This window comes from Chenopodium quinoa, unplaced genomic scaffold (assembly GCF_001683475.1).
Source record: "Chenopodium quinoa cultivar QQ74 unplaced genomic scaffold, ASM168347v1, whole genome shotgun sequence".
Classification (NCBI taxonomy): domain Eukaryota; kingdom Viridiplantae; phylum Streptophyta; class Magnoliopsida; order Caryophyllales; family Amaranthaceae; genus Chenopodium; species Chenopodium quinoa.
This window is the reverse complement of record NW_018742461.1, coordinates 1,150,822-1,221,011: the sequence shown is the minus strand read 5'-3', so window position 1 is coordinate 1,221,011 and position 70,190 is coordinate 1,150,822. Positions and strand designations below refer to the sequence as shown.

General features: G+C 33.6%; 11 protein-coding genes and 3 non-coding genes across 22 annotated transcripts in view; 8 read left to right on the top strand and 6 right to left on the bottom strand.

The window, feature by feature from the left end:
- The window catches only part of LOC110718569 (NAC domain-containing protein 71-like), a 5,977-nt gene extending 5,872 nt beyond the window's left edge, over positions 1-105 (top strand). The window contains exon 4 of the mRNA XM_021897426.1: positions 1-105. This exon is cut by the window's left edge and continues 697 nt beyond it. The gene's annotated coding sequence lies outside the window, so the exon portion shown is untranslated.
- A 433-nt stretch (positions 106-538) lies between these two features.
- LOC110718568 (putative amidase C869.01) lies at positions 539-3,844 on the bottom strand. Its single transcript, XM_021897424.1, has 5 exons — positions 2,890-3,844; positions 2,019-2,233; positions 1,675-1,917; positions 1,188-1,386; positions 539-1,086 (listed from the first exon to the last, which is right to left on the bottom strand). Exons 1-5 carry the CDS (start codon positions 3,430-3,432, stop codon positions 712-714), a joined length of 1,575 nt encoding a protein of 524 aa, XP_021753116.1. The 5' UTR covers positions 3,433-3,844; the 3' UTR covers positions 539-711.
- A 5,874-nt stretch (positions 3,845-9,718) lies between these two features.
- LOC110718567 lies at positions 9,719-14,811 on the top strand. The gene is made up of 6 exons (XM_021897423.1): positions 9,719-10,219; positions 10,699-10,813; positions 10,933-11,589; positions 12,041-12,152; positions 13,804-13,862; positions 14,397-14,811. Exons 1-5 carry the CDS (start codon positions 10,137-10,139, stop codon positions 13,827-13,829), a joined length of 993 nt encoding a protein of 330 aa, XP_021753115.1. The 5' UTR covers positions 9,719-10,136; the 3' UTR covers positions 13,830-13,862; positions 14,397-14,811.
- A 160-nt stretch (positions 14,812-14,971) lies between these two features.
- On the bottom strand, positions 14,972-15,044 carry TRNAR-ACG. Its single transcript has one exon. It is a non-coding gene; the product is annotated as a tRNA-Arg (tRNA).
- A 77-nt stretch (positions 15,045-15,121) lies between these two features.
- TRNAR-ACG lies at positions 15,122-15,194 on the bottom strand. The gene has a single exon. It is a non-coding gene; the product is annotated as a tRNA-Arg (tRNA).
- A 7-nt stretch (positions 15,195-15,201) lies between these two features.
- On the bottom strand, positions 15,202-15,274 carry TRNAA-AGC. The gene has a single exon. It is a non-coding gene; the product is annotated as a tRNA-Ala (tRNA).
- A 740-nt stretch (positions 15,275-16,014) lies between these two features.
- Positions 16,015-16,916, top strand: LOC110718428 (dirigent protein 23-like). The gene has a single exon (XM_021897261.1). It carries the CDS (start codon positions 16,071-16,073, stop codon positions 16,647-16,649), a length of 579 nt encoding a protein of 192 aa, XP_021752953.1. The 5' UTR covers positions 16,015-16,070; the 3' UTR covers positions 16,650-16,916.
- A 4,285-nt stretch (positions 16,917-21,201) lies between these two features.
- On the top strand, positions 21,202-22,367 carry LOC110718566 (dirigent protein 22-like). The gene has a single exon (XM_021897422.1). The coding sequence runs from the start codon at positions 21,344-21,346 to the stop codon at positions 21,941-21,943; it is 600 nt and encodes a 199-aa protein (XP_021753114.1). The 5' UTR covers positions 21,202-21,343; the 3' UTR covers positions 21,944-22,367.
- Positions 22,368-25,311: 2,944 nt separating this feature from the next.
- Positions 25,312-26,504, top strand: LOC110718564 (dirigent protein 23-like). Its single transcript, XM_021897421.1, has one exon. The coding sequence runs from the start codon at positions 25,624-25,626 to the stop codon at positions 26,200-26,202; it is 579 nt and encodes a 192-aa protein (XP_021753113.1). The 5' UTR covers positions 25,312-25,623; the 3' UTR covers positions 26,203-26,504.
- A 3,482-nt stretch (positions 26,505-29,986) lies between these two features.
- LOC110718563 (translocase of chloroplast 120, chloroplastic-like) lies at positions 29,987-34,550 on the bottom strand. Its single transcript, XM_021897420.1, has 2 exons — positions 34,378-34,550; positions 29,987-34,038 (listed from the first exon to the last, which is right to left on the bottom strand). Exon 2 carries the CDS (start codon positions 34,008-34,010, stop codon positions 30,306-30,308), a length of 3,705 nt encoding a protein of 1,234 aa, XP_021753112.1. The 5' UTR covers positions 34,011-34,038; positions 34,378-34,550; the 3' UTR covers positions 29,987-30,305.
- Positions 34,551-38,178: 3,628 nt separating this feature from the next.
- Positions 38,179-40,556, top strand: LOC110718562 (pentatricopeptide repeat-containing protein At2g21090-like). Its single transcript, XM_021897419.1, has one exon. The coding sequence runs from the start codon at positions 38,598-38,600 to the stop codon at positions 40,308-40,310; it is 1,713 nt and encodes a 570-aa protein (XP_021753111.1). The 5' UTR covers positions 38,179-38,597; the 3' UTR covers positions 40,311-40,556.
- A 1,105-nt stretch (positions 40,557-41,661) lies between these two features.
- LOC110718561 (PI-PLC X-box domain-containing protein DDB_G0293730-like) lies at positions 41,662-43,184 on the top strand. Its single transcript, XM_021897418.1, has one exon. It carries the CDS (start codon positions 41,955-41,957, stop codon positions 42,909-42,911), a length of 957 nt encoding a protein of 318 aa, XP_021753110.1. The 5' UTR covers positions 41,662-41,954; the 3' UTR covers positions 42,912-43,184.
- Positions 43,185-44,187: 1,003 nt separating this feature from the next.
- Positions 44,188-48,790, bottom strand: LOC110718560 (methyltransferase-like protein 16). 3 transcript variants are annotated; one of them, XM_021897415.1, is made up of 9 exons: positions 48,477-48,790; positions 47,950-48,155; positions 47,275-47,848; positions 46,975-47,182; positions 45,969-46,076; positions 45,735-45,881; positions 45,583-45,652; positions 44,675-44,848; positions 44,188-44,564 (listed from the first exon to the last, which is right to left on the bottom strand). In XM_021897415.1, the coding sequence occupies exons 1-8, from the start codon at positions 48,722-48,724 to the stop codon at positions 44,772-44,774; spliced, it is 1,638 nt and encodes a 545-aa protein (XP_021753107.1). In that variant the 5' UTR covers positions 48,725-48,790; the 3' UTR covers positions 44,188-44,564; positions 44,675-44,771. The 3 variants fall into 3 exon arrangements, with proteins under 3 accessions (XP_021753107.1, XP_021753109.1, XP_021753108.1); XM_021897417.1 differs by having other exon boundaries at positions 44,188-44,494; XM_021897416.1 differs by having other exon boundaries at positions 44,188-44,486.
- Positions 48,791-52,769: 3,979 nt separating this feature from the next.
- LOC110718558 (MADS-box protein AGL24-like) lies at positions 52,770-67,190 on the top strand. Of its 7 annotated transcripts, XM_021897413.1 has the most exons (9): positions 52,788-53,114; positions 53,557-53,756; positions 64,821-64,899; positions 65,783-65,844; positions 65,937-66,036; positions 66,141-66,182; positions 66,386-66,427; positions 66,522-66,661; positions 66,820-67,190. In XM_021897413.1, the coding sequence occupies exons 2-9, from the start codon at positions 53,575-53,577 to the stop codon at positions 66,845-66,847; spliced, it is 675 nt and encodes a 224-aa protein (XP_021753105.1). In that variant the 5' UTR covers positions 52,788-53,114; positions 53,557-53,574; the 3' UTR covers positions 66,848-67,190. The 7 variants fall into 7 exon arrangements, with proteins under 7 accessions (XP_021753102.1, XP_021753100.1, XP_021753099.1 ...); XM_021897410.1 differs by having other exon boundaries at positions 52,770-53,114; positions 53,560-53,756; positions 66,386-66,661; XM_021897408.1 differs by having other exon boundaries at positions 52,771-53,114; positions 53,554-53,756; positions 66,386-66,661.
- Positions 67,191-70,190: the final 3,000 nt, after the last annotated feature.

Here is a 70,190-nt window from a genome sequence, read left to right as displayed (position 1 = left end):
AATGTCATTTGTGAAACATTGGTTTTATTTAATTAATTGTAATACTTTGGGGTCAATTTGGAAATGGAGGCAAATTAGATGGTTTTGCAAGATTTTCAATCTATGTCTAAAAAAAGAAAAAGGGGTCATGACCATTGCATCTAGCTTTGACAGTCGAGTCACTACAATTTTTTACATACAACCAAGTGTATAATGAACATTAGGACTCTCGGCCATTTTTAAGTCAAATCGAGCATTAGACTTTAGTATCTGGTGCTAGACAAACTAAGCTTCTAGCAAAAAAAAAGCTGTACTGTGCTATTGAGGCAATTTCGATCCCAGGCCACCAACCTTTCAGCAAAGTAAATTTGTTAATGACATACTACTCAGTAATTTCTAGCAGCTACTTCGGGCAGGTTAAAGTAGCACGTAGAAATCAATTGGACAACAAGATGAGAAATTTTGGGCCAAACTATGTGTAATTTGATTTTGTGACAAGGTACATTTCTATAGCTAAATTAGCCCACTATGACATAATAAATTTGTTAAATTTTTACTCTCTTTGATGTTGTCAAGAAGTTGAGTATCCAATTATCCATGAAGATGTCATATTAGTAAGCAATTTGTGGTAGCTAGCAGACTTAATTAACAACCACATTAATTCATTAAAAATCATTTTTGTGTCAAAAGTCATAATTCGACCACATTAAGAATCATAGTATGGGCAGATTTTCACCCTTGAAGCCATTTAGGTGAATCAAACAGGGGAGGCTTCCTAGCCAGAGTAGCTTGTTCGAACCCATAAGCACTCTCGATTAGCTTTGGTTCCGTTCCTTTCAACCCCGAGAACAACATGCCAAACGGAATACCATGTTCATCATAACCAGCTGGAACTGTAATCCCAGGGTACCCTCCAATAGCCATCACAGGGATAGCCTTTGTTCCAGGAGTCACCATCGCGTCCAATTTGTTCTCTTCCATCATTTTCTCGAATCCTTCCTTGTTCAGCTTGTCAAGATGCTCGACTATCTGCTCTATTTCCTCCTCGTTTCCATGCATATTTTCTGCCTCGATAAATCCATCTTGCCCATACTCATTAGTCTTTTCCTGTAAAAGATATGATTTTAGACCAATCTGCTCATTGTAATTGTTTAAGGAAATTGAAGAATCGAGGTTTATAAGAGGAAAGTAAATGGTTAGCTACATACCAGTTCAGGATTGTTCTCATTAAAGGCGATGATGTCTGCTAGGGACCTCACGGGTGAAGACTCAAGTCCCTCGAGGTATTCAGGAATCGCGTGCTTGAAATCAGCAAGCATTGCTGTTAGTTCACCACTATGATGAGGGTTAAGGATCTCACCAATGTTCGAAATCTCAAGGTCATCCACTAATATTGCTCCTTTCTCCCTGCATTTTTATCATTCAACTCACTACAAGATACCATGAAGGAATTGTATTTACTTTGATTGATTATAAAAGATGAATATACAGCCTATATTTATACAAGAGTAGCTATACGTACACAACAACAAGATAAACATAAAGCAAGAAAAGGATAATAATACATCCCTACAAATATGGAGAAGAGATAATTATCTTGGTAGCAAAAGATAATTAACGTGTAACTCTATCAGCTTGAACATTCAAATTCATCCATGGACACTAATATCACCAAATGTGGGTGTTTAGCTTTACCTTAATGTTTTGAGATGGCGTTCGAAAGCTTGAGCCACAGTAGATTCATGTAGGGAGCTCACAAAGGGATGTCTGACAATGCCTAACCGTTTTCCTTTAAGTCCATCCTCTTTAAGGAATTGCTTATATCCGCCTTGAGGTATAAATTTCGATGATCTTTTTGTAGCTTCCTCATCCCTAGGGTCGAAACCAGCAATCTCGTCTAGAACATATACACAATCAGAAACAGTCCTACATATAGGCCTGCAAGTTGATCGCATTTTCACCAAAGATTTAATTGATACCCTGTATACTCTGATGCTATAACAAAATACATGGATTAGTTTAGATAAATTTATGCATACCCAACGGTGTCTTGGCGGGATGAAATTGGAATTACACCAGCCCGGCTTACAAGTCCTACAGTAGGCCTAAGACCCACGGCAGAGTTATGATCAGAAGGGCAGATGATGGAACTGTGAGTATCAGTACCAAGAGATACAGCCACCAGATTCGCCGCTACAGATATAGCTGAACCACTGCTTGAGCCACATGGATCAGCAGATTTTACATATGGATTCTACATGGTTCGATCAAGATCAATAAGATGAAATTGGTAAATCAAAATCTTTAAAGTCAGCTAAGTAATGCACTAAATTGGTAGTCATAGTAACTTAAGCTTCAAGTACAATACAAGTTTCTCTCCTGAACAACTGCACATAACCCCATTAAAGACGTAAATAAGGGGTCTCATTGATCTGTTAACAACAAATATTTAATTTCTAATGCAGACTTTCATTAATTTACACCTTGAATTAGTGTTTTTTACACAAATGTCCAAATCATTTTCATGAACGACTGAAATCAAGCATGGATCTACTATATCCTAGTATGACCATAGAAATATTGGTTTTTTATACATCAATGCTTAATCAAATTCATCATAATATAAATTACGGAGTATAAAACTACAAATCTAGAAAAATAGTTTGTACGAATAAAACATAGTTTGTAAGAGTAATAAATTTTATCATTATTAAGAAATTAGTGTTTTAAGTTCGACCCTAGAAAACGAGCATGTCACTAATCAAGATCAAGAAACGTACAAACTTTCTTCAAATGGAGTACCAGATAAATTTGTTGGATTAGATCAAGGAGTGGTAAAGTAACTTTTAATAATACAAAAATGTTCAAAATTTCAAATTTGTTCAAATTCAAAAGTTAAAGAGGACTAACCACTCCTTGGCCAGCTCTAGCAGACCAGCCATTAGGGAGATGATCAATAGACCGAAGTTTATACCACTCAGACAAACTAGCCTTTCCCAATATCACTGCTCCACCTTTCCTCAATCTTTCTACAGCCGTCGACTCACGCGCCACCACTGACCCTACCAGCGCGTACGACCCGGCTGTGGTCCCCATTTTATCCTTTGTCCCAATTGTATCCTTCACTAACACCGGTATACCGTGCAACGCGCCCAACTGATGCCCATTTTCTCTTTCCTGGTCGGCAACGTCGGCGAGAGCCTGCGCGTCCGGGTTAATCTCAACAACTGCGCGTAGGATAGGGTTTAATGTTTCGATGCGATTAAGGTAATAGTCAACGAGCTGTCTACATGTTAGTTTGTTTTGGGAGAAGGCTTGATGGATGGCTGTGATTGTAGCTTCTTCGATTGGGAAATCTTGACCGTCATTTGCCATGTAAGTCAATTCAAGGTCAAAGGAGAGAGAAAGAGAAATAGAGAGAAGTAGGAGAAGGGTTTGGATAAAATTCACCATTGAGACTTGAGAGTGAATATAAGGAAGGGGAGATCCGACAAGCTTAGGTTGGAAGCCTATATTTGCGGTGAAATATGTTGTAATCAGGCTGTAAGTACTATGGAGTATTGGAGTAGTAACAAAGCCACACTATGAGAGGGGTAAAGAAGCGAGTGCATCTAGGCAGCTGTGTATTTCGCATGCACATGGGAGGGGAATTTGGGTTTTTTTTTTTCATTTGACGTTTCTCTCTTTTAATGGTACATTTTTTTGTACTATTATACATGTATAATGTATCATCAAAGTATAAGTTGTTTTAATAATACTACAAAAGTACTCATACTATTCAACATGTAGTGGTACTTCTTGTCATTTGATATTTTACTATGTTGTTGAATATTTTTTCCTCAAATTACCTTCCACCTGTCACCTATTCCTTCCGCCTGGCGCATTTTCCACTAATACTTTTTCTCATGTTTCCATTATTGACAAAAATGTCATCCTATATGTTTATGAATCATATACGAGTAGATAATATGTGCCAATACTTTAACCATATGGTTGACCTTGGAGATCACTTGATTATTGCTCTTCTAATTTCTATTCATCCGGCTATATTACCTATCGTATTTTCGTATGTATGGCGTTATTTCTGTTGTAATGGCTCGAGCAGTCGAGCTTCCTATGAGTCTCATACAGTTATACTTTCTTAGTTCCTTTAGGAGGTCATTGTGACTGGAAAATTATCGAGTCCCAGATAGTCATATTTCAATAATGTAGTACTCCGTATTACCAAATGGTCCAACATCAAAGATTTAAATGTACAATAAAGCCCAAACTTTTATTTTAAACTCTAACTCTTATTTTAATAGGTGAAGGGCTGAAGGCCCGCATAAAATAACACACAGGCCTGCGGCCTACCAACTAAGCATTGGGCTGACATACTCCTACTATAAAGATTTCATGTACTGTACCAAATAAAGTTACCACAAATGGTGAAATAAGTAAATAACCAAGATGATTTAGAACAAAACATGTTTTAGACAAGATACAACCTTTAGGTAATTAGGTTAAAATCTTCATATAATTCTACTTATAAGTTAACCATTATTAATCAACTTATTATGTCTATTTGTTAAGCAGTAAAATCTCTATATATATATACTTCAAATAAAATTATACGAAGTAGGAGTTTGGTCCTTATGAGCCTCAACGAAGATCCTGTTATGGTAATAAAAGAGGTGTATAATTTAAATGTAAGGTGAGAAATATCCAAAATAAATAAAAGTTGCTGATTTCCATTCCAAGTTCGTTCCAACTAATCGGTGATGGATCATTTTCCCACCAAAGGAGTTGAAGGGAATATAGGACCTAATTATATTAATATTATATTATTATATCATGCTTGCTGACTCTCTCTATCTGAATACCATCAATAGTGCTTTCTAAAGACGAAAATCATATCTCCAAAAGAAAACAATATAGGTGGCTGCTAATTAAAGTAACAAACATATATAGGTAAGCATGCATTGCGTTTGTTCACTGTGATCACATATATTTAATTTATTACTGTGGCACTGTACACTCTTAAGTCTTAACAAATTAATAAACATCAATCATATAAAATATTTTTTGGTTGTATACACACACTTTCAATCGGAGTTATACCAATAATACCCAAAAAGCTAAAGTGACAGGAGAGAGAAGCGCAAAAGCCCACTATAAAAGTCTAAAGTGAGGTTCCTTCTTAAAATCAATTGGTAATAGGAGTAACTTGCTTAGATTATAAACTAAAGTCAAGCTCTTTGGATTACTTTTCAATGTAGGACGGACAATACTCACACTCATATTTAACAAAGATAATGACCACTAATATAGGCATGCATGCAGTGATAATAATGAACAATGCTCACACTTAATTACACTGAACAATAAAGATAATGACGTGTAAGCTTATGGCATACATACAATGAGGGTAATGAAAATTGTAAGATCGTGTAAAGGAAAAATATATCCCCTCATACTCCGTATTTACTAATTAAAGGGCGTGCAAATATGCAATAAAACGTGAGGTGGTATGGTGGATGTCAAATTTGACTAGAAGGTTTTTCATGTGTTTTGAGTGACTAATTATTATGAAGCGCAGCCACAAAGGGGTCAATCATGCACTTTGAGTTGAAAATTTAAGACATTAATAATTTGGTGAAAGGAAATGTTCCTTTATTGTTGTTCTCTTAATAGTATGCTTTTTGCACATGCCCGTTAGAATGTTGCTATCAGTAAATTGATTTTGTCATTACCGACAGAGGTTACTAAATCTTTGGAGGCCGGAGAAATTTAGAACTTTTTATCAAATCTCGACTTATCTACATTGATTCATCGTGTTTTAGTCGAAATTTCTCACACAATCCTGTTTGGGTTAGTTAGCAGGATAAACATTTTGATAGTTGGGCCGGAGAAGTAAGGGGAACTCCTAACTAGATTTTAAACTTCATAACTTTTTTCGGTGTAATATTTACAAGATATATAGACACTTGAAAGTAGGGAAAAAAGAGTTAGGAAATCCTCACCCCCAAACACCCTCAGTGGACAATATTTGAACCCTAGACCGCGTGATGATCGAATTGAAGTATAAAGTCTTACTAAGTGAGTCAGATTTCATTTGGTTGTAATTAATGATAATAGAAGTGTAATAACAATAGATATATAATAGTATTATACAAAACCGTTTGTTGAATTGAAAAATAAAATTCAAACTGTTCAATAAGATTACATTCAATAAGTAATAAGAATACATCAAAACGGTTACGGTAGCTCCATAATCAAGTTCCAAGCATTGCGAAGGTTGTTTGAATGAGGTTGACAAGGCACTATGCCAGGCAACACTTGTTAGGTATTCATTTGATGATGTTAATATCATCATACAACTTGGACGTCATTATTATGCCAAGCTGTCTCCAGTCACTACCATACGAATCTATAAATCTTGTTAAAATTTTATAATTTAGAAAACAATAAAAGTATGTTGCTACCAATATTTGTTTGGTATAGTGCTTTGTATTATTGAAGTTATAATGTTTTTGTCGATTATTACTTTGTTTTAGAGTAATTAAACTTATTTTAACTTTTCATGTATTGTTTATAAAGGTCCTAATAATAATCAAAATGAATTTTCCTCTTTAAAAATTGATGCTAACATCATTTTCAACGTGGAAAATGGTCTTATGTTATGTGAAAATAGTCTTATGGGAAAAACACTTGCAAGTACGTGCAATAATCATTTCATTATGTAAAAGAGAGTTTCTTAAAAAAAAAATGTAATGTACTTTGTTTTATTTATGTCTTAAGCTAATCGATTTATAAAAGCTGAATAAGCATAAATATCGGCTTGTACAAAGTATTAGGGCGCATTCGGCACTATCTTTTGAGTAGCTTTTAGTGGTCGTTTGACTTATTCAAACCATTACTTAATAAAAAAATATTAGTGGTTGGCAATGTAGTGGTGGGAGTAGAGTTTAGTGATTGGAGTAGTTTTTGTGAAAAGTTAATATTATTAGCTTTTGGAATTTTTCTTTTTAGAATTTCACTACTAATAATTAGTCAACCACTAGTTTATCAAACGCTCATACTTAATTATTTATTTTCACAGCTTTCACACCTCATAAAATTTGATCTCAAAATATAAGTAACATGTTCAAAATTTATACAAATAAAATTAATTGACATCAATCCACAATACCACGATAACAAAATTCACCGCTAATAAACCATAATCTCATAAGTGCAATTTCACCTGGCCATTATAACCTCGATCTCCACTGTCTTCAACAAATGACAAATATTAGAAATAATCAATAGATTTCATAGTAATCATATATTTAGACATAAGATTATATCCATAATATTCTCATTAGTATAAAGATATTAAGATACTACGTACCTAGAGAAATATATGCTCAGTCGCCCTAGAAAAAAGGAAAAAGAAATGGTAGTACACTACTAGTACTCCGTGTCCGTAGTATAATACGGGTTATACGGTGCAGGATTTTGCCAGCTTTGATAAAATCGGTATTAGTTGGCGGGCCAACGACAATATGAACCAACCACCACTGCTTCCTTATTTTATTTTTTCCTTCTTCCTTCCTTCCTTGTTTTACCTTAATTACGTTATCAAATAAAATATTCAACAACTCACGAACTTACTGCCTAAATTACATTATTAACGTGATTATTGATTTTAAATAAAGAGAATAACAACTCGGTGATATGGAGTAATATTTTCTCCTTAATTACAACTTAATTAATCATTTTCTTTGCATGTATTGTTGTTGACCAAATTGTTTACAAGTGTCGGCGCAACATATTGTTAAAAAAATAAAGTCACAAGAGCTTTTAATAAATTGTGTTTGAAGAAAATAAAAATAATAATAATAATAATAATAATAATCCCAGCTTGCAATTGGGGAACGTTAGAGGAGACAACTAATAAACTTATATAGAACTATAGAAGCAAGTATACTACAACAACTTATGATCTGTAATTTGTGTGTACTGAGGAATAAGTAAACAGTATCAAGTCTCCAAAGACTAGTCACTTAATGCTTCAAATGAAATCTGTTTTTGCAATCTATACATTTGTCAACATATAGGCTAGAGGACTGTAACTTTTTTTAAAATATAATTTTTGTTTCCTACATTCATAGTCTTATTGTTCATGAACCTGATTCATCTGATGAATCTTTTTTATTTTTGGTAAGGTCAATAAAGAGTGGTGGATTTTCGGATTTTTGGTAAAAAGATGCTTGTAAATAATTGAGGAAAATATACAAGTAATAAAACCATGTACAATTAGCTCTCAATTTGTTTGATGAGTTAAGTTAATATATACAGCGTATATTCTTATATATTGGTCATTGAAGGTATATACTTCGTAATAAATATTTTATATGTATTAATTGACAATTATCTATCAAATATTTTATACACAAACTACGTTAAATATTATTGGTTGATCTAACTTGCAAATACAACCAACTAGTATTTTATAGCATGTATAATTACTCCATAATTAACAACTACCCCCTAAAAACTAATAACTAATCGCCAAACAAGGGCTATTGGGTGAATTGAGGTCATTCTTTCTCAACGATTGCCTATAGATTACCTTTCAAGTTCTTTTATGTATCACTTGATCTATTACTATCGTTGGTCATAGACATACAGTAAAAAGAAGATGCACCCTTGGTGTTATGAGAAAATACAATCAATTTCTCTGAAGCAAATAGTGAGTATTGTATTCTTTCCCCAATCTTGTCATCATAAAGGATGCATCTAATTGACTTTCAATGTTCGAACCAATCATCGATTAATAAGCTAATAATATGATTAATTTCGCATGTGATATTTAATGTAATAAAATTTACACTTTTTTGTGACAACGCAATTTATATACACTTGTACACACATATATGAAGTATATGACTTACATGAATCAGAATTCAAAATTTATATGAACTTATATTTGCTAAACTTATATACAGAGTATCTAAAAAAAAGTTAGTAGTAGGATAATTTGATAACACTATTGTAATAAATTCTACTTGTATTTCAATACATAAACTATACAAGTATATGTTTTTTTTTTTTTGACAGATACAAGTATATGATTTTGGATGACATTGTTAACCTTACATGGAAATTTATTTAATTATTCAACCAAAAACACAACACAATTTTTCTATATAGTAAGCCTGTTAATTTCACTTTTCTACGTTGTACCCCAACATATATCACTTTCCACACTGTAACCCCAATATACATTTTGTTTCCATACGATAACCTTGTCGTTATCCCGCCGGTAAAAAATTACTTGAGTGGGGCTCACTCTCCATTCATTAAATTTTTTTTATCGATTTGCCCGTTGGAAAACCTTCCGTTAAAGGTTTTGGGGGTTATTTTAGTGCTAAAGGGTCCAAATTGAGCTCAGATTTGGCAAAAAGTAACTTAAATGCCTCGTTTTGCTTATTAAGAAATGTCTCGATTTACGTGTTCACGTTTTAATACGCAAAATGAGGCATTTACGTTACTTTTTTGTGAAATCAGAGTTCAATTTGGATTCATAAGGGCCAATATAGCCCCCAAAACCTTTAACGAAATATTTTCCAACACACAAATCGATAAAAAAAAATTAATAAATGGAGAGTGGGCCCCATTGACGGAATTTTTTAACGGCGAAATAACGGCAAGGTTAATGTATGAAAACAAAATTTATGTTGAAATTACACTGTAGAAAGTGATATATGTTGGGGCGTAATGTAGAAAAACGAAATTAACAAGGTTACTGCATACAAAACATAACATGGAAAATTATTTAATAATTCAACCAAAAACACAACACAATAATAAAAAAAGAAAGCAAAAAAGGATTCCCACCATCCTCCTCCTCGGATTTATTGCCTGCAAAACCATCTTTCTTTCTCTCTCCTCTTTCTTTATTTTGCTTTCAGTTTCTTCTTCTCTCTCTTCAATCAAAAGAGAATAAAGAAGAAGAAAGCAAAATCCCCAAACCCTTATCCATCTTACCCCAACAGTAATAGTAATAATTCCTCCAGAAATTTTACCCCTTAAACTTATTTTTTCCCCTAATTTCTTGCTTTGGGCGGATTAAATTCGATTATTTCAGTCAATTTATTATTGATTTTGAACTATATTTTTGAATTTTAAGAATGTTGGTTTCTAATTCTTTTGATTTATGGCAAAGGGATGCATTTTTCTCTGCGGCTGAAGAAGTTCAAGAATCTGCCGACATGTATGTTTACTTATTCTAGGTTTTTCCGATCTGGGTTTCTTCTATTTTTTTCATGGCTTTTTGATTTTTTTTTTTAATTTTATATTTTTTGGGTGGTTGATAGAAGAGGGTTTGTTGCCAGTATTTTATGGGTTGTTTTTAGTTTAATATTGCATAATTATTGCTGTTCATATAATATTTTTTGGGGTATGATCGATGCTGTACAAATTTTAGTCAGTGTGAATGGATTTTGTCTGTAGATGTTTTTCTGTATTCTTTAATTAGTGTTTTTGGATTATTGACATTATTCTATTGATGTTTTTATATTTTTTTCAAACTATGTTAGTTTTAGAATGAAATTACGAGCTACTTTATTGAGGAAAAGAGTGAAATTGAAATTTATCTATGGTTGGAAATGTATCTTTGAGTCCAGAATCTTAGGTAACATTTGGAATTTTATGAGGGGTGTTTTGTAATTGAATTAATTGCGTTTTCTTCAGTTTGGAATCAGCTTATCGATTATGGATTAGACAGAAGAAAGATGGGTTATCTTCGAATGATTTAGATGAGCTTCGTCGAGAGGTTCAAACGGCTCTTGGCACCGCGAAATGGCAGGTACTTGCCAATACTAATTCTGTTTAGCTGTTCTAAGTGTATGTGCAAACTGTAGTGTGTTGTCTGATTTCAATGTTCTTTTGAGTTATTTAGTAATCTTTGTTTTATGCTGCTATTAGCTGGAAGAGTTTGAGAAGGCTGTGAGGTTAAGTTATGGAAATTGCCGTGATCATAGTAGAATGGCAAGGCACCAGCAATTCCTTGTTGCCATTGAAAGCTTGATAACCCGTGTTGAAGATACATTGAGGGATACGTTAAATGAAGAAGGAAAGCAACCATTTCGATGGGTGAATTTGGATGAAGATGAACGAGATGACCTGGCTATGTTCCTATCTGGTTCTGAAACATTCACTAAGAGTGCAAGAAATAAAATTGCAAAATCTTCCAATAGTTTAACGGAAGAGAATTTATGTAAGAAAAAAGATTTGGACTTTGCTGCTTGTAGCACTAGTACCAGTACAGCATCCAACATGCAGGGAAAAGGTTCACCTGCTTTAAAAGATGATGTTGTGATTAACATGGAGCAACCTACTTCTCTCATAGAACTAAGTGCAAGGGAAGCACTTGGGACACGGGGGGATATGAACTGTGATGCTGATAGAACACGCAGTGCTAAGAGGACTCATATATCACCAAATTCTGGTTCATTAAAGATTGTGATTCCTAACGGAGATGATAATATGAGTACTATGTCAACCATTGAGGCCACACCAAAGGTGAAGGGCTTCAAAACGTCAAGTTTACTTCAATTCAGAGGAATTAGTTGCATTAATAAGGTTAGTTGAACTAATCTTCACAAATTGATGCTCAATTCCTGCAGAATAGTAATTTAAATATTTCAGTCATTACAAATTTCCCATTTTCCCCCTCAACTCTTGCACTTGGAAAAGGAATTTTATAAATTTTTAGTTCCCAATGATGGCCTTTCCTCCTCCTTGATTTATTCATCTTTCTGCTCTGTTTTGTTTGATCATTTAAAAGCTTTTACAATCTCCAAGCCAAAACTGTGTATTTATTAATTTACTAATGAAGTTCTGGAAAGCATTGAATTACATGATACCGCTCTACCCCTGCCCCCTGCCTCTCTTGTTGATTGAAGTTATTGCACTATGTTAGAATTAAAATCCTTGTCATTTAGGGGATCACCCCTCTATCTCTTGTTTATTTTGATTAATTTTTCATTGACCATGATACCTACAAACTACCACTAACAATTACTTTTTGCAGCTTTTTACATGCTCCGGTGGTTTAAATAATAGGATGCAAGGCTCAAGACGCTTACAGTTGAGCCCTTCCATGCGACTCATACTCATTTTGATGCTATCAATTTTCCTGTTGGGTAAGTACATTCCTTAAGAAGTCAAAAAATTAATCCACTGCAAAGTTTGCAGACATTAATACCTTTATATTTCATTATCTACCTCTATGTTACATGGACTCGGGAATGAGTGTCGAACACGGACACATGTCCAAGTGTCCGATCCGGCAAGTTCCAAAATTTTAGGACACGGGGACTTTGTCCGATATTTGGACACGGGTACGGAGACACGTCAATACGTCACTTAAATTTCTATAAATAAATTATATATTACAAAAGCTTTAATTTTTCATTATCTCTACCCCTATTTTATTTTTTTTGTTATAATTCTTTCCTCGGTAAATTCTCCTAATAAATGGCAATCTTCTTCTCTCCATCTTCTGTATATTAATGGTGGTTATCGAACAAGATATGTTTTTCTTTCATGTTTCTTCTCTTTTTTCCTCTCCTCTCTTAATGGAAGTGTCCGAGTGCACAGTGAAGGATCGGACACGTGTCCCGTGTCCGTGTCCGTGAAGTGTCGTGTTGACACGGACACTTCGCGATATTAACCTTGTCCGATTAACATAGATCTACCTTCTTGTATGCATATGTTCCTCCCTTGACTTATGAGATATAGTATGTTTATACGTCAAACTATTATATTACCCAAATGCCTCCGAATAAGCTCCTGAACAGCATTGAGGGATTTGATTGTACACAACCTTATATATAGTGAAGAGTTGATTCGTCCTTTGATCCAATTTGTCATCACACTGACTGCTTTTACAGAAAATCAACAATTAAGCACAGAAATTTCACTAAGTCCAGTTTATTGTAATCTTTGGCTTCATTGAAAATGGATAATGATTTGTGGTTTATACCTTATAGTTGAATAAAAATACATCTTTTGGTTGTTTAAAAAAAAATAAAAAAATACATCTTTTGGAAAGGTTTACTATCCTCTCGAGTAAAGCTGGAAAGCATTTCAACTTTATGAAACGAATGAGATGCATTTCCTCTGAAGGATGCTTGATGCTTGGAAGATGTGTAGGGATTTGAGTGCCTTATATATTTATATTGCTGACTAATTTGAAAACTTAGTTTTGAATAGAAATTTCTTCCTTTCACCTGTAAGTTAAGAAATGTCAATAGGTCCTTTTTGACTTAGCTTCATTATTCCGAAGCATGCAAGATTGCAAATTTGCTAGTGGATGATGTTGATGTATTCTTCCACTGAGCCTTCATTATCCTTCCACTTTAATTGAAGTATGAATAAGGTTTTATGTTCAATGTTTGTCAAATTGTTTTCATTTGAAGATTGGCTCAAGTTTAACCTTAATGTGCATTGAGAAATGGGAGCATTAAAGTTGTTGGGAAAGAATATTTTCTAGTACATGTGGTAGGGTTTTGGCTGCAAGAGAAATTTAATTCATTTGGTGAAGATAAACTGTTGCTAATCACCCATGGCATGGGTATGTGGCATATGTTGTTAGTTATGCATGTCTCATAGCAGCCTGTATGATAAACCTCCATATCTGGCTGAAGGACATGGAAACATATCACTTTTTTTCCTCCGTAATATCCTGCGTGTCTGAATTTGAAATATGCTGTTGCTTCATTTTCCGTGTAATATTCTTATCTTACCTTTGAGTTGAATATCTAAATGTTTTGTCTGTCTGATTTTTTGCAGTACCCTATTTGGTTCACTCAAACTGAAACGTGATCATGCTGCTAGGTCAAATACGATAGGTATTTCTGCTTTCTTGCATCTTCATATTACAAGTTGTGAAATCTGCCACTAAATGTGTGCCGTACTGTCATGTCATCTCAGATATGCCAGCATGCAGCATGCTGGCATGAGCTTGGATTTCTTTTCTTGTCTTTCCTTGCAAAATTATAATCCAAATTTAAGTAAAGTTCAGCTTATTATTACTACACCCAAAATAAAGCTCCAACACTACTCTATAAAAATGTACTCCGTAATCCTATATCATCAATATAGCATCGTATCATATTTTTATAGAATCAATACAATGTTAATGCTTTATCTTAATATCAATGTAACTTGAAGCTATATATGGTTGTGCTTTATATTGACAGAGAAATGCTTTATCTTAATATCAATGTTAATCTCTTAATACAAAGAAGTCGGTAGATAACCGTTAGGTCTTACTAATCATTATACAGTATATGGTTGTGCTTTATATTGACAGAGGGGATATGACTGCTTGGACAATTATTACTAAAATTGTTTCTGATTCCAAAAGTTGTGTTTCTGTGCAGATGTGAGTAGATTCTTCCACATGATACAGAGAATTTATCAGCATCCTATGTACCAACTACCTAAGGCCATGCTGTCTGATATGATTCACATTTGCTGTCTGGATTGCTCAGCCCCAACCCAATGATTGAAGGGCTTTAACCTTTTTCTTCTTGATGGTAATTTCAAATTACCACTTAAGTATAGAAGTTCAGGGTAACGAAAAAAATGATTTGTAATAGACCATTATTGTACATCGGAATGAAATTATAGGTCCGTTGCCACGTGTAATATTATCCCTTTTCAGTTAGTCTTGTACATAACAACATTCATTACGGTGTTGCTTTACTTGGCTAAAGCACGCGCTATTGGTCTGATCTTTAGCATGTTTGCAACTGATGAGATCCCATATTCAACAAAGTGCAAAACCTTATAATCTCAGCGGCTTTCAGTTAACACTTGATAAACTGATCTTTCTTCCTCAATGGTCAACTGTGATTAAACCAGTTGTTTTCCAGAGGCAGTACACTCCTTCATGCCAACGAATTCTTAGCAGAAGGGAAAGGAAAAAAAAAAAAATATGAAAAATATACAAAAACGACTCCGCTGGGGATCGAACCCAGAATCTCTGGTTTCGTAGACCAGCGCCTTATCCATTGGGCCACGGAGTCGTATTGTTAGGAAATGCAATATCAACAATAGCTAATATAAGAAGCTTACAACTTTCAGACAAAAAAAAAAAAAAAACCGACTCCACTGGGGATCGAACCCAGAATCTCTGGTTTCGTAGACCAGCGCCTTATCCATTGGGCCATGGAGTCGTAACTATGGAGATGCGGGGTATCGATCCCCGTACCTCTCGCATGCTAAGCGAGCGCTCTACCATCTGAGCTACATCCCCTTGTTTGATTATAATCTAGTGTTGATTGTATTCTATTTATATTTGTCTACTCTTGTTGATAAAACAATAAAACATGCATGTTTCTTACCTGTCAAAACGACTAAACCATCAATGACTTGTTTCTTACCTCCCATTATACTTCATTATGTTATTTATGTAACACATAACTATATAGTATTACTTCATTTATGTAACACATAAAAGTCAATGCCAACCGTGCTCATCAAAAAGAAATGAAAAAGTCAATTTCATCCTTATCACTAGAATAATTTAGTATTACTTCCCTCGTTAGATAGCATAGTGCATCTTTCCATTTACAAAGTCTTCAAGACGAAGTTTTGACTAATAATAATAGCCAGCAAAAAATGGGAAAAAAAATATATTTTTTTTTTTAATAGATTGTTGTGTAATGATTATTCTTAAAATCTGAATACCACCTTTCAAAGGTTTATAAAAATAAACATTTCGACGTAATGATATCAACATGGATTAACCTAATTTTAGTTCAAATTTTGTTTTTCATATTGCAATCATTTTAAAATAATACTTTTAGATTTATTACTTGAGACTTACAATATACAATTTAAATTTAAGGCAAAGTCATGCAATGTTTTACCGTAGAATATAAAATAGAAGTCAAATTAAGTAATTGTGTCTTGTGTGGTTGCTTGGAAGAGTTGGAACCCATCATTTTTAGCATTAATGAAACCCTTTCTCCATTCTTGTGTAGATAGACATTCCCTATATAAACCCCACAAATTTATCAACAACTTTAAGCTAACAAATTTAGAAATACATGAAGTTAATATTTGTTATTTTGAAATATTTGATATTCACATCTTATGTGGAAAAGTTGGGCCTTGGTAGGGCTGATTGGCCCAAAACATCAACATGGGCCAAAACAGAACCATATAGCCACCATGAACACAAAACTGTCCTACAATTCTACTTCCATGAAATTGCAATTGGCAACTCCTCCACCGTTGCGTTGATCGCCCAAGCCCAACCCGTAGACCCGAACAACTCGTTCGCCTTCGGTAACTTGTATATGGTCGACGAGCTACTCACTGTGGGCCCAGACCCAAAGTCCAAGTTTATAGGGCGGGCCCAGGGCTTCTCTGGCTCAGCTTCCCAACAAGGTGTGAACTCTTTTATGGGCTTATGTTATAGCTTTATTGATGGGATTTATAATGGGAGCTCCATCAACATCTTGGGCCGGAACTCGATCTTGAATCCGATTAGAGAAATACCGGTTGTTGGTGGTACTGGGCTTTTTAGGATGGCCCGTGGATATGCAATAGCCCAAACTTACTATTTTAATGTTACTTCTGGGATTGTTGTTGTAGGGTATAATGTTACTGTTGTTCACCAATAGATGATGTTTGCACATTCATTAAAAGATGCACAACAAATTTACTAGTTGTAACTTGTATTACCTTTTCTACCCAAGAAGATGACATTACAACTTACAAGCAAGAAATGGAGTGCACATCAAGTATAAGTAGTGTTAAATAAAATAAATGGCGGAGGTTTGTTTATTTTATTTTATAATACCTTCGTCGAAACATTGTTCCAGATTAATTGTCATATTTTTCTTATTACGTTATCTTAAATTAATTATTACATTTTTTTATCCTTACGTAATTTTTTACATAAATTTTGTTTGAATTATTTGTGCTAGCTTAGTTAGGATAAAACGAAGGAAGTAGCTTAGTAAGCTTCGGATTGGACGAAAACTAACTTGATAAATAATTATTATTAGCATAAATCAAACTAGTATTACTAGAACTTAAGTAGTTGGCCTTTTATTATCAGGTCATGAGGTCTTCAGCATTACGTACAATACTAGTATGATAATGGCAAATGAGTGAAATGACTAGAGGATAGAGGACTTGAACATGCCAACATGTTAACATATAAATTATTTTAAGTTCGTTATATGAATATTAATATGTTATATAATTAACAATAATTGAAGAAGCAGAAGATGATGAAGCTTAATTATGATTAACGTTCGTATTAATTTATGGACGAGGTCATATTTATTTTAAGCAAAGTAATGTCGTGATAAGTTAGTTGGCTATTCTAGCTAGTTAATTAAATGGAAGCTAAGGTCAACTTGTGACAAATAGCGGCCATGCATATCGTAAAGATGACGATTGGTTTTTTAATTTTTTAGATAATGCATACTAACATTACTAAGGCCTCCTTCAATTCACCTTATTTTTGTTGAAGTGGAATTATTTTTATTGAATTTAAATTATTTTTGTTGAAGTTAAATTATTTTTACTGAATTGAAATTATTTTTGCTAAACTAAAATTATTTTTACTGAATTTCTATTATATTACTTCTTTAAAGTTACTGATTTTTACAGAATTGAACTTATTTTTACTGAACGAAAATTATTTTTACTTAATATTATTTTTTTAAGATGAAGTGAACAGGGCCTAATTGTATGATCATAAGTTAATATAAATTAAGTAAACTAAATAAAATTATCCAAAAAAAGTAAATTAAATAAAATTAACCACAATTAACTTTAATACGAGTAGTTAAGGAACGAATACAAAATAATCAGATTCAGATAAGCATAAACGGCTTATGAGAAAGCAAAAAAACAAAGCTTTTTTTTTCTTAGGGTGCTTCAAAATAAGTATTTTTCAAAGTCGAAAATAGACAAATTTCTCCAGAAATTTGGCTATTTTCGACCATTCCCTTTGTTTTTGTTATTGCATGCAATAAAACTACACTATTTGAAGTTAGTAAGTACCTCTATAATGGGTTTGAGTGTAGTAATTGCCCTTATGGTATTGGTGGGTTTTAATTTGTTCAAGTTTTGTTTTTTGAGTTTAGTATGGTACAAGTTGTTTCATGTATAAAGATTTGTGCAGGGTCGAAAAAAAGGTTATTCCTTCGATTACATTCAGATAATCAAATGAAAATTTCCTTTTCAACTACGACAGATCGATAGATCCCATCGTCAAACAAGGCTGTAAATCACAATGATATGAAAAAATTAAGAATGTACTATTTGCAACAACAATTGTAGCTTTGCTGCAAGGATGTTTTTATCGATTCAATTGTCATCGATTCAATTGTCATCTATTTATTAGATTTAAATGTATTTGTAGATGTCGTATGACTTTTTATTTATGAATCAATTTTTATTAAAAAAAAAATTAGATAATAATAATAATAATAATAATAATAATAATAATAATAATAATAATAATAGACGATTATTCTTAACACCAAATTCAGTTGGAGCGATAGAGAAATGAAAAAAATAGAGATAATCATTATTAACACCAAATTCAGTTAGAGCAATAGAGAGATAAGAGAATGAATCAAACCATACATATTAATTTAATCTAAAATTGAAATTTAGTGATAAAGATTCTTCAATTGCAAATAAATGTTTATAATTTTGTTTTTGCTGATAAGCAAGGATACCGATGAAGTTTTTACAAAACTCAAAAATATTTGCAAAAGACTCAGCCTTCCAAATTCTATAACAAGATAAATAAATAATGATTTAACATAATTATGGTGGGAAAAATAATACTAGTAGTATAAGAATCTATTAATTTGATATATGTATATATGTGTCAAAATGTGCAATATAAAATATATAGTTTTAAGTAATTTGTTAATTTATAAATAATTTTCATGTAGATGTATAATACTTCATACCTTAATAAATTATTTTATATATACTAATACACATGTTATGTTTTTTCTTAATGATAATTTACCGAAATAAATTCATTTAAATTTGATATAGGCATTAATTTTTATTAATATGAACCCACTAATAATTAATGCTAGCTCTGCCACATACAACATATGGTGAGATATTATTCCATGTTACTGATTTGGTTTATCTTTTATTGAAAAGATAAAAATATAAAAATAATTTAGTTTATCTTTTATTGAATTGAAAAGATAAAAATATAAAAATATATAAGTATTTAATAAGGAGCAGTAACAAGTTTCCCACTATTTACTCTGTTTTTTTGGCCTATTACACAGTTAACTTTGTTGAGTTAGTGTCAAAAGATGTTGAAGAAAGGGCCAAAACCTTAAAGAAAAAGTCTAAGAATTACGTTTAAGACTTATTGCCTACGTTTAAGACTTAATGTCTTACAATATGGCTAGAATATTATGTAGACCTTCTTAAACTATGTAGACTATATTTTACCTAATAATAAACATTAAGATCGATGTTTTATTTTAAGCCACACAACTCTGACTAGCTTTTTCATAAACCATTTCATGGATACGGAATATAACTTATTTGTAAAATTAAATATCCACTCTATATGAATCAAATGGTATCCAAATGCAAGAAGTCGATATCAATAAAGATTATTGAGTAATTAGAGACATGAATTTTGTTTGTCCCTTAATAAGCCGTGAAGAGAAACAATTTAACTTCACTCAAAAGATAAAAGTGCCGTGATAAGGTCACGATTCTAGCTACCTAATTAGTGGGAAACAAATTAAAGTCAACTTAAAAATTTAAAATGAAAACATGAATGACATATATTCAACAAGTTATTAATTTTAGACATGTTGAGCTCAATTTATCAGTTCGTTGACCATGATTAACTTGAATTTGTGCTTTCTATTTATATTGTTATATTAAATGTTAGTGTGGAATAAATAAGAATGTAACAAGTTAACAACCATTCATTGACTTATTAAATGGAAAAAAAAATTGAAAACTAATTTAGAAACACTAAGATTAAGAGTTATTATTTATCATTGTCTTAAGTTTTTTTTCAGTTTTATTTTGTCATAAGTTGGAGAGAAATTCAGCATGAGTTGAACATAATCTCCTAAAAAAATTGAAAAAAAAAATTCTTATTAAAGAACCATAGGTTCACTTTTTCTTAGAATTCTACCTATCTACTAAACTTCCCTTCTTTCATTAAATTATTATTGCATGGTTCAGGATCATTAGTTAGCCAATAACAAATATAGCAGCTGTTAGAAAAAAAGGCTAATAACGAAGTAAAACTTATTTCAAAAACCGAAGAATAATGTCGTGGCGTGACAAAAATTACTGCCCTAAAGTCGAATTTTCCCCACACTCGTACACACGGACTCACGGCAATCGACCCCTAAGGGTTACACGACTTCATCCGAACTGTGTACTTCGTAAGGATGAATTGAGAACTCAATAATGCAATGCTCAAATAGTGTTTTGAATAATATTGTTGTGAGAAAATGGGAAAAACCGTGAAGAAGAGGGATTTTTCCTATGTGTATAAAAACCGAAAGAGCCAAATATTTAAACCGAGAAGAGCAACATAAGCAATGGAAAAAATCTCGGTAATCAGTCAAAGAAAACGGTAAAACGAAGAGATAATTTTGGGGAAGATAATCAACCATATAAATTGAAAGTTTGCTTAAAAAATTAGAATGATGTGTAAAATCCGACCCACACCCTCATCATGAATCAGAAGCCAGGTAGCAGAGCATGAGGGGATACCCACATCTAGCCCACACAAGTTACTCAAGTATAAACATGAGTGATGAAATATATCATGAAGGTAAAACCTCTTTACCTCATCAATGTGGGACTTTGTTCTTTTATTTTGAAGCAACCAAGGAGACTGTTCAACAATATCTCCAACAGCGGCTACACCCTAAACATTGACCATACAATTAAAACTATTATATGCATGTGATATGGTGGCTTGCGTTTAAATTAAACACCGTGTTAACATAAGCTTTCCGGCTTTCCCTCCCTAGCCTTTATTTCCCTTACCTTTCAATCTAACTTTTGTGAAAGAATAGATGTAGAAGGTTCTCAAAAGCTAAAATCTCCTAATTAAACTATGACTAATAATGATATTATATTTTTTTTAATTTTTTTCCCTTATAATAAAAGTCAACTATATACATCATTATTCCAATCCTTTATATAAAGTTCTCCTTCTTCTTTAATTTCTTCCTTTATCGATTTATATCAAACTAAATCCGCGTATATATACCTGGATTAATAATTTTTGTTAGGGTTGTGAGTGCGAGCAGCAATCTAATATCAAAATTAGAGAAACATGACAAAGGTAACAATCAATTTTTTCACATTTGTAGTATTCACATCTTGTATGGTAAATTTGAGTTATGCTACGACTCAAAATCCCACAACATCGACATGGGCAGAAACAAAGTCATACGGCCAAGGCCAAGGCCACGAGCGCAAAACAGTCCTACAATTCTACTTCCACGACATCAGAACCGCGGTTGGCGATGAGCCCACAACCGCCTCCTTGATAGCGCAACCCATACAAGGCATCAACAACTTTACCTCCGGCTTCGGCAACCTATATATGGTCGATGATCCGCTCACTCTAACCCCAGACCGTAACTCCAAGTTGGTAGGACGTGCACAAGGTTTCTATGGTTCGGCATCACAAGAAGTCGTAAACTTTGTTACGGGCTTGACGTATGGATTTGTTGATGGCATCTATAATGGGAGTTCCCTAGTCATTTTTGGCTCAAACCCGATTACGAATCCGGTGAGGGAGCTCCCCGTCGTTGGTGGGACGGGGGTTTTTAGGATGGCTCGTGGATATGCTATTGCTCGAACTTATTTTCATAATAATACACTTCATAATGCTATTGTTGGATATAATGTTACAGTCTTTCATGCTTAGAACATTAATTAGAAGGGTTAGGTTACATATTGATGTATGATTTATTTTATGTTTGAATCGTGTAATTCATGTGGACATGTGGTAGTTAGTTGGCAATGGGGAAGGACAGATAGGGGGTGGGCAATGGGAAGGAAAAGTTGGTCAAAACTCAATTAAGGCGGCTCTTTAGTAAAGTAAGCAAATGTGACGTTTTATCGATCTCCCTTCTAAAAATTAAATAAAATATGTTGGTTAGTATTGTATAGATTACTCTGTCAAATACGTGTAATTTTAAATCAAGTATGATTTACAATTAACTTAATAAGGTTATAGGTAAATAATTTTATCCATCGTTGAATTCATGATATGTTATAAAGACTTTGTTCAAAAGCTTGTTAATGTTTTTGACAAACTACAAGCGATGCAATATGTAAAAGAGTTTATAAAATTATTTGGGTACAATTTTGAGTGACTTATAAATTGGAGATAAGATATAATTAAAATAGAACTGCTTAATATAATTTGTGAATTTTGAACTATTGGCTTTATATGAGAGGGCTGGCAGGGATTTTTTAAAGAGTGAATGTTGGGCCAGTTGATATCCACGGGCCATCCGGAATCATTATTGAATACCGGCCCAAAATGACAATGGAGGCTAAACCTGATAAAGCTTGGGTCAGTTTGATGAGCTTAAATTCTGGGTCTGAGCCCATGTGTATAGCCCATCAACCATGTATACAATTTTACAAGTTGCCAAAAGCAAATGAGCTATTATTGTTGTCTACGAGTTGGACTTGACAGTCAATGGTTGAGGTTTGAGGAGATCCCAATCATGGAAGTAGATTTGTAAGACAATTTTGTGTTCGTTGCTGTATGGTTCTGTTTTGGCCCAAGTTAAATTTTCAGGCCAAACAGCCCCATCATAGCCTAACTTCGCCACATAAGTTGTAATTATGGTGAATATTAAAAAGTTAAGGCAGAATTGATCTCAACAACACGAATTATAATTTGGTATTTTCAACACAAGCACTTTGGCTACTAGCTAAAATAACATAAATTATTACAAATAGTGCAATGTGTATCATAAATGACAATGACAAATAGTACAATTTGGTTGTACTGGTACTCTGGTAGTCTAGTAGTAGTAGTTGATATAAACATACAATCTGTTTCAAAATAAGTGCAATAATCCATTGTTTTATGGTAAATTTCATACAAATTATGTCCATTTATTGATTTAATTCATATTAGTATATAAGGAAAAAAAAAATATATAGTTATAAAATATTTTTTTTTTAGATTCATCTTAATATAAAATGGTTATATCAAAATTCTTATATAACAACAAAGCCTTAGTGCCAAAATGATTTGGGATCGGCTAACATGAATCGTCATGAATCGTACGAAACATTCTTATACATGAATTAAAATATTAATTACTCAAAATAATTAACTACTTCATATTTCTTAGATTCATATATAAATTTAAAGTGTTGCAACCAAAATTAATTAAGGATGTTAAGATTGTTGCACAATGTATAATCTTATAAAAAAATAATACTTCACCAAAAAAAAAAAAATAATAATGTACTAAATTTTAAATAATGGAAGACCTAATATCTGGCTAAGTATGAAGAAAATTCACATGAATCAAATCACAGCCCAAACTACACGGTAGGAAAGGCATATGATATGGCAAATCAGTCAAAGTTGTTTGGAGAAAATTCACAGCCATTTAACGGTCAGAAAGGGAATGGGAAAGGCTTCACTTTTCAACTAAGGTAATCAAACTAATCAAATTCATCACATAATAAGTTACTTCTTACTCTGAAATATTTTAATAGTTCATACAAGTACATTATGACTTTAAGTATTCTTATAAATTACTTTGACTTGTTTTCGGATTATGTAAGAAAAAATATATATTATGAAATATATGCTCAAATTTTATTAGGCAATTATTTTTTAATATCAACTTATTTACTATTCAATGGAAAACTTTGATGATTTATGAAATAGAAAAAGTGTATTAGTCAAAGGAAGACTTTTACTATGGTTTTCCTCATGAAATTCTTTGCCCCCTTTGGTTGGGCAAGAATAACAACAAACTAAATGATGACTATGTATGTGATTACCATTTGCCAACACATCATAAACGTAATAGACCCAATATCACGTTTAATTTTAGATCGTCTATAACTTGATTTTACATTGATACATACAAATTTGATCGAATTTATCGCTATCAAAAATATATTTGATTGATAAGCTCTCATGTATGTATAAATTAAAAATAAATAAATAATTTGTTTTAATTTTAGATCTTATTTGATTTTACGATAACTACTTAAATTCTTATAAAAAATTTTACACCACCATCAATTCTCATGAGTTATCAGAGTCACGATGTGATAAATTGATAATCCAGCTTATACTTGCTTAAGCTATTTAATCACGGAGTACGTTTTTTTCGATCTGCTTATGTAAAAAATAGTGTATGTATAAAGTATTTTAAATTTTTATACCTTTATACGTATCAATATTCCTTAGAATCATAATTCCTTAATCAAATTGTACTCTGTATTAATTTGTTTTAGACTCAAATGACAGATATAAGAAGACATATCAGTTTAAAATGTTGAAAATCACTCTTCAAAGACTAGTTTGGCAAGTGGATATATTCAATTTTCCAAAAAGTTGAAAGGAGTAAACAAAATTATCAACAGCAAAAAAAATTAGCACTATCATATAAAGAAGTGAAAAATGGAAATTAAACAAGAAAAAAAGCAATAAAACGAACAGACAGAAATACTATATGTAACCCCACCAGTTCACCAGTTAGCTAAGAACCAATTTTTTTGGATCTCGTCCATATCTTTTGGCGCATATTGCGTTCGTAGAATAGAAGCTTCTACGTAAATAACTTTTTTTTTTTTTTTTTTTTTTTTTTTTTTTAATAATGTCTAAAGAGGATCACAAAAGAGTAAATGTTAGGCAATTAGTTTACCTCAAAATTTGAGCATGAATATCATTTTACCAACTAAGCTAGTTATTTGATTGATTAATTTATCCTATCTTTTAATAATTTTTGCAATTGAATATTTTCGAGTTTCTTACACAATATGATCCTTCATCCTTACGTACTCAGCTTAATTATGGTCACTCATGTAATTATGTTAGCATCGAAAATTATGAGAGCATACTCCACGATTAGCATGATTGCATGATAGACAAACTTAAAAGAGGTGACATAATATGTTATTATTTTCTAAGAATAGTACATATGACTTCACCTTTTATAACTTTTTGAAAGGTATGGTCCATATATGTTTTTATATCTTAGACATTAGAATTCATTAGTTCTATTATTCTACATACTAATATAAAGGAAACAAGAAAGGTATTAGTCGTGTTACCAACAAGAAAATCCTCCAATATTTGACAAACATTACTACTTCATTTGCTACCTCACCTAATTAGCAAGCAAACAAGTTAGAAAACTAATCACTAAGCCCCACATCAGTTTACTTCCTAGCCATATTTTATTCTAGAAACCTCACAATCTCTTCTTATATATATGTTCGTAAATCTTCCTTCTATTTTCACTTATTGTGTCTTAAGTCTCTTAGCACATACGTACACATATATTTTCGATTGTGATTAGTCTCGCTACCTCTTTAGTCACCACAAAGGTTAAGGAAATGGCAAGGCTAATGTTTCAAGTGATGGAGTTTGTACTCTTCACAATCTTCGTGGTTAGCCCAAGTACGACCTGGGCTAGCATGGCGTCTCAGGCCGATGAATGGGCTAAAACAGTTGAAGAAGGCAAGGAGCGTACAACTACTCTTCAGTTTTATTTTCATGACACCCTTAGTGGCAAGTCTCCAAGTGCGGTTAAGGTGGCTCAACCCATACAACAAGAAAACCAGACCCTCACGGGTTTTGGGGTCGTCATGATGGCTGACGACCCACTAACGGTAGGGCCTGACCCAAAGTCCAAGCTTGTGGGCCGGGCCCAAGGACTTTATGGATCAGCTTGCCAGGATGAATTGGGCCTAGTGATGGCCCTTAGCTACACCTTCAATGATGGAAAGTACAATGGGAGCTCCATTAGCATAATGGGCCGGAACTCGGCCATGGAGCCGGTGAGAGAGATGCCGGTTGTCGGAGGAACTGGGTTTTTCCGGATGGCCCGTGGGTATGCCCTGGCTCATACATACTGGATTGATGTTAAAACCGGGGATGCCATTGTTGGGTATAATGTTACACTTGTTCACTAAATTACTAGTTAATTGTGTTATTGTCGATTTTTCTTTGTACCAAAACAATAGTACGGTATACTTGAAATAATGCTCTAAACTCATGCTTGATAGTTAGCTTAATTTATTACTCCCCTTAGCTTAATCTTCTTTATGTTTGTAATCTCATTTTTATTTCTCTTGTCCCATTAATGTTGCATTTTAAAACTAGTTTGAAACAAATATGTTGTAGGGAAATGTATGAATTTATGAAAGTGTTACATAATCCTCCATCCCAGGCATATTCAATCTACATATTCGCAGTTTTCTTAAAGTTGTCATAAGTGACTTTTACGTTTTTAACACACCATTTTAATCATTAATACTTTTATGTTAGTATTTTAGTAACACCTTTGTAAACTACTTCTATACCATACTTCAATCATTAGTCATATTACTATTCTCTTCACCTTACAAATTCAACAAATGAGAGTGAAAGTTGTGATTCTCGTGATCGAATAAAGCTTAGGATACTTTTTATACAAGTATCTAGAAAGAGAGATTCGCGCGTAAGCAGCCAAATAAATTTGTTTGGTTATCGGATCTTTTAGGAAAAAGGACGGCTACAATAACTTCATTTTGGCCACAAAAGAAAGTTAAACAAATTAGCACGACAATTGACAAGAAAACGAATGTAATACAGATATCCAATGACCACTATTCCAATTACAAAAAAGTGAGTGATTCCAAATTATGCTTGGGGATGAAAAGTTCGAGTAAACTATTCCGGCATACATCTCACAAGAGATCCAATATATGAAAGCAGTCTGTTATACGGATGCAAAAAAGAACAAATTTTAAATGTAAAATTAACAAGAAAAACAAACACAGAAATTTACATGGTTCACCAACAATGCGTTGGCTACGTCCACGGGCAAGCAAAAAGTAATAGTTTTGTTGATCTTGAGGAAAACAGAATACAGATTCAGAACTGATTTGAGACCAATCACATAAAGTAGATTGATTGTCTCTCAGATTTCTAATGTTATCTTTCTCATATGAGAAATAAAAGAATTTCAAATTTCTGAATAACCACTCAACTGATTCGGCTAGGTATAACCCTAAGGAATATATATAGAACTCTTCAAAACAGAAACTGATTTGGGTCAAAACCCAATTAATAACCACACGGACCAAAATCACATGGCCGTGTACCTTGACCCACACGACCATGTACCATGAACCACATGGCCGTGTATATTGAAGAGTACATAGTAACACTGACTACACGATCGTGTACAATGGACTACATGATCATGTACCTACTCGGTTACCGATTCAAGGCATATTTCTTACATAATCATTTATAGCTTCATTATTGTAATACTTTAGAGCGTAGAAGTAGTTTTAATTTCCATAAGTTTTGTAACCTATTTAATCAAAAAAAATTATGTACACCCTAGCAAGTTTATTGCGGTACATGAATTACTTTGTTAAGTTATACGAAGTAGTATAAGATGGGCATAATCATGGAATCTCGTTGCCAAATCAAAATTAACAAGTGTTAGGCTCATCAAAATCATCAGTAGGGTAATGGTGTTGAGTAACAGACACCAATATGGTGACATGGTGTAATATATATAAACAACCCGTGCTGCCGTAATGCGTGCTAATATGGTAAGTAATAAATGGGTGAGTTTGGGTTTGATAATCCAAGTAATGAGATTCTCGACATCTAAATAGGATCACGGGATATCAAGTTTGTGATTGGAATTATCTCTTGCAGCTTTTGACTATCAATGCAACAATTTCGAAATAGCCATATCATCGAACCAAATTCAATTTCAGGACTTTAAAAACATATTGGTGGGATTGTTATGGTTCCAATCAACTCTTATGACACCGAGGGACACCTCAATTATTATTTCAATTTCTGGAAAAAATTCTCGATTATGACCCGAAGGCGTGGATATAGTCATTCAGTTTTAGACAATTTTCAGCTTTTTAGAGATTATAAAAAAAAAAAAAAAAAAATGGAGGTCAGGGTGCTTTCCTCAGACCTCAATAGATTCCAGGAGGCCATTTAGGTGTTTGTATCGTCCATTTTACTTTTAAACAGTCAATTTACTCGGTTACATACACGAGTCCCTTTATTAACTCACGGTTAGTTCAAGACACTATGTGATCGACTAGCTTAGTGACAATGTATACTTACAAACAACATTATATGCCTCTAGAATGCATCTCACCATGAACACCGTCACCCCCAAGTTTTCGATATTATATCACAATATATCAAAAATTGGTGCGTTTCATGTATTATAGGCATCGAACTTGACATAGAGGTGAAAACGTTATGGGTCTGAGGCCAACCGCAATAAATAAATAAATAACTAAAAATATAAATAAAAAAAAAACCTTTTATTCAGTTGCGGCTCAATTGTGTCTAATCATAGAGGTGAGTCCCAAGATCGAATCTCATCAAGAAAGGGAAGGATTAGAAAGGTACATGAAACAAGGATCAAGGAGTGGAAGGATGGTTAGTCCTTCCATCTCCCCCCCCCCCTCCCCCCAACCCCCCGGGGTGACGGGGGTTTGATCCTCATCCCCCCTCCTGTGATAGAAAGGGGCTCCCCGTAATTTTATTGTTAAAAAATAAAATAAAATAAAATAAAATAAAAAGAAGAAGAAAGGTACACGAAACATAATAATGAGCATTGAACCCCATCTCAAGGGAATGCTAAAAGCTAAATCCACACGATATTTTATAAATAAAATAAAATAATTCTAAAAAAAACAGAAAGATGCAACTAAGATCATAAGAAGTAATAATCTAAAAATGCAAAGCTTCACAAAAAACTAAGCCAGACGGGAGCAGTCGGATCTTGTTTTAGAGAAATAGTATTTTGAAAGTTTATACAGTGAGACAAAGGGTGCAATTAGTGTATAGCCCAATAAATTTTGCATGAAATCAAACAGGACACATCTAGTAGAAATGACTGTTAAATAACTACAACTGCAAAGCTTCAGTACAGGTCAATAATGCACATATAATTGTAGTGTATCGCATGACTTATCTACACTGTCAAAAATGACTAAAGGCTATTAGCATTTGGCAATAATTTTTGAGATCGAATCTAGTCGGCAACACCATTTAGCCAAAATCTCATACAAGTAACAGGTTATTAGTACTTTGTTGTTGACTAAAGGTTGAAAGCGTTCAAATAAATTTTCTTCCATACAGTACATCTGTTTTTGGACATCAGGCGCACTGGCTCATTAGTATGCTACCGCACCAGCACAAATCTCCCTACTGTATGTACATCAAATTTGATTGGACGAGTAAGAGATTATATCACCACTTCAACAGATTGAAATACAGGCATCACTCGTACTTTTCATTTACTGGATGGGTATGGATATTTGACACTTCAATTTAGACCAAAAAAGGGAAATTCTAATAAAAATAGCAAGAGTTAAAACACTCGAACACCTATAAATGAGTCTGGAGTAAAATAGAGAATATGGAAATACACGCCTGTACCCAGAATTACATGCCACTACATATCCAAAACTTTCAAATTTTCTATACACCAAAAATCACATGCATTGCAAATGATGGATTTCAACCAGCTTCTCAGTTTGATAAGTTTGAGCAAATTTGTCTGCCTTCTGTTAACAGGGCTAGTGTTTCCACACTAAATTTAAACTAACATACGATTTATCTGCTGACAAGCATCTAGAGCATTGTCTGAAACAGCTAGAAGGTTATGCTCATGCCCTAAATTTGAAATAAACCAGAATAAAAACAGAAGCAAATCACAGATTAAGGGAAGTTGGAAAGACCTCATATTTCACGTGCAAGCAAACTGCCCAATGCACATATATTTCGTGCTCGAGGAAAGTAAATACTATTTTCAAACTGAACCAAAATTTAACAACCAATTCTTGGATCAAGAACTTGAGTTTTTAATGTGGTACGCCAAAAGGTGATGCAAATATCTAACAAGAAAATTACAAAGGCTATGAAAAGCAAAAAGAAAAAGATCAGGAAAGGTTACTCACTCTGCTAAATTCTGGTGACAAGACTATATAGAACGAACTTCCTAATGAATATCCTGCTGAATGAATCATGTACTTTTTCATCAATAGCCAAGAGGATGGTCTTGACCCTGGCCCATAAGCTTTCTGAGGAGAGGAAGGAAACCGATAAGAGCCAACTGCAGCTGTTCTGCGCTGTTCAAGCGAAGACTAACTTGCCCAGATCCACGGTTGTTCAAATTTGCCCGGGCAATTAAATTAGTAGACCGGCCCAGCGGGATCTGAGTATTTATATTACAACCAAGAGCGAGTTCCCCATGCCAATCCATCACCGACAGCCCAAGAGTTGAAAGGAAACGGCCCACAGGATAGTCTTTGTCCCTAAAAGTGGCCTCCAAACTTCCTCCATAAGCAACGTCTCCACGACCTGCCATAGCACCACCACTCAATACCATCCTCAGTTGCTTGTTAATGATTAACTTGTCTTCCAGCTTCACTCCAGCTGACACTACATCACCCATCAAAGTAGCAGAGAGACCTGCTGTTGCCTTATTCCGCATATAGTTGCAGAATCTCGTTTCACTGCGTAATGTGTAGACCAAATCTTTCCCAGCACTCTGCATGTCAAAACCCAAAGTTGTAGCTTTTCCTTCCCCATGCTTTATGGAGCTGGCTACTTCCATCTGAAGATTGGCTTCTTTCTTATCTTTTGAGACCTGACCAGAGAAGGACAAGGGAACCTTGTCTTTGACTACAAACATACGTTCTAAGTTTATACCTTCATAGCCTACATCGTGATCCCAACCATGATTATCAAGAACCGGCCTCACAAGCCATTGATTAGAAGTGTCCAGATAACGGTATCTATGAGTTGGATTATCTGAGTCAAAGGAAGCAGGTAATGCCAGATCAGGCATTGGTACAGGTAGTGATGCAGCAGCACCAGATTCTTCTTCAACATTTTCACTGTACTCACTAGGCATGTCCTTGGCTGCGGCTGCCATTTTCTTCATCATCTTCCGTCGCCTTCTATCTTCTTTCAACTGTTTTTTCATAAAAAGCTTCTCTCTATATTCTAGCTCATCATAGTAAGCTTTCTTCTGGGCTTTAGGCAGCTTATCCAGCTGGGCCTTAGTTAAAGGCTTAAATGGAGGCAGCTCATCATATTCTGACTCTTCATCAGACTCAGACGATTCACACAAATCATCATCCATAGCATCATCATCACCAAACTGCTCCTCAGGAAGTTTCAATTGAGGCCTTGATTGCAGAAGTGTAGAGAGAAGGTAAGGCAAAGGTGGTGCTCGTGAACGGGTAGTGAATGGTTTCCCTGGTGGGGTATCTTGCAACTTCAAAAGTATGTTTGCTTCCGCCAATATCTTGGAGGCAAATGACAGCAACAACAAATGAGGCTTCCAAACCTGACCATTTGGCAAAACTCTCTGGCCAGCCCTATTTGTTCTGCAAGCAGAATGGTTCTCAACCAATGCAACAGGGTTCATAAGCCGCATATCCCCAGCAGCTTGGCGAATAACTTGTTGTACAGCATGTGAACGTTGAGTGACAAACATATCATATGTTGAAGGAGTGCCATTGGGACCTTCAGGAGGAGCTGATGCTGCATGAGTCAAGACAACTATTGCATTAAACCAGATTGAGGGTCCAAATATGTCAGTAATTGTCCTCAAAAGTGGCATGTCACCAAAGTCCCTGCTTGGCATATCCAGCCTATCAAGGTACAAGACAATATCAGGAGGAGATTTTTTAATGAAACGCTTCACAGAGTGAAGGATCTTCTCATTCTTATGTTGATCAGAACAGGATGATAAGAGTCCAGGTGTATCGATGACCCGCACCTTGATCCCTTGCACAGTACCCACAACGTCCTGAACCTTTGTCGTACCCATTTGAAAAGCATCAGTGCCAAACTTCACCTCGTCAAATATGGAATTGATGGTCGCACTTTTGCCAACTCCTGCCTTCCCAAGAACCATAATAGTACAAGTAAAATCAAGGGGCTCTTGCCCAGCAGCCTCCAGTTGCTCCGCCATGGCACTGGCACGATCAAAGCTGAAGGCACCAACACGTCCCCCAGTTCTTGCTCTAAGCTGTTCTGCTAACCCTAATCTGTATAATACTTGAGCAACAACAACATTATGTGGAGTTTGCCCAAGCCTATGAGCGAGACGCAAGAACTTCACTCTTATCATCTGGAGTTTCTCCCGGATCTCATCGCCTTCCTCAACCTCCCCATTTGTGGTGTCATCAACAATATGGGTCTGTGCCTGAGAAACTTGCCCATTGGCCCGAGGTTGATGGACTGCTCTAGGCGCAGGCTCCAATAGTGGTGCAGCATGTCCAAGTCCAGCAGGATGAGCAGGAAGAACGGAATTTGCTGACTTTTCAGATGCAGCAGCAGATGTTTCTACAGGCTTAACTGTTGTCTCCTTTGCTTGACTGTTTTTTCTGTCCTCAGTCTTTGTTTTTTCAGAAGCAGCCCCCACAGCCAAGGCCTGGCTATCACGAGCAACAGTATCAGGAGACTGCATCTGAATAGTGCCATTAGTCGATGCTCCCAAATCAGAAGCAACACTCTTAGTTTTGGCATCCTGCAAAGAAGATGATATCGAACTATCATCTGAGGACCTGCCTTCGGCCTTTGGACCTTCATTATGATGTTCAGGGGCCAAAACCCTAGTATCAGAATCCTTATTACAATCATGAATCTGTGAATCGGTCTCACCCAAAACCTTCTCATGCATAACTTCAACACTCTCCTTAATGTCAGGGCTAACTCTTGACAAAACAGCTTCGCTGTCTTCATGTATTAAATTCTCACTTAAAGTTTCTTTGATTTCTTCAGGCTTCTCCTTTTGACTCTCGGAAGATTTGTCAGCCAAAGCATCCTTAAGTTCCCTCACCGTTTCTTCATTCACATGTTCGACATCCCCATTGGTTATTACATCTTTCACATCCTCAGCTAGATTAGCATGAGCACCATCTTGACCAATTGTCCCAACATCTTTGCTCTCTGATATCTCCAAGACAACAGATTTCTCAACAGTGTCCTCGTCACCTTCAATAGCTTCAATCTCCTTAATATTTAATGGTGAAGCTTCAGATTCTTCGCTTGAAGACTCTTTCGTTACAGCGACATCTTGACTAAGAACCCTCTCATCAACATTTGATAACTCCTCATTCGTTACACCACCATCATTATTCTCAATTGTCACAGAGCCCTCACCACTATTTCCCACCGATGATTCATCCCTCGTCTCTACACTCTCACCATTGACATCTCTCCCCTCACTGGACCCCTCCAATGCAATTTCAGTCTTCTCCACACTACTCTCGCCATTGTCATCTTTCCTTTCACTGGATCCCTCCAATGCAATTTCAGTCTTCTCCACACTACTCTCGCCATTGTCATCTCTCCTTTCACTGGACCCCTCCATTGCAATTTCAGTCTTCTCCACACTACTCACGCCATTGTCATCTCTACCTTCACTGGACCCCTCAACTGGAATTTCAGTCTTCTCCACACTCGCGCCATTGTCATCTCTCTCCTCACTGGATCCCTCTACTGCAATTTCAGTCTTCTCCACTTCGTCTAGCGGTCTCGGACTCCCCTCGGCAGCAGCAAAATCTGCATCACTCTCCCCAATAGCAATACTACGAACACCAACATCATCTGAATCCGGTATCAATCCATCATTCTCATTATCTAAAGCCGACTCAACTGCCTCCTCAAATATCTCTGACCCTCCAGAATCCTTAGGCCCATGAACAGCTCCCACCCCATTTTCCATCCCCAAAGATTACTTTTTGCACGAAATCCTAAAATTTACCAAAAACCCAGAAAAACCCAGACATCAAATCAGCAGTATATCACACAAAATCAATCAATTTTTGCTCAAACAATAAAAAAATCTAATACCCACCCACCAAACGAAAATCCCAGAAATTCAACAAACCCTTAAAAACGAATGGGCAAATAAACAAACAAGAATCCAACAAAAACCCAGATTATTCAATTACAAACCATAAAAAACAGATCTTAAAACAAATTATTCACATTATAAATATATGATTTTGAATATAATCAGGGACAATACAAAAAACGAAACAATAAACAAAAATTAAACAGAAATTAAGGAGATATGATAAAAGGCTAACCTGGGAATAAACGTAGGATGAAGAAAGAGACGGGTTAGGGAGAGGAGGAGAGAGAAAAAGAGGGAAAAAAGAGTTGGATGTGGCTCACCTCCCCAGTATAAGAAGGAAGGAGCAAGAAAGAGGGATAAGCTAAAGCAAACTCGCGTCTTTGTTAGTGAAAAAATAAAAAGAAAAACCCAGTTGATGAGATTGAAGGATAAACAAAGCTAATCTACGGTTTGAGATTTGGTAGAAAGATCCAACGGATGAGGAATTGGGGATTGGGAGCACTCGTGAAAAATGCCAATTTTTATGACGTTAAGACTTTCACCTCATTGGCTTATACTTTTGTGATTCACCTTCTTAAATTTTATCACAGTGAGAAAGATACAATACAATAAAATAAAATGAAATAAAAATATTTTTATTTAAAGAAAAAATTATCTTTTGTTATTAAAACATAAAAATTTATCTTTTTTTCTTGAGAAATTGTTTCGAATATGCCTGAGATTTCAAAAAATGTACCGTGTACCCCTGAAAACTTTCAAATGCACAGTGTCCCCTTAAGTTTGTAAGAAAATACATCAAATACCCCTAAACTCGTAACAAATGTAAATTTTGTTAGATTGAGACTCCCTAAACATCAAATTCTATTAAATTATTATAGTGTAATGCTACTGTAATGCTAAAACATTTAATTATCAAATAAACATTTAGAATGTTAGATGGAGTTAAAATTTTAATGTAATTCATGCTTTTATGCGGTTTTACTGCATAAATATAAAGTAGCAAAAGAGAGTCAATGTGCGGGGCATGATATTAGTTTGATAAGTCAATGATATGTGTTTTTGTTAGATGATAAGAATATTTGGTGCATCTTTTTACAAAACTCAAAGGTACATGGTGTATTTGAAAGTTTTCAGTGGTACACGGTACATAACTACATAAATATGAAGAGTACACCCCAAAATCTCCTCACTTTGTGTGTTAAATATATTAGATTTTCTGAAGTTAAAAATAATTCTTTGTTGGTAGAACATTTTCCCTTCTTATAATTAAAAATTCTACATTTTTCTCGCTATAATTAACATACCTACCTACTCATTTTATCCTTCATCTAATTGTAGTGAATGACATATGCTTTATACATTCTTTTTTGGAAAGCTTTATCATATGATTAAGGGTAGTAGTTAACTAGTTAACATGATAGACCTATGTAAGCTTAAATTAATTTGATCATGCATTTCTTATAAAATTGTAGTACATACCACAATTGTAAAAAGATTGAGAAGGAAAAAACTAGTTTGACCCTATTAAACACTTGTTGATTGTTTGTAAGTGAAAGAATTAGGGGTGATTAGAGGTCACCATGTGTTATTTTGTGATGGATTCATGATTTGCAACTCATTGCCCAAAATTTGAAACCCACTATATGAAATTGATAGCCAACTCAAAATCTCAGTTTTGTGTTTAGACTCATCATCCAAATTCTTTATCACACGGTAATAAGGAAAAACTCATAAACCCCAACCAACTACAATAAGTTTTATTTTACATTTGTCGTCTCACACAACAAATTTTCATTATTATCATATTATGTGTCTTGGGTGATACTATATACTAGTTGTGGTTGTTGTAATTGTATATTGACATAAGAGTTCATCCAAAGTATATACTTTATAACTTGGAGTAAATTTGTACTTGTAAACATTCAATTCTATCTTATCTTACTAACGAAACAAGTTGGCTAATTAAGAATTTTGATGCTTGTTGATGACTTAATAATGTTGATATAAGTGAAATCCCTTTTTCTTCTTGTAAAAAAAATAAAATAAAATAAAAATGTTGATATAAGTGAAAATAAAAACTCTAGAGACATAGCCTCCTTTCTCTCTCCTAAACTTTAGCCTCTATTGTAATTTTTGAAGGGGCTTTCATCGAATTTTTACCGGTGGAAAGCCCCAATCGTTGTTTCTTTTAATTAGTTTTTTTTATTCTTAGGTTATAATAATGTCTCCCTCGAAAGAAAGGGTTTATCTCCTTCGAAATATAAGTTTTTTAGATCTCCTTCGAAAGAAAAGACTTTTCGAACTCCTTCGAAAGACAAGGTGTTATTTGCGTTTGATAGTGTCTCCATTTTTACGGGGTTACGATTGATTATTGCTCGAATTCGGGTTACAAATTCATCACAAGAAATTTCTTCCTCACAAAATATTGAAGCGTCGACAGATCCATTCAAAAAGTTGTATGAGACAACGAATCGAGAATATGCCGAATTGTTATATCATGTATTTGGATTCTTAGCACTTCTCCGATTAATTCTTGTTTGATTTTGATAAATCCGTTTTCATTATCGTTATTTATCATTGTAGATGTCGTATACTTTAATTAATGAAATTTAGTGTCCTTTTCAACTGCTTTAAAAAAAAAAAAAAAAAAAAAAAAAATTTAAACAAACTCTAGAGACATAAGGAAAAGATTATATTTTCTTGATTTACGTAATGACATATATAACATAGCTTCAAATTTCAAGTTTTATATGGTCTCTCACGTGTACATTTGTGATTGTAATCATGTAATCAAGATATGTGAGTTAGGTAGGGGTAAGAAACAAAATTGCATGGACCACAATTTAGAGGTCATTAGCTAGAAATAATTTAAACAAAGTATTGAAGAAGAATTATTTTCCTTGCGTTGGCTAGCTTTTGCTTGTTTCTTGCGTTTGGCAACTAATTAATTTGATCTTGGTTTCTCCTATGGACCTCCCTAACCCACTTGGGAAGCTTTGTACATGCCATGTGACCTAGAAATTGAAGAATGAATGATTTATGAGCCTTAAGTAGTAAACATTTTTTTTTTCATGATTGATTTCGAAGCATGAGATTATATACTTTATTAGAAGTATATTCCATTCTTCTATCTAAATTTTGTGGGGTGGTGTGTGGTGAAGATATACTTCTTCCGTTTTTTTAGTTGTATCACTTTCTAAAACGGAAGTTTTAAATTAGTTGCATCACTTTCCTTTTTAGTTAATAAACTTTATCTATTTCTCTCTCATCACATGAGTCCACCATATTTTTTTTTATTATTTAATTTATCTCTTTTATCTCTAAAATTGTCTAAGACTCCGCAATTTGCGAAGTGATGCAACTTAAAACGGAGGAAGTATATCGGTTACAAGCTTTTACATTGGATAATTTAATTTTTAAACATTAGATACTTGGATAACTAACTATGAAGAATGAATGTATATTCCCGTCCAAAAAAATAAAATAAAAATGTATATTGATATGATATTTTGAGAATATATGATATTATACTTGGATAACTAACTATTAAGAGTCTAGTTTTAACTTTTAAGAGAAACAATGAGAGAGAGAGAGAGAGAGAGAGAGAGAGAGAGAGAGAGAGAGAGAGAGAGAGAGAGAGAGAGAGAGAGAGAGAGAGAGAGAGAGAGAGAGAGAGAGAGAGAGAGAGAGAGAGTTGATATTATTTGATAATATTATAGAATATCATGTGAAAAGATACATGTATATGGTGATTGATAGTAATAGAGAATATTAGGGCTTATTCACCAAGTATTCCTATGGCATATATATATATTGTATTTTGTAAGGTAGCTGATTATCATACAAAGAGAAACGCTTAGTATTAGAGAATGAGGGTTAGCTCAAGTGGTTAAAAATTCTCTCCCGGTTTTAAGTGATTGTGGGATCGATTCTCATCACTCGCTCTTATGGCTCTCTAAACATCAAAAAAAATACCCTCATACACAACTATTAAATTAAAATGAACATTTATTACCTCAATCGATCCGTGATTTTGATTTTTTAAAATTGACAATGAAAAGGAAAAAAAAAAAAACGAAGATGAACAAACCCTAAGATCAAACCATTTTCATGTGGGTTGGGCCAGCTTTATTAGTACTTATAAATTATTACTCAAATTCATAATCTGGGCCTTAAGATATGAGTCCAAAATAATGAAACATTAGTCCATAACTTTGAGTCAAAACAGTCCAAGCTCTAAAACATGGACACAAAATTAAAAATCCCTCCAAAAGTAACACTTTAACACTTTGACCCAGATCTCGGAATCTCTTCGCCGGCGACGGAAATTCTAGCCAGTCGCCACCATCTTCACCGGAGTTAATTCTCCGGTAAATTTTTGAATCTGAAATTAAATCTGAAATCACCATTGTTTCGATAGAAGCACCAATTTGACATGGTGTTGAATCTGCAATGCCCCCTTTTTCTCAATTTCAACAGAAACCCAGAAATCTTCCATGTATTGTTCAGCCATTGATTGATCTCTGTTACCAAGGGAAACTCAAAGAAGCCATTAATTCACTCAGCATTTTAGCCAGAAAAGGCTTACGGTTAGACTCAGAAACTCTAACATTAATTTTGGGACAGTGTGCAAAAACTAGGTCGCGCAAAGAAGGAAGATGGGTGCATCTTTATATGAAGGCTACTGGTATGAAACACCCCAGTACTATAGTATCGAATTATCTTATGCATATGTACTTTGAATGTGGTGATCACATTGAAGCACGCAAGGTGTTTGATAAAATGTCTGTGAGAAATGTTTACAGTTGGAATAATGTCCTTTCTGGGTATGCTAAGTTAGGTATGTTAGATGCTGCTAGGAGGATTTTTAATAAGATGACCGAAAGGGATGTCGTGTCGTGGAATACGATGGTGATTGGGTATGCGCAGCAAGGGAAACATAGTGAGGCTATGAGGTTTTATAAGGAGTTTAGAAGGGAGTCTATTGGTTATAATGAGTTTAGTTTTGCTGGTGTTTTGACCATTGGGATCAAGTTGAAGGATGTAGTGTTAACCAGGCAAGCACATTGTCAAGTTTTGGCTGTTGGGTTTCTTCCGAATTTGGTTATTTCGAGCTCGATTGCAGATGCTTATGCTAAATGTGGACAGTTGAGTGATGCAAGGAGATTGTTTGATGAGATGCAGGTTAGGGATATCCCAGCTTGGACTGTATTAATTTCAGGGTATTGTAAGTGGGGTGATATGAAATCAGCCCAAGAATTGTTTAACGCGATGCCTGCAAAGAATCCTGTTTCGTGGACTGCTATGGTTTCTGGCTATGCTCGGAATAATTCTGGATATGCTGCTCTGAAGTTGTTTCACAAAATGATGAACTTTCGCATTAGACCTGATCAGTTTACTTTCAGTAGCGCACTTAATGCTTGTGCTAGCCTAGCTACATTGAAGCACGGTAAGCAAATCCATGCCTATATGATACGAACTTGTTTTAGACCTAATAACGTGGTTGTCAGCTCTCTCATTGATATGTATTCTAAATGTGGAAGTTTAAAGCTTAGCCAGCAGGTTTTTCGCTTGATGGGTATTAAGGAAGATGTTATGTCATGGAACCCCACGATAGGTGCCCTGGCACAGCATGGTTATGGTGAGGAGGCAATCAAAATGTTTGATGAGATGCTTCTTTACGGCGTAAGACCAAATAGAGTAACTCTTGTAGTCATTCTCAGTGCATGTAGTCATTCCGGTCTTGTAGATCAGGGGCTTGCTATCTTCGAGTCCATGACTGATGATCATGACATTTCTCCTGACGCGGAGCATTATGCATGCCTAGTTGACCTATTGGGTAGAGCTGGACGCTTTGATGAGCTGATGAAACAATTGGAAAAGGTGCCATGTAAAGATGATGATAGGATATTGAATTCCCTGATTGGTGTCTGTCAAATTCAGGAGAATGTTGAGCTAGGAAAGCGAGCAGCAGAACACCTTATCAAACAAGACCTGCATTCTTATGCCCCATATTTATTGCTTTCAACCATACATGCTGCATCTGGGGAGTGGGAGAGTGTGGAAAAAATAAGGCAGCTCATGGATCAAAGAGGTGCCAGAAAAGAGAAAGCTAGTAGTTGGGTTGAAACTAACAATAAGGTTCATTCTCTTAATGCGCAATAGCTTATAGTTCCATGTTAGAACCAATTTTGGCTTCAGCTATAATTTTCATCTGTTGCAAGATAAGGTATAGTGGAACTATACTTGTATTTTAGAATACAGCTTGTTTTTAAATTTTTTATTTATTTTTGACGACGAAGAATACAGCTTGCGTACATCTTGAATACTTGTATTTCACTGTAATCAGGGTTGCATATGATCCAGGTTTAACCCGATTTGTTACAGTTTAATGGATAAATTTGTTCTTCATTGAATTCTTGAGCTGAATGATATCATCTGTGATATTTAATTGAACATGAGTTATGTCCTAGTGTCCTACCACATCCAACTGCTAGTCAAAACTTTTGGGTCTAATCATAGTTGGTGCACCAACTAAAGCAGGGAAAGACAAAGAAAGTCATAAATAATGGTATGAAAGTATGATAAACTTGTGCCTATATTTGAATCAAATGGAGTTAATACCTAGAAGCCTGTAATTACTCAATTTTAGTAATTCACATTTAATCTGTCCAAGTGATTAGATAAGATCATGATACACTCATTACCTTGCTGTATCATTAAAGAATAATGGATATTCTGAAATACAGATTAATACAGTAGAAACAGAGATTGCTTGGATTAGACAGTTAGCCAAAGAGTTAAGTCGGTAGGAGAAACCGTCGCCACATATATATAATACCGTGATTGATGCCATGTTACTAGCTTTATTTCATTTGAGGGGTTGTTCAACAATCAAGTCTATGATTGACGACTACGTAGCATACTGGTATTCGTGGTGTGATAGACATAAATACATAATGCTATTCACGTATCCAAATATCCTAGTGTCACATTTGGATAAGGGTTCTTATGAATCTTATCTGTGGCCTCAAATCAGTTGGTAGTAACACTGCATGAACCTTCCACATCCCCGGTTATAGGATCAAATTTTATTCTGGGAAGGAGAGGGAGTATGGGTAGATTGAAATTTAGGTTGTTCGGTCATATTGTAACGAAAAGGTCGAAAACTAATAGGGATGATATATGGATTGTTAGTTTATCACTGATTCAATGTAGTGCCATTCTATATGGACTATATTCTGAATCTGTGCAGAATTATTTGATGGTTAAATGTCGATAATTTCTGAAAAAACTACGGAGTAATATATAAGGTCATTTGATTTTGATTTGGTTTATTGATTACTTAGGAAGGGCTAATCCATAAAAGCGACAAACAGCAAAGAAGAAACCCAACTAACACAACAAAAGACAGGTGGATCAACACTAGGAAATATCCTTGGATCATATTAATCCACCAATAATGCATAATTACAGCTTATAAGTCTCTTTTTCAAGCATTTAATAGTATTAATTAACACGTTCCAGTCACTTGATCAAAATAATGAATAAGACTCATTCCCAATTTAACTGACTTTCAGACTCCTTTCTTTTATCCTTGCTGTACTGGGAAAAAATAATTCCGAACTAACAAATTTACATATTTATATGTTATCTAACCTTTACTCGTCTTTGACAAACAAAGACAGAAGAAGAGGGACAAGAACTTTCTAAGATTTATAGAAAGGGAGAGAGGGAGACAGAGGGTGAGGAAGAAGGTCAGGATCACCTTTCACAGGTTCGCCGATCTCCTTCTCTGATCATTAACAAATGGGTGGTCATATCTCAAGGCAGATTGAGAAGCGGAAATCATTATCAACAGAGAAGAAAACATTGGTTGAATTGAATGAAAGTTGTGGGTGTGATTATCCAGGATGTGACTACCGCCCTTCTGATAGGAAAAACTGGATGGCAGGCCTTGATCTCGAGAAGCTTACGATCAACAACATCGTATGGCCTGGTACTCATGATTCTGCCACCAACAAGATAGGTATACCCTTCATCTCTCGCCCCTTTGCTCAATGTCAATCCTTGTCTGTTTACGAGCAGCTCGTGAAAGGCACTCGTCTCCTTGACATCCGAGTTCAGGAAGATCGTCGAGTTTGTCATGGCATCCTTAAGACGTACAGTGTTGATGTTGTCTTAGATGAGGTCAAGAAGTTCTTATCAGAGACGAAATCTGAGATTATTATCCTTGAGATCAGGACAGAATTCGGACACGATGACCCCCCTGAATTCGACAAGTTTCTCGTGGAGAAACTTGGAGATTACCTAATCCACCAGGATGATCATGTCTTTGGTAAGACTGTTTCTGAGGTGCTACCTAAACGAGTCATCTGTGTGTGGAAACCAAGGAAATCCCCTGCTCCAAAGAAAGGTGATCCGCTTTGGAGTTCAGGATATCTGAAGGATAATTGGATTGATACCGACTTACCATCCACGAAATTCGAGAGCAACTTGAAGCATTTGGCTGATCAACATCCAGTGTCATCTAGGAAGTATTTCTACAGGGTGGAGAATACTGTAACCCCTCAGGCCGATAACCCGATTTTGTGTGTGAAACCTGTAACTGATAGGATTCATGGGTATGCTAGGCTGTTCATAAAGCAGTGCTTTGAAAGAAATATTGCTGATCGGTTGCAGGTTTTCTCGACTGATTTTATTGATGCTGATTTTGTGGATGCTTGTGTTGCACTTACTCATGCAAGGATTGAAGGCACAGCATAGATTTTAAAGACATTCAATTTTATACAATTGCTTTCTTGTCAGATACTATGTCTGTCTTGTGTTTAAATGTATTTATCTGTAAACTGTGGGTTGATATGATTATTGGATATAGAATTTGTCATATTCTGTGAGAATAATTATTTGGGAGACTTTTGGAGTATATATTCCCCTGAGATGTTGTTTTTTTCTTCATCAATGTAACTTAATTGTAGTAGTACAGGTGCTTTTATTTTCTGGTATTCCTGATTTATTGGAAGTTAGAATTTCCAGTTAGCCTCATCGTTCCACATCTTCATATGTGGCTCTTTTTGGAGCCTTGAACTTTTTGTTTCTCGCATTTCATAAAATAAAACAGTCAATTGTAACAATCTTGTAAATGTTAATATGTTATAACCAGTAATTACTCCGTGATAAATTACGCATTGTTTAAAACGGACAATTAATTAGTAATAATTTAAACCCACAAATGACAATGCACAAGCAATAAATATATGTATTAACCTCTGTTCGGTTTTTATATTAATTTTGTCTAAAATGAGTTAAAATAAGATGAGTCAAACAAATATGGGTAAACAATCAAATATGATCACACATCAAAAAAACTAAACAAATGCATTGGGCTCTGTTTGGTCCATCTTTTTTTTTTTGCTTAAATTTATTTTATCTAAAATAAGTCAAAATAAGAAAATCAAACAGCATATTCCTAAACAATCAAATATGATCGTACATCGGAAACTAATCAAATACGTGGTTAAAGATAAAGAAATAATTTTTAAATTTTAGCTTAAAGTTATGGACAGCTTCTAAAAATCTGCATTTGCAATTTTGATATCATTTTTTTTTTTCCCAATCCTTAAGGAGTTGAAGAATTTTAAATTATTAGTAGGACCATCGAACGTGGTAGATGTTGATTGAGCAACCACTCCGACAAATTCATGCGGAAGGAATCATTCATTTCCCTTACGTTCTTGAGATATTTCTTAATTGAGCACGATCAATAAGCATTGTATACTTAAACTCGCAATTAGCTTCCAATTCAAGCGCTGATGTTCTCTCTCAAATACTGTTTAGCAAACTTTTCAATCAACTTGTTAACTTTAAAAGTTGATATGTTGAGCACGCATTGTTGGATGCCCAGAGCTGGCCATGCCCAAGTACCGGACACAACGAGTTGCTTGTGGCCACGTCGTATAGTGTCTAATCTTCTGTTAGCGACTGTAATCATTTTTGCAAACCATAGAGTCCCTACATTTGAGAAGAAGATACTCTTCCTGTCTTTTTCAGGGTATGGACCAAAATCCACTAAATTCCAGTAACATTCAAGGTTACAAGCTTACAACAAAGGGGAAAAAATTTACCCAAATTGAAAATAAAACAGGAATCATGTACGTAGTATAGAACTTTCTAATCTCTTTTTTCATTTCTCCCATGAATCTAAAAATAACAACCATATTCCATCAAGCAAAAAACAACAATTACCACGGAGAAAAGGAAACTCTTCATAGCCCAAGTAACGTTATCAGGGTCATAGCTTCATAAGCTGTTCCAATTTCCGAAGGTCGCCACCAGCCACACCTGCACATCTAGGCTCGAGGTTTGAGCATATGTTCAAACACGGAATCAGGCTATATCATAATAGACCTCCCTGATGGTCTGTAAAAGGTTATTTATAACCTGTCAACTGCAACATATTGGAAAAGGGAGAAAAAAAAAATATATATAACTACACAATGGTCAATCATTTACGCAGAATAACACATTACCTAATAGGCAACAAGTTAAAAGAGCACGGCTTTGCACGTCCTGGTATGTTTTAACACTAATAATAGGCCATAACTGGTATCACCTCAATGCAAAGGGTTAGACACGAGCCTTCTTCCTGCAAAATTTGTGTTTCAAAAATTCTTCCAATTGTTGAAACACAGACGTAAATATTCCTGCAACAAAAACCATATGAAGCAAAAGCATGAGTAGGCAAATCCAAGTGCAATCTCACAAAGAATGACCCAAGTGAATATCCATACTTCATTACTTCCCACAACTTTATATTCACAAGTATGTATGTAACTTCTTCATGAATCCTCAAAACTTGTTACCGACACAGGAATAGGTTATACACAAAAAGCTCAAGCTTTCTTGTTGCTAGTGGGGATCGGGGATGCTATGCCATGAACTTGTTAATGTACATTCATATAAAGGCATACATAAATCATTACTATTCCCTCGATTTATGACTTTGTATGAAATGAGTCGCACGTGTAACATCATCCAGTCCCTGACCTCCCCGTTACTTGACAACATACGTTAGAGGAATTCAGAGGGAACAATAGTTTCTGTACAAAATGATAAAATATGCACCATTCTTTATAAATAAATGGAATTTTGAAAATTTTACTGTCAAGGTAGAATGAGAAGAAAAGTGTCAAGGGTCACAACATATGTACAAGTGGTGAGAGAGCCATAATCAATTATTGATCACATCACAAAACTCATGTACGGTTTCAAATTAAGATAGAAATCTTTGAAAATGAAAGACCTAAAATGAGGAAAGTTGCTTAATAAGCAAAACAAAGAAAAACAAAAAAATTACAAAAATAAATTGAAAAGCAAGTTCTCAAGGAAGAATTTTAATCGGGAATGATCTAAAGAAGATCAACAAGGAAGCTACTACCTGCGAGTGTATTATCTCCCGGCTTTAATGATGCTTTCACCAGGAGTGTACCAGGGATCTGCTGGAAGACCTTGTGACAAAAAAAATTTACTTGTATATTATAAGTGTCAGTTCTGAGTAATCCGTAAGCATTTCTGAAGTTCAAGTCATACCAAGATGCGAAAAGATAAGTTCACTGGACTATTTGAACAATTTGCGCTCCTCGATATTTCAGCCACACGCAAGCAAGTAGAAGCCTCATCAAGCTTTTTGACATCAGTCTTCAATATAGTGTCACAATAATCATTTGTTGCACTTACCTAAGCATAGAGAAGTGTCAACATTAAAGTGCAGTTTGACAAAATGGAAAAAAAGTAAATAGACACAATAGTAATGCATAAACTCACTTCAACAGTAAATGATGAATCATTGCATTTGCAGGATACACCAAAGTAGCTGAAAAAGGATTCCACAGAGTGCAAAACATCAAAGGCACTGGTTTGATGCTGGAGACCCTGAAAATTCCAGAAGATTCTAAATCAGATGTGTAGACTGGCAGTACCAAAACACCCTAAGAAAGGGGAACAACCAGCTTCCTGGGGAAAAAAATGGGTGTGACACCAAAAAAATTACTCCCTAATTTCTTACCAATGTCTAAAGAATATAGAAAGCACTGCTTAAAGTAAATTAGATAATAGAATAGCCTAACATCACACCACGCAAAAAAAAAAAAAAAAAAAAAAAAAAAAAAAAAAAAAAAAAAACCTTCTGAGATTATAGAGTATTTCCATATGGCAACCATAAAACATAAGAAGATATAATGTAAATTGTAATCTACTGAGATGCATTCCTGATTAAAAATCCTTTTATCTGAAGTTTAATACTCATTTGAGTTCCAGTAAGAAAAAGTTCATTTACCATAGTACTTAAGCAAAATAAATAGAGGGTTTGGAAAATTGGAATTAAAGAAGAGAAGATTCAGACATGGTGAAAGAGTTGATCTGAACTTCTGAAGATGATAATAGACATGTACAAACCATAACCATTGAATAGGAAGAACTGCATTAATAATATTCCTATTTAAACAGAGTGGGTTACGGTAAATAAATAAATAAACAATAATCCCTTAAGAAAGATGTAAACAATCCATAAACCTTGGGTTTCATAAGTAGCTTAGATATTCTAATCACCCAAAGCAACAAGACATCTAGATACCGAAGCTAATAAAAATCTTTGAATAATGAAAAGGGGTATTTGTCTGCTTCCTTGAGTAAGGTCATGTAGAAAATTACCTTCCAATATCTGCCAGCAATGTAATAAAAATTTTATGATTTTAATGGGTTAAAATGTACAGCTCCTATACTTATTACTCAAAAACTTTCATAAACCAAACAACAGAGTCATGAGGCATACCTCGAGCATGAAGGATGGACTACTATTACCCCTCACATGAGAGGAAACCAATTTTTTGGCTGGAGGCATGAAAGACCAAGCAAGTCCCCATCGAGAAGTTTGACCCTGGACAAATTCAGTAGCCTTCACAATGGTGACTCCCACTTCCCGGAGCTTTGACATCAGAAACTTAAGGTTTGACTTTTTCCCAAGCATTGAAGTGTACCACCTGCAAGCAAATGTGGGTCAGACAACCTTCATAAAATCACCACCTGAAAACATTAATCATGATGAAACTAACCCATGGAAAAATTTCTGTACCGAAATGACTGCTTTAGCGCGACACTATCTTCAATTATGCGACTGATAAAAGCCCCCTCTCCACCAGGGCAGACCATCTCTTTTGGCGTCCCACCACATGAAGTTTTTGGATTCAGTCCTGCTTCCTCCATGCTTTCAAAGAATGGAGGGTTGCACATACAGAAATCAAACTTTTCTCCTTCTTTAACTACACCAAGAAGGATAGGTGGCCCATGATAACCCTTATCTATTTTGGGTTCATCAGGAGGATTCAAGGACTGAGCCTGAGCTTCACCATCCCTTCTTTCATCCAAACCTTCCACTTCTTCGCCATTTACTGAGTGCACGATATCCAGTTCACCCTGAGGATGAATGACTGCAGATTCATCAAACTCTCTCATTTCTTGTTTGGTCAAATCATCAACATCTTCCTCTTCTTGGAAATCATCCCTTGTCATATTACCATCTAAATGTAAGGTTTCACAATCATTGGCAGGTTCAGCAACCTCAACCCTTCTAATTTCAATCAATTCCAATATATGTGGATTACTTTTAACATTTTTCTCCGCCCATTCTAAGGCTACACCAGTTACATCTACACTCAAATACAGTAAAGTTCAAATTAGACATATGCATACTAATATTTCACCAAGAAAGACTTAAAACAGGTTAATTGCTGGATACTAAAAAGACTACCTGAGCCAACAAAACTCCAACCTAAAAGAGAAGCACCAAGAAGAGGGTAAATACAATTTGCCCCAGTTCCAATATCAAAGCCTCGTACTTTATCTCCATCAACATTGTTTTTCTCAATAATATCAGATGCTAAAAGATCTTCAATCCAATGTATGTAATTTGACCTATTGGGCACAGTTGGGCACAATTGCCCATCAGGAATCCACCTAAAATACCATCAATTTTCCCAAATTAAAACCAGACACACATTAATTCAACTAAATACATGACAAAATTAAGCAATTTGTAAAATAATCAGAACAACCCAGAAACCAAATTCACAAGCCAAAGTAATAACCTTTCAAGCATTTGAAGAAAAACCCAGAAACAAAATACAAATTTGAAAGTTAAAACACACCAACAAAAAAGAAATATGGATGTCAACCATTTTAATTGGTTATAGGTTCGAGGGTGACACCCGAAACACAAAATCAAATCCCGTCTACATCATAAAGAATAAAGGAGCTGTAAATTAAAAGAAAGTGTACCAATTGAGGGAGTGGTCATGGAGGAGGAGGACGCGGGTGAGTTCACGAGTTGCATTGAAATCAGTCCAATCAATTCTGGGTCGACCGTCGCGAGAGTAAAAAACGAAGGAAGAGAAAGAAGGGTAGAGAGAAGCGAGGAGAGAGAAATCAGGTGGATTATCAGCGTATCTGTTACGAGGATGTATGCTTCGTCTCTCGCCACTTCCGCCACCGCCACCGCCACCGCGTTTCCTCTTCTTGCTCCCCATTTCTTTCCGCTGCCTGCACTTTTTTTTTTTTTTTTTATTTCCTTTTTTTACTTTTCTCTGTTCTTTGTTCTAAATTATATCTTTGTTAACTTCAATAAGTCTCGCATAGGGTGGATGGACGTTAATTTTATTTGTAAGACAGTTAATTTCAAGGTAACTTTAACTATATTATGACAACTTTAACCTCTAGGTAATTTTAAATTTGCTTGGTTTGAATTTTATTTTAATGTGTAATTTCTTATAGATTCATAAAGGTTAATGTGATTAATTGAGTACATTATAAATTTTTTGTGAAATAAAATTTGTTATTAGAAAAATAATAACTTTTGTAATATAAAGGGTAACTTTAAAAAATTTTAAGATAACTTTAACCCATCTTACAATAAATTGACGTACACCCGCGTTTTGGAGAATTTGTGTTGTCACCCCCCTTAAAAAACTTAAAAAAAAAAAAAAAAAAAAAAAAAAAAAAAAAAAAAAAAACTAAACTTAACTTATTTTTGTGAAATTGAGCTTATTTTATGTGGTAACTTCAATTAATAAAGAAAAAATTATTTCGATTTTATTTGTAATTCACCCAGAAGTTAATTATAAGGTGACAAGAAAATTTTGATTTCACAACTAAAAATGAATCCAATAGTTTGTAGCTCTGTACGACTATTGGATTCGTTGTTAATTGTAAAATCAAAATTTGAGGATTTGATATATTGATTAGCAATAGTAATTGAGAACTGTATTACTCAAAATTGAGAATTCGTTGATGTCAACCTTGCTTGGTTTATGATAGAGTTTTGTTAGTAAAAAGTTAACAGCTCTTGAGTTTATAAAAGCATCCTTATCAATAGTACTTACCTAGCGTTTTCCAATGACAAAAATGTCATTTTGATCCAATTCTAATCACCAACATAAGCATGTACTAAGTAACTCGAGTATTATATTTATTTCAAATTGATGTTCCTAGTTATCTTATAGAGATATTTAAAAAAAAAAATGATATTTCTTTGTAAAACTGTCATCAATTCTACCGTATTTGTTTCCCCAAATTTATCCTCAAATAATTTTATCCTATAATCTATCCATACTTTCTTTTTCACAAGATTGATACTAGTCTACCATCCTTACTAGGAGAGACTATAACACATGTTTGTTTTTCTAAAATTATAAGAGAGCCTATATAAAGTAGAGTAGTATATGGGGGTTGCATTGATTTCTCTATCGATTATAAATAGCTAGAATATATGAATAGACGGAGTAATGCTCAATAGGTTTTTAATTTCTATTTGACCTATTGTTTTAATATGAAAGGTAAGAGCTTCCTAAGTATCATATTGTACAATAAGGGCATAACTTAATTCGTATTTTAAAGAATTAGTACATTATTAAGAACGTGACTTTTTTTTTCACTCATAGTGTTGTTTTCTAAAGAAAGAAAAAAAACAAATAAAGGGCCCATGAGCTAGCAGCTTGTGCTGGCCTGCTAGGAATGGGTCCTAGTCCTTAATGTTGTGGTGCCATTGACAAGATATAGCCATAGAGGACTTCAAACATTATAGTGTTGTGAAAGTAAGGAGTATAATAAACTATATATATATATATATATATATATATATATATATATATATATATATATATATATTATATAGGAAAATAACTCTTGTATTTTGAAAATATGTATTGATTCTAATTTATGAGTAATATTTTCAATCCTAATCCAACACGTTTTATTTACATGTCATATTGTATCAACCCGTTTAATTGAACAATACTATTATAAATCCTTAACATTACTTGTTAATTTTGTATTCAGTTTTTGTTGTGTTACTTTTGGTCAACTCTAAGTTATATTTGTTGAATTATAATAAGATACGAGCAAAATAATTTAAAATAAGATGAAACAACCTGACCTTAAAATTGATATGGCTGGATAAACTTATTCAAATTTGAGAATTCTTCTGACTACAAAGTGGACCAAAGTCTTTTAGCCTTTTTTTTTTTTATTTTTTTTTTATTTTTGAGATTACCTTATTCATCATCGAAATGTTCCTTTTCCTCATCCCATGGTTCAATGTCATAGATCCTTAAATGGTCTGTGTGAAATTGAAGAAGCTTAACATATTGTCTTTTAGAAGATTTGTCTGACTAGCAAACAACATTTTTGATCCACTCATCTCTTAATGGTATTATAAATGCACAGATGTAAATAAACCTCAAAATATCAGGTGCATAATAAATACAGTAGAGAAATTATATCAGTAGGGCAACTTTATTGTACCAAAACTTTCCCATTACCTATTCTTTTTTCTCCTCGTGCAAATTATACTTGTGGTTTACATTTGGTCATTTGGTAATATTAGGAATTAATGCCCAACTTTTAGTTGTCTCTTAATGGTAAGCTCTAACTTTGCTAAGAAATACGAGTTATATGTAAAAAAAAGTGTGGCTTGACATATGTTTTCATGATCACTTAAATTTTAAAGATTATTATTAAGACGATGACATAATTGGCTATGATTAACCCAAGTTATATAATTCGTACATTGACATCATTCAAGAATATATACCCATTTGATTTCTATAAAGTGTGACCTCTTTGAAAGGACGACACAATGAATAATATTAGAAAAAACACTCATAATACACAGAACAAGGACCACATACAATAATTCATCTTTGTTTTATTCTAACAAAGCACTTACGGGCGAAAAAATGCCACGTTATCCTTATCTAGAGAGCCAAACCCTTACAATACGCAGTAACCTTAGCCTATGTAAACGACTAATAAAACTACTATACATATTTAAGATGACTACCACTTAGATTTCATGTACTAGCAAAATATTATTCTGAATTCAAATCTCCTTTATGTAAAATATGTTTAACAAGGTACCAAAAAGGAACAAGAAATATGTATGAAATGAATATAGTACAATAGAGAGAGACGAGTCAAGAGATGGAGATGATGATACCTAAGTTTCTGGTTAAGACTGTATTAGTAACAGACTAATTACAGTATAAAAATGGAAAGAAAAGGCTTTGTAGTTTGTAGTAGTAGTAAAGTGGTGGGGAGAAGTGGCAGAGAAAGAAATGACATGACGATTGACGGGTACGAGGGTACACTTTTACATTAATACAAGGACCCTCACGCCATAACTTGTCTGCTCAATTTTGTACCCTTTTTTTTACTTTTTTAATACGATTACTCCTTTTAGTGGAGACTCTTCACTCTGTGTATTTACTGTAGTACTCCGTATTTATTTTTTCCTTGAATTCTAGGGAGGCTGCACCCTATCGTGCGCCAAAATTTGGGTGATCAATTTTGGGTTTTGCGTATGTATCTTGTTTACTCTAATATATATAAAACTCCATATGAGTAATCTTTCTGTTTCAAAATAAATGTCATTAGTCGACACATTTATTAAATATTTTAAGTTGTCAACAAGTATAAATTAAAAAAAATCGATATTTGGATAGTTTGTATTGAGACAATTCCAACAAATATAAATATGACTATGTTTAATCTTATCATCTTATGTATTAAGTACTAACGGATGTTGAAGTAGTGCATATGAATAGTATTGTCATGTAACTCTATTCAAATTACTTTTAACAAGTTAACTTGTTTAAGATACTGATTAGGTAAGACCTTCTCCTCAATTTACAAGGGAAAGGATGGAAAAAAACTACTTCTCCTTTCAAATCTAACTGTAATAGTTCACCTTATTTTTTTTTTTATCTGAAATCATCTGATCTGGTCTTATCTGATCTTATTGTCTGATTTGACTAAATTTTGACCTTAAGTGTACGATAATCTGCAAGGAAAATATATATATCAAGTGAGATCTTGTTAGATTCGTAATAATGTGTATTTTATTAATATGTAATTTTCATAATTTTTTTCATCATGAAATTAAAGATATTTAGGGATAAAAAATTGCACATAAAATCAAATCATACCAAACAAAGTACATTTTAAACTATTATTAAATCAAATCATACAAAATAAAGTACAAGTACACACTTCAAATACCAAAATAATAAAGTTACTAAAAAAATACACTTTCCACTTTGGTTAGCACAATAACTCGAAATAACAACCAGAGTTAAAGGAGCAAGTTGGGTTAGATTGGGCTATATTTGGAATCTCATTATCTCAAAGTGGGCACCCACCCTTTTTCCTTATTGTAAAATTTCATTGTTTCTCTCTCTTCCTACCACTGGAGGCTTTGTCTATGGTGTTCGTGATTTCTAATACCATCACATTATTCCACATTTCCCCTATTTTCCTCCTCAAAAAAAAAAAAAAAAAAAAAAAAAAAAAACCGAGCTTTTCTCTTATGGCGCCCACTTAGGATAGTGGGGATCCTACTCATTCAGTCTAAGTCTCCAATCGGTAAACCTCTTTTTTTCCCTCTCCTAATTTTTTATTCGTCATTTATATTTTCTCACTAATTTTGATATTACCTCTTTCTTTCCTTCTAGGGTTGGTCCTTTTTTATTTTTTATTTTCCGGTCTCTTTCTTCTTTTTTTTGGTAATCAATTTACTAATTTGATTAGCTTATTTATGCTTAAATTAGTAATTTGGAATTTTTGTTCACAATCAATTTCCATAAAAACAGCTGTTAATTATTACTACTACGGAGTACTCTGTACTATATAGTTTTTATTTATTTATGAACTTGGCTTTAAGCTATATCATCAACATTTGGAAGATCTGCTTGATTTTGACTTGAATATCATGTAATAAAATGTTTTAAATTATTTTTGTTTTGACAGTATGAAGTTTTAAGGCTGATGATAATTTATTTCTTTTAATTTATTATTTCGGAAGCAGCAGTGGCAGTAGAGGGAAATGGTGAGACAAAGAATCCAGATCAAGAAGATTGATAATGTAACTGCGAGGCAAGTAACATTTTCAAAGCGACGAAGAGGATTAATTAAGAAAGCTGAGGAGCTTTCTACTCTTTGTGATGCTGAAATTGGCCTTATTATTTTCTCTTCTACTGGCAAACTCTTTGAATACTCCAACCCAAGGTCCTTCTCTATTCCTCACTCAACCATTACATATTCTTGGTAAATTTTTGTATGTATGTATGTATGTATGTATGTATGTATGTATGTATTTATGTATGTATGTATGAGTGTATTTATTCGTGTTCGTGTTTGTTAATCTTCGATCGAATGCTGTTGTAGCTGTTGCTGATTTAGCTGAAATGAAAAGGCTAATGAAGTGTGTCATATGATATTGAAGGGTTTAAATTAGTTGTGGTACTAAGGTGTGTGTTTGCACTGTGATTTATTATCCGAGTTTATAGGATGTAGTTTATAGGTGGGGGCTATCTAGGGTTTTTGATTTTAGTTTGATTTTGATAGATTTTTCTTAAGAAAATACTCATTATGAGGTCTATTTGCAGAAAATTAGTTGTTTCAAAATGTTCAGACATGCTACAACGGGGGATTTAATAATTATATGATTTCATGGTTAGTTTTATGAGACTTGGGAGTAATTTATGCGACAATATTTAAATTTACCAAACCAAAATGATCACAAAACTGAAGCAAATTTATAGGCACTGGCAAATGTATCTAATAATGTGTATGCCATTTTTGTATCATACAATATACGGAGTACATTCTATCATCTATATTGCGGATTAGTATACAAAAGCTCCGACCCTTCAAGTCATATTTGAATGACACAATAGCTATTAAATCCTATCTTCCTTTCTATTCAGAATGCCTTCCACTCACAATTTAAGAGAATCAGTCCATTTGAATTCATTAATTTCTATGAAACAGCCTCCCAAAATTTCTTTGGTATAACCTCCACCAATGGTTCAAGTGTGGATTTTTGAAAAATTCATGTTTCTGATTGCAAAGTAAGGTTAAAAAAGAACAAAATTACATATGAAGTAATAGATCATTTTTCCTCTTGCTCAAAAAGTTTTTAAAACACTTATTTCCCTATGAATCAAAAGTTTACTGATATGAACAAATTTTATAAATATTAAGTTTTACATGCATAAGATATAGCATGAAAGATATAGTTGCAGTGGAATTTTCACATTAGTAATAGTGTTTAGTCACCTAGCTAAGAGTCATCAATTTGAAATGGGAAAAAAAAAAAAAAAAAATCTCATTATCATCTTTTTGGAATGATATGAGATTTTTTCTTCATCTAAAGTTGCAACAATGTAATTTGGAGTAGTCTATCTACTTGTGAGTTGTCCGAGTTGTCATAAGGCCTTTTTTTTATCACCTTGTAAGAGATTTTGTATGTAATGGGAGTATTATTTGGTTATCGTGTTTAACCTATTGTTGCTAGTTGCTAGACTTGCTACTAATGCTACTTTTATGTTAGCATCAGCCTAGCAAATGACTGCGTTTATGGTACGATTGTAGTATAAAAGAATATCATTTTTAGGATGTACTTAGAGTTATAAGAAGAAATGAGAGAGTATATGTTTGTGGTGGTGTTAGCGAGGTAGATCTGAAAGATTACTGCTGCTGATCTCTGGGGGATTATGAATTTCCATGCTCTAAATGTACTATCTTGAGCTTATTTGTGAAAAGGATAAATAATTTCTTTTATTTTTTTTACACTGTTCCTAGTTGAGAAATGTAAAAAGGGGATTTTTCCTGGAAGTGTTAAGTGAGAAAGAGTAGATTCTGATGAACAAAGTTCACAAGGTGCTTTGAAGAATGTACTGAAAGCGAATCCCTTGGCATATAATTTTTCGCCTTACAAGCCCACATAACATCTAAATCGTCCTTTTTGTCCACAAAGTAGGAGAGAGCTTGTTTCTTTTCCACAAAAAACTGTACTAAAAGTCAGATCAAAAGGACTAAGATAATAGATTAGAATCTTTCTAAAACAAGCAGATTATTAGTGCTTTTATCTGCTGACCATGGCATAATAGCATGTCATACCACGAGGCACCAGCCACTAGATAGTGAATCTAATGAGTACGGTGAATCTAATGAGTACGACTCTTATCTCAATCGAAGTGGTAAAACTGACCTTCCTAGCACACGTCGTTGGTCCACTGCCTTGTTGTCTGAAGACAACCCTCCTGTTCACTGAAGCTACTTGGGATACCCTTTGAAGGACTAAGAAGTGGGGGGTCGAAGACCCACAGGTTGTCATGTAGAAAATAAAATTCCAGCTGGTGTTCTCAAGGGTGAATCCATGCTCTACCTATTAAGGAAAAAAAAAATCTTACTACTATTCTCGATGAACGAGAACAAAATGGAGACAAGAAATTTGCCCTAGGAGGAAAATTGTGCCTCCCTAAACAATTGGGAGATAAAGAAGTGAGGACTATATTCTTCAAATTTCTGATGTGGATACTTGACTTTTAGAAAAATGATACTTGACTTTTAGAAAAATAGAGGAACTCTTTTTTTACAAAACAAGATGTGCCTTCTTTAAGTTCTCTCTAATTTGTCTTCATCAATAACTCAAAGCTCTAACTCAAATACTGATAGCGGGCTGGAATTATGAAATCATGAAAGTTATGCAACATTCTTCCCTTGAAGGGCTTGTATGAAGGAGCAAATTTAAGATAAGTCCCTATCATTATTGACAATGAAACTAGTACTTGATCTGATTCAACTTAATATTTCAAATGGAACAAATTAAGCCAATAATTATGAAAGAGGTCTTTGAAATATATATATGACTACTTAATTAATTTTGGAGAACCTATGTACTAATCTAATTACCTCTTTGAAGTAGAATGAATATTTGAGGAATGTTCGAAAGATTTTGACAACACACTTATACTACTTTGAAAATCTCAACTTCTTCACTCTTTTGACTTCTCCCTTTGAAGAATCCTTTTTAGTTTCACATATTCTTGTTTTCCTTAACTGAATAAATTTTGAACAATTATGGAGCTCAATTGCCTCTTTCTTTTTCAATGACCAACTTGTTGTGTTTCCTAACTCCTCGAATTTATTCTTTACTCTATTGCTATAAAGTTCAATCTTAAATTCTATGCAAACATCAATATTGCAGTTTTAGGCCTTGCTCTATTCACCTTAATTTTGCTAAACTTAAATTACTTTTATTGAACTGAAATTATTTTTGTTAAACCTAAATATTTAAACTGATTTTTTGTTATATTTGCTCTTTAACTTATTTTAATAAAACTGACTTATTTTTGCTGAAATAAAATTATACTAAACTTTAATTATTTTAATAAATATTATTTAAATAAGGTAAAGTGAACAAGGCCTTAGTTTATTTTAAAACTACTAAAATTATACCAAAGAGTTGTCTCATAAGTTGTACTATTGATATGAATTCTTCTGATACTCACACCTATCTTCTTTTGAACATTTGATAGAGCAAAATTGGATGACAATTCCCTTTCCATTTTAGTCCCTACTTGAACATTTGTGAAACAAGTTACTCATTGTCTCCAATCTTCGGAATAACATACCTTAGCTACTGAAATCGCATCATATTTCCCAATTATTTGGTTGGGATCTCCTTGCATGACAAATTCAGTAATTCACACACATGATCAATATAAGCTATGCTTGTTTATTGTTCTAATGTGGCAAGACCCTTTTCTAAAACTGTGAAGAAAACCTTTAATTAGCTCACACTGAAAGAGTAAAATAGCTAATGGCCTAATGAGCATGCTAGAGCTTAAAAAAGGTCAATAGCAACTAGAGTCAGAGATGCTCTTGGAGGGTGGTGAGAGACTGAGAGTAATAAAGTAATGCAATGTCTCTAATACTTTACTTTGATACTATCAATCATACTCTTCCTTTTGTTAAGAAAAACAAAGTGCTTAGTAAATTTTGTCCTACCTTGCTTTCTTGTAAGTTTACTTTGGCTGCCTTTTTAGCTATTTGGTTGATGTTAGGCTTGTTAGACTACATCTCTTGTAGATTATATGTTATCTAAGGAATTGGGATTGTCAACTTGACTAGAAAATGATGATTTCTAGATTGAAATCAATGCTTCGAAAAGTCCCCCAATGATTTGCTCAAGCAGGCAGCTAAGACTTGTTAAGAGAAATCTTATTTGAAACACTAGAGATTTTCAGTTAGAGTTTTTTTTGTTTTTGAAAAAGCGCCTCTAAGCATTGAATTGAATAATGATTTATGGGTCATAGGGAGCATATGGTATTGGCCATTGTGATGGGGGTTTGGTCTTCTTGAAGTTTGTATTTGTCTCAAGGTATTTCAAAATTTGAAAAAAACAAGACTCTTCTTGACAAATTTAAAACTTCGCAATTTGAAAGAATCACTAATGCAAAGGATAACACATAGGGATAAGATGATGGAATAAAAAGGTGATTAAAGTGCAAGTATTTATACAATAAGTTAACTATTCACTTTTTTCATAATCAATCACGAATATGGTGCGTATATAATGTATGAGTGCAAGCTATAATGCTAACTTTAGAACGGTCGTCACCGAAATTTTTATAAGGGTTTCTACTCTAAGAAGAGAAATCTTGCTTGGGAGGTTTTCAAGCATCCGCGTACTTTGGAGATATAATCTCAAGTTTAACTATCTTGAAAGCTTGAAAGGGGTTTGGTTTAAGTTTCATAGAGGGTAGTAGACAATTGAGGTTAAGAAAAATTATTTAAATAAGTTGCTGCCATTAGGAACCATTATGCAAATTTAGTATACCGGGTTCACAACGGGTAAAATGTCAAAATTAGTTATTGCAATTGCATGAAAAGTTGTCTCAAATAAATTACATAAAAGTAATTAATTTGTATAGTTGACTTTTATGTAATTTTAGTTGACGACTATATATTTAATTTGTTTACAAATAATTCAATAACATTAGTACTTCCCTTGTTTTTTTAATCTCAACATTTGAAATTTTACACAATTCACATACTCTCCTTTGATTGTGTTTTGTGATTTATAATTTAGGAAAAAATATAGTCATCTAAGATCTTGTTAGCTTTGTCCCAAAATACACTTTTATAATGTCAATTTATATGTATATATAATTTTACTATAACTCAACTTATGATACAACTTCCGTTTCATATTTTTTAATATGAAACAGAGGTTGTATCATAAATTGAGCTATAGTAAAACTATATAAAGAAAAATATATAAAAAAAATTGACATTATAAAAGTGTATTTCGTAAAACGGAGGTAGTATTTAAATTGATAAAATGTGCATTTGCAAGCATGGAGTCCCTAATGTTGCGATTAACGTTGCAATTAAAAAATTAAAGTTAAGGAAATATTTGTGTTTCATTATTCTCAAAACACATATTTCAACATTTATATGTTTATTAATTATGTATTACTATATAGTGGTTATTATGAAATGTTAAATAATAACCAAAATAAATAAACTTTGAAACAAATATAAGTAGATTACAAATGGTAAAAAACATAAAATTGTTCATTTTAAAATAATTGCAATATTTTGGCTTTTGTACTATCTTTTTGTGACGGAGAAGAAAATATTTCATCAATGAATAGTCATACGGTATCTACAATAATAGCATTGATCTCTAACAATGGATTTAGAGAAAATAACATAACTTTTACAATTAAAATCATAACTAGTTTGCATATTTGGCATAGCTCAAACTTTTATCGCTTCAAGCTTGACGTGCGCAGTGATTTTAAATTTCTTCGCATATTTCCAAGTAGAGACCTTCGCAATCTGCGCTGATGTTGTGATAATAAAGTCGATGAAAAACCTAAATCAATATGAATCCAAATCACCTATCTAATTATTAAACTCTAAAAATAACATTTTCATCACTAGATGAAAATTGGGACAAACTTTCACAAATGGAGAGAACAAAGTAAAGCAAAAAGAAAATAAAGCTAACACCTTAAATTAAGAAAAAGGGTCAGAAATAGTCTAATTTCCGAAGAAATTAAACTATTAAAATGAAACCCTAAAAGAGAAGTGAGGAGAGAAAAGATAGAAAAGGGAGAAGAGGAGGCAAGACCTATGGTACTTTGTTGGCTTTTGCACTATCTATATACAAACTTTAACCACAATTACTTTTTCATATATACAAAAAAGTGATTATATATATGTAATCGTTAAACTGTATTTATATACGTAGTAATTTTTTTTTTTAACCTTTTTACAAATTAACTATTAAGTATTACGTTTATAATGGTTAAATTTGAGTATTAGCAAACGCAAAAGTGAAATGATTGCAATTGATCATGAAACAAAGGGATTAAAAATTTTAACCATTAGTAAAATTATGGTCAAAGTTTGTTAAGTTTAATTGATAAAAAGAGAAAGAAAAAAAACTATTGAGTTGTTGATGTTTGCAGGTAGGCTATGTTTTCTCCATCTTATTTTAAAAACTTTTTAAAAGTACTAATTCTTAATAGAATTTGGTAATGAGCTACTAAATACGCAATACTCCAAACCAATTCTTCTTATTTCCGAGTTCTTATTAGAAATATCTTGAATTACTACCTTTTAAACCACCGTACGATTGGTATTGACTTTATCCTTTTTTCCGGCAATTTTTGTTTGAATATAACGTTATCATCATGTATATTTTTACTAAAATTGTATTATACCCTTGATTAAATCAATTAATGAAAAAATGGATTTTATTTTCTTTAATTCACAAGCAATGAATAATTCAATTTTTATGTTTAATTTATTTGAAGTTCGCTTGCTTGGTGCTCGAATTGAAAAAGGAAGAAGTTAATTGTTGGCTTTCTTTGTGAATTCAAAGATTTTACAAAAAAATAAAAACCCTAATTTTGCCCCAATTTGATTTATATGATAAAAATCAGAGAAGTTTAATTTGGCGGAAAATAAATCTCAATACTAGGTTATACTCCTAAATTTGAGCATAAGTTAACATTCAAAATCACTTGAAAAATTTTCAAATTGGGTGGAGGATAAGACGCAATTTTCTAATGGCGGCAATGGTGGTTGTGGTGGAATGTCGCGGGCTTTGAATTTTTATTTTTTTTTGTCCCGAGAGAAAATTCATGCTTTATTGTAAATGATTCATTTATTTTTTCTACCCTAAGGACATTTTGCTTTGAAATAGAAGAAAGTTGAAGAAGTAGAGTTCTTGGTCCTCGGAAGAGGATAATTTTTTTGTGAGCTTAGTGATGATGAACATGCAAGCAAAGAAGAAAGAGAATGAGTTGATTAGGGTTTTTTTTTTTTTAAAATAAATTCTATTTATTAAATAGCCATTTGATTAAGAAATGGTGTCATAGGCAAAAGTTGCTGGAAAAATAGGTATAAGTAGTAATAGTAATTATGAAGTGGTTTAAAAGGTAATAATTAATTTTTTTTTTTTTTTTGGAAAGTAGTAATTGACAAATTTTCATACAAATAATAGATATGATTAAGTAAGAATATAGTACAAAGAATAATTCATACCAAACTACTCATGTTCAATTGATGAATATTACATATTTCTTTTACACCAATATCAAGTATAAGGTATGGGTATAGAATGGGTGTACCCTATACTTTGTGTTTGTTTAAGAAAATTTTAAACTCATACCTCTAACCCATAAGGTATAAGATTTCCAAACTTAAAGGGGGAGGTGGGTTTGGCTCATACCAAACCTCTATGGCTCTATGTATCAATAAAAGATAAAATTCATCCTCAAATGCGAACAGTAACTAAATAAAAGGTGTTAAGAATCAAGTTTCAATCTCATATCACATTGGAATTTGGATTCATTCCTAATTCTATACCGTTACGTGAACCAAATGCTCCCTAATATATTATTTCTCTGTATAAAATGTTTAGGTCCTACATTCTCACTTATTCAATTCTTCTATAATCAAAAGACACTAATTTTCTTTAATTAAAGTCATATGACATCTACAATTGATAATTGGCGACAAGAAAATAGATTTAAGAAAATCTAACAAGAATTAACAACGGAAGCACTAAGAATTCAAATGCATATAGATAATAACAATTCGACACATTCTCAATTCGTTTTCTCATACAACTTTTTGAATAAATCCGTTGTCGCTTCGTAATTTTTGGAGGAAGAATATTCTTGTGATAAATTCGTAACCGGAATACAAGCAATCAACATCAATCGTAGCCCCACATATTGAGGCTATTCCAAGCTTAAAGAACACCTTGTCTTTCGAGATTGAAAAAATCTTGTCTTTCGAAAGAGAAAAACCCTTTCTTTCGAGGGAGGCAAGTTCCTCTCAATCGGAGGAAACAATATTATAGGCTAAAGACAAACAAAAAGCAAAGAAACTAAGATTGAGTATGCGAAGGAATCCCCTTAAAAAAATAAAATTAAATAACAATATAGACTAGGGTTTAGGAGAGAGGAGAAAGGTTAGGATTTTTAATAGATAAGCCAACAATTTAATGTGTAGAATTTTGTTCAAATCTTACAATTAAAGATTTTAAATTGATGTTCTTTTCACTTCATTTTTTGTCGAAATTACATTGTTTTCATTGAAACCATATTATTTTTTGTTTTTGAAAGTTGAAATCATATTATTTTGTTAAACTTTAATTAAATTAAATTATATTAAGTTTTCTATAAAAAATTTTTCATAAACAAATAATTTAATTTAGTTTCAATAAATATAATTTTAATTCAACACAAATAAGGTGAAAAGGATTGTGCTTTAGTATTTAATTGTCCACTTTGTAAAATGACTTATGTGTTTTAGGGTTAACTTTTTTTTTTTTTTTTTTTTAATTCACTTTGCACAATTAATTTTAACTATACGCTATGAGGAGAGCTTTGATCGTTGTTGCATATCAAATGATTTCATACCACCTTTCATATCTCTGTATTTAGCATAATTTTCATCCATGAATCTATTAATTTGTTGCTGTTTGAAGATGATTTCATTCTAATTTATGCGATGTAATCAAAAGATTAACCTTTTTTTGATTCCGCAATAATCTTTACCAATGTTTTGTTTTTTATTTTTTTTATTTATTTATTTATTTTTAATTATACTAAACTCAACTAATTGAACATGTCTCACCATATTGACATTATTTTCCAGAAATTTGGTCGATTTGACCTTTGAACCTTAGTTTTGTGAACTAATAAAATAAAAGAAGGGTAGAGTATTGTTACTTTAATACTTCCTCTGTTTTTTTTTTCACTTGACTTGTTTTTTTATCACGCTTATCAGTGCAAATTTAACGATCAACTTTAATTCTCCATAAGTAAAAATTATAAAAGTTATATATTATGAGAGTACTTGTTGAGACGAATTCACAAAAATCCCACGTGAATATGTTTTTCCTTACATATTTTTCACAAAAAACGGTCAAAGGAGGGGTGGTAAATAGTGTAAAAGTCAAAGCGGGTCAAGTAAAAAAAAGAACGGAGGAAGTATATATCAATTTTCCATGAATCCTAATTAAATAATCAGTGGGGAGAGTAAGTTTTGCCCTAGGCCTAATAGGCTACCATTTTGCTAACTCAATTGTGGGATCATGGTTAGCTGACTTAGCAGAACTAGGAACAGATTGTTCTGTTTAGGGTTCTTCTCATGGATGATTTCAATAACATTATATCCTCACAAAGAACAGTTCTCAGAAAATTCCTTATACCACACAAGCTAACCTTAGTACAGTGCCCCAATTAGATGATTTATGAGGGTTCTTTTTTGTTTGTTTTCTTTCTATATTAAGTGGGTGTTGTTGCCTACTACCTTTTTTTTCCATGTGAAATGATGTAAAGACTAAAGTTTTTAGGGTGTTGTTTCTTACTACCTTTTTTTTTCCACGTGAAATGATGTAGAGATTAAAGTTTGTATGATGTGGTAGAGGAGGCAGTTTCTTGTGGATTATTTGAAGTTTTACTTTCTTAGAAATGGAATTGTTGGATTATGATTTGTCTCAATTGAATTTAAATTGAGTGCAACTGTACGGAGTACAAACATAATGTCCTTCCTCTTGCTTCATTTAAAAAGCATATTCATGCAATCATGCAAACATTTTCAAAACCACTTAGTTTTATCAACTTATCCAAATACACTAACTTCATTATATCAATCCCTAGAAGCTTTGTTATAACGGATGCAAGAAAGAACAAATATTAAATGTAAAATTAACAAGAAAAACACACAATTTACGTGGATCACAAACAATGTGTTGGCTACGTCTACGGGCAGGCAGACAAGAGTGATAGTTTTATTGATCTTGGGGAAAACAGATTACAGATTCAGAACAGATTTGAGACCAATCACATAAAACAGATTGATTGTCTCTCAGATTTCTAATGAGAAATACACAAAAAAAACTCAGATTTCTGACAACTCAACTAATGATTGTCCCGGCTAGGAAATAACCTAGGAGTATTTATAATAATCCCTAGGTTAGGAAAGAAAGGCCTTAATTAAGGAAATAAGGCCCATGAACAAACTAATCAAAAACGGCCAAAAAAACCCCTAGACATGGGCGTGTCACAAAGGGCATGGGCGTGCCGTGCCCTGGATCAAAAACAAAGCAGTAACTTGGAAACAAAACGACATGAGCATGTCAGATTTTGATATGGGCGTGTCAGTGCGAATGCTCATATTTTTCGTTGAGGCACGCCTATGTCTCCCTAAGGCGTGGGCGTGTCTCGCTACACCTTCCCATCTTTGCGGCACGAGTTTCCTAGCTCACGATTCAAGGCTCTAGATTCAAGGCACTATTTCTTACAAGCTTTGCATCAACCCATATCTCGCCTCCTTAAGTATTAAGCTGTTAATTATTTTGATTTTGCTTACACTTGTTTTCTGCTCTCTTGTTTGTAGTGTTATGTTTGACCAAATACACATGACTGATGAAACAGGATCCTTATGTAGTTATGATAATAGGATCATATTTTCAACTTTTAAATTGCTTCACCTTTCTAAGTAAAAGTGATATTGAAGAACAATGACTTGCTTTTGACTGTCAATGTTCCTGATGGACAAATGCTCACAACAATCTTTTATGTACCTAAGATCATCAAAACTTTTGCCTTGGAAATGTGTGTTTCATTGGATCTATGATGATTGCCAAAGCTTTCCCCAATGGTATTTGTAAACTGGCACTTGCCATACTAATCTATAATATTGTAATGTATCTTAACTTGAATGTGTTTTTAATTGGTCCCTATCAAGGATGACACAAGTGCTTCAACGGCATATGCTACATGCAGACAACATCAACAAGCTAGAGGAATCATCACTAGAGCTAGAGGTAAGCTATATCTAAAGCAACTGTGTTAACTACATTTTGAGGTATTTTTGTTAGAAAATTTGCTAAAAGCATGCACAAACACCTTGTTCATAAGATTTTTACTAGAAAGAAAAAAATTTGTGCTTTCTTTATTTGTAGTCATGGTTTGGAAATAGGACATAAAATGGATGTCAATGCTACATTAGATTCTTCAAGGAGACATAATGAAGTTAGGGTTCTACTGTTCTCATATAGTCATATGGGCTTTGCAGCTTTGCTGTTGGAATCACTTTCATTTGCTAAGTCGTGAAGATGGAGTGAATTCTAGGTGAATTGGAGGCATTAATATAGCCTTTTTGTAAATTACTAGTGTATTACTCCATAATATCTATTCAAAACAATTCCTACCCTAGCTAATAGACTAACAGTGTCTGATTTCCTTTGTCCCAAATGCAAGCGGCCTAGGGTTATTGGTAGAAAGATTTCTTCTAACAGTCTCTTGTTTCAACAATTCTGGAGTTATCGACTTCTCCAATTCTTCGAAATCATAGATTAGTGTGTGTTGTTGATTTAGTCCTTTGTGCGGAGAATTTACTTTTCTATTGCATATACGGAGTAGTTGGAAAGATTTTCCTAGCATAATTAGGTTATGCAGACTTTCATGTGTTCAAATTGATATAAACTCAGGAAAATTAAGTCCCCGTTAGTAATTCATTAAGACAAAACAGAATCAAGGTAAAGGATCATATGCATAACTTGAATATTATTACTTCTAGAAAAACAAAGAAACCCAACTCATACAATGAAACTCTTTATCTTTCAAAGAAGGTAGTAAAATCACTTTTCATTACTTAAATCCATTAGGTGATACATTGATTTGATGCAACTTTTCTTGTGTTTGTAGGCTGAGGATAGTTTGTGTACTATGCTAAGCAAAGAACTCGAGGACAAGACTCGAGACATAAGGTAAACTACTTAGTAACTCTTCTCGTTCTAGTAAGCTTTGTATGCTATGCTTTAGGATCCGTGTTTACATGTAAGTTATGATCCTGGGACAGTCGTATAAATGGAGAAGATCTTGAAGCATTGAGCCTTGATGAGCTAATGAAATTAGAAAGACAAGTTGAAAGGGGTCAAACCAAAATTCGCCGAGCCAAGGTTGTGTTCTTTACTTGAAACAAACTTACATCAATCATGTACAGTTTATATTATTACATTAAATCACGGAATTTTTATGGCTTGAACTTGGTGATCGTGTTCAGGGTGAAAAACTTCGGAAAGAGATTGTCACCCTCAAGGGAAAGGTACACTTTTTGGCTCATATTGCATTTTCTGTTATGTATTCTGGACACATCATCTCACCTCAAATACTCGTGTCACATAACTATGTTTTCATAGTCACTTACTCGTCTATGAGTTTAAGCAACATAGATTTTCACGTATTTGCACTTATTTTCTTTGATGTTGCTGGTACATTGAAATGTGATGGCGCAACTGGGACAAGTAGGAAATTGAAACGGCAAAGGAAAATCAAATGTTGAAAGAACAGGTGGAAGTGACCTCGAAATTTATTTTACATCTTCTGTTCCCAAAGAAAGTTTCTCGATTAAGAAGTAAAATAGTTGTCTTGGTCAATACTACAGATGAAAGATGTGTCAAAAGAACATTTTTCTCTGCTGCATTTGGCTGCGGAATCAGATATCAGCGTTCCCTCATCAGCTCCAATTCAATGGCTGCCAAAAAAAGATAACAACTCGATTTCAAATACTTTTCTTACATTGGGGTGAGTGTGTTACCAGTATTCTCTATTTCATATGCTTATCTATTCCCTCTGTTCCTTGAAAATCTTTATACTTTCTGTTTTCATCCGTTCCATAATGCTCTCTTGTTTACGTTTTCATCACTTAGTTGGGGCTTATGTTCTTATTAATTTGAGTGCAGCCCTCCTGTACAAAGTGAAAATTTATGAAGTGTATTGCAAATTTGCAATAAAGCGCGAGCTATGGAGTATATGAAAGCAGATTTATGTATACTATAGTCATGGAGAGAAGGATAAAGCTATATATATGTTGAATGTATTTAAATTGTGCTGCTTGGAATTCTAGTCAGCTTTGTAAACCCTAATTCAGACGATGCAGTAGTAAGTAAATAATGCAGGAGGCAGAAGTTGAAGGTGTTCAAGTCTTTGTAAGTGTTATATTCTCTTACTTTCTTTAATTCTCTGTGCCCTAGTTCTTTGTGAATTACCTTTGACAGAAAAATATGTTTGATATAACTGATTGAGATGTGGGTAATCCTACAGCATTTTTGCATTGCTTTTGTTCAATTGTCTCATAGGTGCAACGCATAACGTGTATGGGTTTATATGGTGCGACTATGTGTCTTTGTGAGCACCATATAATTCGTGTTTGCTTCAAATCAAATAAATTGAAAAGTATCTTGTTACAAGTTTGGGTCATTGTTGAGTAACTGGCTAAGTACTAGCCAATGATACCAATTGGACTTTTATCATTTCGTCTTTGTTTTCTATCAATAGGGAGTATGAAGTTTTTGTAATTAAGATTTTGGGTCCAATTTGATATCTTGGTCGATTGTTAGTTTGTTACCCATTGTCATTTTTTGGGCTTTTGTCATTTCGTCTTTGTTTTGATAAATGACTAAATGTAGAAGTATGTTGTTATAAAGTACAATGTTAGGGTATTTACAGTGGGTAATTGCTAGCCAATTAGGATTTAATTATTTCGTCTTTTTAGGCAAAAGAAGAAGTTATTTTGTGGTTTACATTTTTGAGCCATCCATGTTAGGTAATTGGCCAAATAACTAGCCGATGACCCCGATTGGACTTTTATCATTTCGACTTAGTTTTGATAGATAAAATAGTGCCTTGTGATTAGGGTTTTACTGTTTTAGACCATCTGCGTTAGGGTAGTTGCTAGGCAACATCACTTATTGGGCTTTTTTATATGCCTATTGAAAGTTTATTTTATGTTTTTTTCACTAATCTGAAGCTGAAATTTCTGTACAACCTGCTGTTTTGAAGTTTGGATTTGCTGCACCATAAGTTGAGCTTGTTTGTTTACGACAGAGTACTTTGTTTTACTAAACCAAATTTCAATTCTATAATTTTGTGGAACACCAATAACTCTAACAACATAGTTAGTTCAGATATCATATTAGTAACCTGCTATTTGACCTGACTAGAAAGCTTCTTTTACTAGACTGGTATACGGAGTTCAAAGTGACTTAATGAAGTACTAATGTACATGCATATACTAATTGTTCGAGAGCATTAAAGAGTTCATTTAAATCTACGCTAAATGCAAAGCACTTCTTCGTAAATTTCTGTAAGATTGGAAGCGGATAGGTGGATGTAACCATGTAAGTAACACTGTAACACCCCAAAAAATATTAGAAACGTGACTACATGAGACAATAAAAAAAAAAAAAATTAAAAAAAAAACATGCAAGTCCCCGTACCATTTGACTTATTACATCTTTTGCAACCGTCCTTTGTAAATAGATACGTAGTAAGAGAAACTCGTACTAGCTGTTACGGAGTACATTGTTACCAGCATAGTGAGCTTTTTTTCTCCAAGGTCATTTTCGTGCACTGAAGCAGTTCAGTTTGAAAGGAATTGCAGGCATAGAGGCTTTTCATGGGGCCTTCAGACTTGGACAATTCTAACATTGGAGTAGCAAATGATCTTACAGTAATACTTTCTCTTAGCTTATTTTTGAGGCGTTTATCTATATCTTGTTTTGTTAGGTGTCCATTGTAAATGAGTTGATTGACTGCTTGTTTCCTGCATCAATGAGAGTGATCTGTGTATCTTTAACATTAGGTTTGATAAAATGAACTTAACACGTAAAGGAATCACAATGTATCATTTATTCTATAACAGTACCCCAGCCCAAGAATAATACTCGTAGCTAGTAAGTGTTCACCATTATAGTATCAAACATGGAGAGGAAGTCCATGCCCATAATTACTATTGTCATGAATAAAAATAACAAGTGTCTGCTGGTATATTTAGACCTTATATTGGTATAGTAATTATACCAACATGAAATCTAAAAATACCAATAGGACTTTGTTATTGTCATTGTAGACATGAGCAATTATTGATTCAGACAACGATACTTACAATAAAAGCATTATAATTAAAATACATGAAGATATCACAAAAATTATTGTCAAACACGCTCTAAGTGCTCTTATAATACAATTAGTCAACAAAAAATTGCATGATATGAATTGAATCAATACCCTAAAACTTATACACTAGCAACAAAATTACCAAGTCAAAAATATCACACACGTGGAAGTTGAAAAAAGATGAACTTGGGACCAGCAGGATGTAAAAGTACACAAAATTAATGATTTACATAAGAAATATCATAACCAACCCTGCAAACTAATTAAACCCTTTTGTCTTAAGCTACAACCTTTAGTGCAATTATTTCTGTAATTTCTTTCTGAAGAGTGAAGAGTGTTTAAAGAGTGCTGAATGTTAAGTACACTAACAACTAAAAAAGTAACAATTATGTATGATGCGTAATTTTCACTTGTTAATTAACAGCCTTATGTTTCTTTATTTATTCCTTCTGTATCCCCTCCTTATTTGATCAATTGTTATTGTAACTTGCTTGAATTGGTCGTTGTAGCCTTTAGGAAGCATAAGTGTACAACGCCTACATTTATATCCTGTGTATTCTTCTGCTTGAATTATTGGATGCAATGTCACCCAAAGGAAGCGAATTAGCGAAAGGTACTTTGGTTTAACCTCAATGTAATTACATGATAGAAAGCTGTACGAGTATGTGCTACTTTATAACTTTTGTTCTCGTGTCATCTTTTTTATACTCTTTTGTTTCTTTTTGTTAATCGTTCGTTTTAAAAATTACAGACAATGTGTATTTGAATTTGATTAACTATCTTTTATCATCTTCCCTAGCTCGGATTCTTAGAAACAAGCCCATCAAATCTAAGATATTATGTGTATCCACAGGATAATATACTAGTTTACTCTTTGATATAGTATCCACACGATTTAGTGACCTAAGCTTTGTACAATTTTACAAACTAAATAGAAGAGCTTGTTAAATTGATTAACATCTAGCTAATTAATAATTTTGGTTTGTACTAATCATAGTCACGACCCCACTTTCAATCTAGTGATGTGCCTTTTGTTCTTAATTACCACACTCTCTAATATTGGTTACAATTAGTCACATGAGACATTTTTTTTTTTTGCAATTCTAGACTTAGCTTAGATTTTAACCCCTACAATAATTCTATAAGTTAAATTCGC

Coding starts and splice junctions, on each gene's coding strand:
- LOC110718568 (XM_021897424.1), bottom strand. CDS start 3,432: ATGGTGAATTTTATCCAAACCCTTCTCCTACTTCTCTCTATTTCTCTT. Junction 1,387..1,674: donor CGCCATCTCAAAACATTAAG/GTAAAGCTAAAC, acceptor ATAAAAATGCAG/GGAGAAAGGAGCAATATTAG. Junction 1,087..1,187: donor ATGAGAACAATCCTGAACTG/GTATGTAGCTAA, acceptor TATCTTTTACAG/GAAAAGACTAATGAGTATGG.
- LOC110718567 (XM_021897423.1), top strand. CDS start 10,137: ATGTTGGTTTCTAATTCTTTTGATTTATGGCAAAGGGATGCATTTTTC. Junction 11,590..12,040: donor GAATTAGTTGCATTAATAAG/GTTAGTTGAACT, acceptor TACTTTTTGCAG/CTTTTTACATGCTCCGGTGG. Junction 12,153..13,803: donor GCTATCAATTTTCCTGTTGG/GTAAGTACATTC, acceptor GATTTTTTGCAG/TACCCTATTTGGTTCACTCA.
- LOC110718428 (XM_021897261.1), top strand. CDS start 16,071: ATGAAGTTAATATTTGTTATTTTGAAATATTTGATATTCACATCTTAT.
- LOC110718566 (XM_021897422.1), top strand. CDS start 21,344: ATGACAAAGGTAACAATCAATTTTTTCACATTTGTAGTATTCACATCT.
- LOC110718564 (XM_021897421.1), top strand. CDS start 25,624: ATGGCAAGGCTAATGTTTCAAGTGATGGAGTTTGTACTCTTCACAATC.
- LOC110718563 (XM_021897420.1), bottom strand. CDS start 34,010: ATGGAAAATGGGGTGGGAGCTGTTCATGGGCCTAAGGATTCTGGAGGG.
- LOC110718562 (XM_021897419.1), top strand. CDS start 38,598: ATGCCCCCTTTTTCTCAATTTCAACAGAAACCCAGAAATCTTCCATGT.
- LOC110718561 (XM_021897418.1), top strand. CDS start 41,955: ATGGGTGGTCATATCTCAAGGCAGATTGAGAAGCGGAAATCATTATCA.
- LOC110718560 (XM_021897415.1), bottom strand. CDS start 48,724: ATGGGGAGCAAGAAGAGGAAACGCGGTGGCGGTGGCGGTGGCGGAAGT. Junction 47,183..47,274: donor GCGCTAAAGCAGTCATTTCG/GTACAGAAATTT, acceptor ATTTGCTTGCAG/GTGGTACACTTCAATGCTTG. Junction 45,653..45,734: donor ACTTATCTTTTCGCATCTTG/GTATGACTTGAA, acceptor TTTTGTCACAAG/GTCTTCCAGCAGATCCCTGG.
- LOC110718558 (XM_021897410.1), top strand. CDS start 53,575: ATGGTGAGACAAAGAATCCAGATCAAGAAGATTGATAATGTAACTGCG. Junction 53,757..64,820: donor TTTGAATACTCCAACCCAAG/GTCCTTCTCTAT, acceptor GTCCCTATCAAG/GATGACACAAGTGCTTCAAC. Junction 66,183..66,385: donor TTGTCACCCTCAAGGGAAAG/GTACACTTTTTG, acceptor TGGGACAAGTAG/GAAATTGAAACGGCAAAGGA.